This window comes from Onychostoma macrolepis, chromosome 14 (assembly GCF_012432095.1).
Source record: "Onychostoma macrolepis isolate SWU-2019 chromosome 14, ASM1243209v1, whole genome shotgun sequence".
NCBI classification, from domain to species: Eukaryota; Metazoa; Chordata; class Actinopteri; order Cypriniformes; family Cyprinidae; genus Onychostoma; species Onychostoma macrolepis.
Genome location: NC_081168.1, coordinates 303,645 through 371,144, shown reverse-complemented (window position 1 = coordinate 371,144; position 67,500 = coordinate 303,645). Strand labels below are relative to the sequence as shown.

The window sequence follows — 67,500 nt, the reverse complement described above, 5'->3', positions numbered from 1 at the left end:
ATCGCACATTATCATCAATCACACGCAAAACTCACAAATTCTCTCATTAAAAGCAACAAAGTGCAGATGTATGAATTACAAAAGTAATAGATTAATTGACCATATAGTTAGTGCTGGTCGGTTTTTCCATTTTTATCATTTAATTAAAATTAAGAAATTCTTTAATTAGAATTAAGCAAGAAGACGGGAGCGTATGGCAAGCCGTTTTAACTTTTATTCATTCTCAGGATATGACTTCTTGATATCAACAATTAAATTTTCACTAGTTAAATGTCACCATAGGCTGCCATTCAAAATCAATTGTTGATATCAAGAATTAATTTCTTACTAGTAACAATTTAATTCTTGATATCAACAATTGATTTTGAATGGCAGCCTATGGTGACATTTAACTAGTGAAAATTTAATTGTTGATATCAAGAAGTCATATCCTGAGAATGAATAAAAGTTAAAACGGCTTGCCATAGGAGCGAACTTCTTTTAACTGGAGCGCTGCGTTTATAGAATTCAGTTTAATGCAAGAGTCAAACACGTCCATGTTTACAGAACATTTATAGTTAATAATAGTCTACTGCTGTTATAACTTCAGTTATTCTGAATTATATTCTTGACTTTTGAGATTTTTTTAAAGCACTTTTCTCGTATTATTTCTGAACATATAATATGTATAAAAAGACAAGTTTGAACAAGATATAGTTGTAGTTCATGCATCTTTTCTGCAAAGATATTTAACAAGTGATTAGTTTAATATTTACATCATGTTGACAGCTTCATGTGTGCTGCACTCGGAATAGAATTTACTTTAACTAAAGGGTTAATAAAGAACAAGTTACTTGAATCATCTTCTAGTTACATTCTCAAGCCGACTAGTTAAACATAGTAAAAATCAAGAATTGGTCAAAAGTTTCGTATTTATTTATTTTTGCGATATCGCCAGCTACAGACAGCGTGGACAGCTGCGGTGATTATAACAGGAGATCTGAGAACACTGAACCTCTGGCTGGACTGAAGCAGGCATAATATTCTTTAATGTGAATGTTCTTTGCTTGCTTTCTTCATAATTTACTCTCTGTTTGAATAACTGTTGAAACTAAAGCGTTATAATTTGTAACTTGAAATGTTTTTTTATTAAGTTGTGATCACTTTAAACACAAATTCAGAATCAATCACATCTGTATGAACATCTGTCTGTCCATGTATGAGTCTGCAGTGTCTCTGCTCACCAGCAGAGGGCAGCAGTGACCCGCCGTGTGTGTGTGTGTGTGTGTGTGTGTGTGTGTGTGTGTGTGTGTGTGTGTGAGAGTGTGTGAGAGTGTGTGTGAGTGAGTGTGTGTGTGTGTGTGTGTGTGTGTGAGAGTGTGTGTGTGAGTGAGTGTGTGAGTGTGAGTGTGTGTGTGTGTGTGTGTGATTCCCACAGTGGTCCTGGAGGCCTTGCAGGAGGGCAGAGAGATCAATTGCTCTGGTAATTTAAGACCCTAAAGAGCAAGTAATACCTAAACAATGAGTCCGGCGCGAGTGTGTGTGTCGGGGCTAAAGGAGACAGTCTGCCTGGCTGCATTTAATCTCATCATCAGAGACCCTCCGTTTACCTCACTCACACACACACACACACACACACACAGACACAGAGAGAGAGAGAGAGAGAGAGAGAGAGAGAGAGAGAGAGAGAGAGAGAGAGAGAGAGAGAGAGTGTATTCTGTGAAGTCGCGCGACCGTTAATTTTCCCTCTGACCGTCTCCATGGAGACCGATAGTGATCACCGGTGACGGGTTCGGGTCGGTTCGAGGGTTTTGTCGCCGGTTCATTTTCCACTCGAGGGAGGAAGCGGTACAATGCTCTCTTTATGAGCCCGACAGACGCTTTATGATGTTCCACTTTATTGGGCTTTAGAGAGCCAGGGATTAAAGGTGACTGGTTTAGCACGGAGTACTTAAACCCCAGCGAACACGAATCACACCGACAGAACAACCGATCCTCTGCGTAAAACACCAACGATTCACTCCTTGATCTTAAAAACAATCAAAATAAAACAGGCCTGGATGTGTTTACGCTTCACTCGCTGAACGAATTTAGCTCGAAAGGTCAAAGAGTTCGTCTTGAATGTTGCTGAGCTGATTAAAGTGATTCACTGTTTACAAAAGATTCGTTCAGTGACTCCCGCGGCTCCCGAACACCGGAAGTGATTCACATGAGCGCGCGTGACCCACATTCAGCAGCTCGTCCTCCACAACTAAACACACTCCTGCGGAGGTGTACTTCTGAGATTAGGAGAGATCAGGAGGAGTGTTTCTTCATCAGGTTTGTAGAAATGTGTCTCTGCATCAGTGTCTCAGCAATGGATGCTCTGCAGTGAATGGGTGCCGTCAGAATGAGAGTCTGATAAAAACATCACAATAATCCACAGCACTCCAGTCCATCAGTTAACATCTGGAGAAGACAAAAGCTGAAACACATCCAGCATCAAGACATTTTTAACTAAAATATGACTCCATAATCCATAATAACGCTTCCTCCAGTGAAAAAGTGCATCTGCTGTTGTCTCTCGCATCAAAATCCAGCCACATATTTGTTTAGAGCTGTTTTGTCTTGTAAACGCTGCTTGATCTGCAGATTTCTCTCCTGATTCACACCAGAACACTGTTTCACTGGAGGAAGCGTTATTATGGATTATTGTGATGTTTTTATCAGCTGTTTGGACTCTCATTCTGACGGCACCCATTCACTGCAGAGCATCCATTGCTGAGACACTGATGCAGAGACACATTTCTACAGAGCTGTCCCCATAAACACACATAAACACAAACTCATGCTAATCTCAGGGTGAGGAGACTCAGTGAATCGTCATGTTTGGCTCATCTGTTCCTCTAAAGTTGTGGCGGTGAATCTAAAGAGACAGTGTGAGGAGTCTTACAGAACTGCAAAGCATCTGTCAAAGAAACAGCACACGGTTTATGTTCAGAATGTTCTGGCGTGTGTGCAGTCCATCAGATCCGTAGACGCGTCTCGTTTACATCGAGGTAAAGCGATCTGGAGCGCTTCAGGCCGTGACTCTGCTTCCATCAGTCCATCAAGCGTCTCAGCGAGCGCTGTCTGACGCTGTTTATTTTCCTATCTGTCCTGCGAAGAGAAGCCCAACATCTGCTGGGCATTACGACCCGCGACTGCTGCACTAATTTAATATTTACTCTGTTTTGATCCTCCACCTCTAATCACCGGCCGCCCGGGATCGGCTTTCTGAGAGAAACTGTTCGAAAGCCGAATCAAAACGTTATTTTAGCATGTTTATGGAATCAAAGCGGGGCTCAGAAACACAGATCGGATCCCTCTCGAGCCACACTACAGTATTTACAAGAACACAAAACAAACAATCAGCACTGAAGCACCTGAAATACATATAAATAAACCCTCTGAAGGTTCTGACGGTCTTCAGAAAAGATTCAAAGGCGTTTTGTTTTCATCTTTGCTCCGTGTAATACCTGATAAACACGTGTCGTTTAAGAGAAGTGGCTGTATTTCTGCTGCTCCATCAGCGCCACCTGCTGCCAGAGACACACACACACACACACACACTCACTCACACACACACACACACACACACACACACACACACACACACACACACACTCACTCACTCACTCACACACACACACACACACACACACACACACACACACACACACACACACACACACACACACACACACTCACTCACTCCTCACTCACTCACTCCTCACTCACTCACTCACTCCTCACTCACTCACACACACTCTCTCTCACACACACACACACACACACACACACACACACACACACACACACACACACACACACACACACACACACACACACACACACAGACTATACACACTCATACTCAGCCGGAGCAACGCAATCAAGCTGATGTGGGTTTAAACAACTCAGATATTTCATGGAGCAGATAAAATACATATAATCATTTATTAATCAGTTATCATTTTGACTGAACTCTTTTCTTTATTTAAAGGCTGAAATGTGAGGTTTACCACTTTATGAAACTTTTTCACAGCTTTATTTGAACACTTTGTGCATGTTATCAGATAAACTGCTGTAGGTCACGTTCTCATTTAAATCCGGACATCGCTGGTAATGTTATTGTTTTAGTGTTCATGCAAACAAATATTCATGTAATTTGTTGTTTGTTGATTTTAAATATAAAACTTGGTGAAGTGATTTATGTGTCAGTACTTTTTGAACATCTCCAGCACATTAACCGTGATAACCGTGATCGTTACTGATACAGTGATCACTCAGTTTAGACGTTTAAAGGTGTCAAAAATAATCAATCTGTCATTATTCTAAACCTGTGAGACATTCTGTCGTCTGCGGATCACAAAGAAAGATGTTTTGAGGAACTAAACAACACTGTTGACTTCCATTAAATGACCAGAACAAGAACAATGAGACATCCTCAGAGCATCTTCTTCTGTGTTTCAGTGCTGAGAGAAAGTCTAACAGGTCTGAACACGAGAGCGAGTACATAACGACAGAATGATGATTTTACAGAGAACTGTCCCTTTAACACAGAGTTTTATTACACAGCTGTCTGCAAACCCTTCAATATTCCATAATCATCACTCATCTGACTCTTTCTGACCAATCACACGATCACAGACTCATCGATCTTATCAATCTCAGCTAATCATCATCAGTGTGCGCTGGATTTGATCACAGCACTGTATCACACAGAAATATCTGTTTATATAAATGCTGATATGTTTGGTGTGGGGACTGAAGACCTGCTCAGATCTCAGATAATAAAACATATACACTATATGAATAATGAGCTATTGCTGGTTGTTGTTGATTTATTGCTTACAGTTTTTTTCAACAGCTTACACACAAAACAAACTGTTACGTTAATGACACTTAAAACATGATACCAGAAGTCATCAATACACTGTGTAAAAGCTTAAATCGCAGGTAAATGAGCGACTGTTTCTGTTTATTTCTTCTGAGGCGTCACGTGTCTGTCATGTATATATGTGTTATATGTGTTATATATGTTGTTATATGTGTTATATATGTGTATATCTCACCACTTCTCTGGCTCTGCCGCCGAACCCGTCTCTGGCTCTGGGTCTGGCTCTCTTCGCTCCTCCGGGCTCTTCTCTGATGGATGAATCGATCAATCCGAGCGCTTTATTCCGAGTTTTCACTGTTTTTACGCTCGCTTTGAATAATAATGTTATATCTGCAGCCATCACTGACACGTCGCCGCTCTGACGTCACTCGCCGGCGACCGGAAGCGCGTGGCTACGCAACAGCTGTAGTACACTCAGCATTCTAGCATACTAATACTGTCTGCAAGAGTAAGAGTAGTATTGTAGTATGCTGTCCCGTGTCAACACATACAGTCAAACCAAAGTTTATTCAGACACCAGCTTCAACATTTCTCACATTATCACAGTTTATTCGCTATAGTTTATAAAATGGTAATAAAATATGAGAAGAACTCTGCATCAGAACAAACTGATCTTGATAATGTCAGATAACTTTGATAGACTAACTTTTGTCAGCAGTTAAATTTAAGAACACAATTAGATAAAACCACCCGTAGTCAGGGTTACTGCAGGATTAAAGAGGCGTTAAAAGGCGTTATTCACCTTTCCACAAATGTCTTTAAAAGTTCTCACATCAGAGCAGAAGTCTTACATTCATGAATCACTGCATTAAAAAAATAATATCTTCCTCATTATTTTTGTCTTGTTTTCCAGAATAAACATCTACACATTTTAAATCAAGATACTTTTACTGGATATTCAAAACTGAAGTCTTGATTTCTAAAAAATAAATAAATAAATGAAGAAAATTATGTTTGTAATTACTACTAATAATTAGAACTAATATCTGCCAATGGGGAATGAAAACATGTTTTCCCTTTGAATTAAGTTTATTTTTTTCTGAGCCCATTGGCTGATATTTGTTCTTGTTTAAATCATAAACTCTTTACTTCTTAAATAAATTGATCCTTGATTTAAGAATCGAGATCTTTAAGACATTTGCACTGGAAAACAAGACAAAAATAACAGCACTTTCTGTAGTGTTACAGAACTTATTTCCTCAGCTTGTGAGCAGAGATGTGCAGACTATGTAAAATGGATTTATTTATTTTTATTTAAACTTTGAAGCATTGCTAATACAAAACATTTACATTTAGAGAACATACTGACATGTATTCCATTCAATTTATTGCTTTTATTAATTACTCATCTCCATTACTTGGTCTTAAAAGTCCTAAATTTACCTTCATGAAACTTGAGAAACCCAGGTATATATTCTAAGTTTCACATACATATATAGACTAATACGTGTTAGTCAGTCTCAAAAGTAGGTGGTGAATTTAGGTAAACCTGTGCTTTACACACACACACACACACACACACACACACACATACATATATATATATATATATATATATATATATATATATATATATATATATATATATATATATACAGGGTGCGATTCGTGAACCAACCAGAGGGGGAGATGTTTTGGGGAAAAAACTTTATTTTTACTTTAAATATCACAAATCACAGCAATAAATATATAGATTATTTTTGACAGCTGTTACAGAAACATTTTTACAATAAATATTCTGATTTGACCTTGAGATTAGATAGCTGCAATATTTGACCACTATAATACTTGGTTACAGTGACACAAATAGTTCTCATTTCTGCGAGGAATGCAAAAACAATCAGGAGTTAATGATATTTTGATCAGAATAATGACAGGCTGTATTCAATCGCGTTTGCTTCCATATTTTTGAATAGTGCTTTGCTACACAACATTCAAACTAACTTTACTCCAAAAGTGTGCGCATAGCTATGTGTTCACACGTCTATGCTTAAAGGCATAAAGATCTCAATGATGTTGAGTTGTGTTTGTCAGATGATATGGATCTGTAATTATTAGAAGTCACACTGAAACAGTAGAGAATGGAAATGTGAGCAAACATTAAAGACTAATTACTGCGGGTCATTAACAGTGAGGCTCACAATCGGACCGCAAAAGACAGGGTAAACTGTTGTGTTGATTTAGAGCCGTCCAAACACACCGACACACGTGCACGCGCTCCGCTGAGACCCGCCCGCGACGCTCTTCGGAGAACCGCAGATTACCCTCCAATGAAACCGGATCTGAGCTCTAATTAAGCCCTACAGAAAATGCCATTTTATTATTTGCATGGCTTCCTCTGGCATTCCTGTATAATGTGGCATCGGGGCTTTGATGTGAGCGCGCCTTTCATCGCTCGCTCCCGCGTCAATAAACACAGACCGAGGTAAAGATACTCAAACCGAACTAAAGATACGCGTATTTAACGTGTTGTTGACGTGTTAAAATTCACGTGTTTTTGGCCCTTTTGGCCTTCCATAGACGTGCGCTGTTCCTCAGTGACGCGCGATCAGAGCGTGACATTCTCTCAGAATTAAAGTTTATGAAGTGACATATCAGCACTTTATTTACAGATTACACCTTGGTGATTAAACCTCTGAAATAACAGCTGAGAGTCTTTTAAACACTCTTAAAGTGTCACGAATCTGGTTCACGGCCTTCCGTCCGACTGCCACAAGAGGTCGCCTTTCCATCATATTGACTCTCACACCACACATCACAATGGACTGCATTTCCCATCATCCATTGCACTGATCACACAGCTGTCACCAATCACAAGCTCACCTGAAATCTATTACACCCACACTATAAAACACAGATTCCTGATCTAGTTGCTGAGTATTGTTTAGCGTTTATCACCGTGATAGCTGATAGCTACTTTATGGAGCCTGCTCTATTTTTCATTGCCTTGCCTGATTTTCTGGTTCCCGATTCTTGCTACATATCTTAGATTAACCCTTTGCTTGCCATTTCGGACTGTGTTTGCTCCTCAACCTGGATTTATGCTCACGTTTACGGATTGCCCCTTTTGTCCAGCCCTCTGGATTACGTTTGCTGTCGTCTGACTCAAGCCTGTTTAGGAATGCTCTTTTGTCTTGCCTGTGCCATACCTGTTTGCTGATGTTTGACTGTTTCTAACTAAAAGCTTGCACATGGATCCATACGCCTCACGTCTCGTCGGTTCCGTTACATAAAGTAAAGGAGGAAAACCTCAGGTCACAAATTTAGGTTATAAAAACATTGTAGGAACATTTTGTTTTAAAAGATTTAAAATGCCGAAGTTTCTTGCCAAGATTATAACGTTATTTAAAGGTTACGAAAGCATTTCTCACAACATTCTACAAACTTTTCTCACCCAAAATATATTGTTATTTGAATGTTTATTTTTTAATATTTTAAGAAGGTTAAGCTTCAGTTTTCTTCAGACACGATTATAATGTTATTAGAAGATTCAAACACAAATAACATCATGAGGACGTTCTGAGAATGCATTTTCAACGTTATGAGAATATATATCAAATATTTATACAATTAAAAGAGAATTCAATAAACATCACTTTAAGAACATTTTGTTCTAACATTTATATAACTTTAAAAAAAAAATGTTGTTGAAATTTGTGAGAATGTTAACCTCACTTTGCTTTTAATTCACTATCTGCAACAACATTTTTTTTCTTTTTTTATTCACAATGTATTTATTTTTTTCTCTTGCTTATTGCATATTATGTTCAGGCATGTAAATTATACATTTATAAATGTATTTGTGTTTAATTTTGTTGCAAAATAGAATTGACTATTAGACAAGTGCGTCGATGGTTGCTGATGTCACTTGCGCGCCAGCTCGTGGTGAGAGAGATGCTAGCCGTGTTTCGGCTGTCTTAACCATCCTCACCAATTCTTCTTTAAATATATGCAGGGGCGGACTTAACCAATAGGCGAGGTAAGCGGCCGCTTAGGGCCCCGGGGAATCAGGGGGCCCCGTCTGATATTCGCGAAACGTACTTGGCAAATGCACCAGTATGTATTTGTGTTATGGAGAGCTTCAAATGTTCACTCACCACTCAAAACAGTGAGTTTTTGTCAGGTGCGGAGTTCTGCAAGCTTGTGAATCCTCTCATTATAATAACGTGTAGATACGATGTAAATAAGAGATTCATTGTGCAGAGAGCTTATTAACGGAACATCGTGAGATCGCGATGAACTGAAGTGAGTGACAGCTTTTTGACTTCTCAAAATAGGGTTGATCGACGTGTGACAACACCGGTAATACCGTGGTGGAGAGTCGTTTGAGTTTTCCCTCTTTTCCTTGCTTTCCTTCAGTTTTAAATAGCTTGTAAAAGCTCCGTGCACATTTTACTTTCACTTTCAAATCTGTGGCAATTTGGCATGAAGCAGTTGTTTGTTTTTAGTTCGTTTGAGTTTTTCCATTTTCCCTCACTTTCCTTTGCTTAAATAGCTTGTAAAAGCACCGTGCGCATTTTACTTTCACTTTAAATTAGCCGCAATTCAGCAACAAAATACAATGCAGAACATAGCCTATAACTTTTATTAACAAAACGAATAAAAATGCACCATGCTATATGCCAGTGGCGGCTGCTGGTCTTTCAAAGAGGGGAAGCTCATTTTCGGCCTACATCATAAAAATTGTCCATTTATTTATACGTAAATTCTGCCCTACGTTCCTGTTCAAGAAAATGCTCTGTGACCCTGTCGTACCCACTTTTCCAGTGACGCTAGCCTACTGTATGAATGAATGAATGAACAATCAAAAAAAAAAAAGATATTAAGCTCGACGGAGGAAATGTGGGAATTAGGTTAAACTGAAACAAGGAATGTGGTATAATAGGGTTGTCACGATACCATAAAAATGTCTTACGATACTATACCAGCTTAATTTATAATTCAATTCTACAAAATGAATCAAAATGTAATAAATAAATACATGTAAGTGAAAACAGACAATATTATTCTCTGAATACTTAATGTGAATGAATGACTGGCTATTGTTATCCATGAAATGATCTAAACAAAACTCATCTTAGCACTGCACAGAAGCTGCATGAAGTGACATTTAGATGTGGCATTTATTCATTTAGACTGTATTTATAATTGCATAAATAATGTTATGAGATTAATGTTTTAAATACTAAATTCTGAATATAGAAATATGTTGGAAAATAATGTAATATGCCTACTTTTAGACGGGAAACTTAAAAACGGCCAGCAGGTGGCAGAAGTTCGTGATTGAATCACTGAGTCATTCAAATGATTCTTTCAAAACGGCTGAATCCTTCAGGAGCGAATCAAATGACTGTTTTTATGAATGGCTCAGTGAATCAGTGATTCTCCCAAATCAACGCGGATTTGGATCAAACACAAACGAAACAAAACCAGCACTCTTGCTCGTGTCGTATTGCCTAAGTGTCAGGAGCATTTTTTGCTCACATATCTTGAAATTTCCGAGTTAGCAGCATGTATATTAAAACATAACATTATAAATGAATTAAAAAAAATATATAATGATTGATAAGAACCAAGTGCAAAGCCGCTATGGGACTGAGCTCGAATAGCTTCAGCGACTCTTTATAGAACAAAATCGCTGTCAATCAAAAGGAGATGCAGACCCTCCAATCATCACGCAGAAGCCCGGAGTCCAGGCCACTCCTCCATTCACCTCCAGAGACGCTGAGCGTCCGGGGGCGGGACATAATCACAGCATTTATCCAATGACCGTCTAGTTTAGAAGCACTGAAAAAAAACTGATCAAAGCAGCCCCATTGAAGTCAATGGACGCTCGGCTTCAACGGAGAAATACACTGAAGCTACGGGAGTGTATGAGAAGGAAATCGAGTCCGACCTGCTGTGTGTAGCTGATTCTGAACGAACTCGTCTTCGAGATGAACGTGTTCTAACGCATTTTTAGTCAATACAATGTTAACACAATAGTACATATTTGACCATTAATTTTCTGACATTATAGGGGAAGCTGAGCTTCCCTTGCAGTCTTAAAGAAATCCCCACTGATATATATATATATTCTAATGTCGTCTTTTGTGATCCGAAAAAGAATAAGGTAGCTTAATATTAATATGACTTTAGAACAGCATCAGGTTGACTAAATATTTAGGCTACTTAAGTTGTGAAGGGGTAATAGTTATAATAAATAATAGCTATAGCTATAATGAGAGAGAGCTAATGAGCAAAATAAGGGCTAGGCGTAAAAGAGCATTATTGTGTTGGGGCCCTGTACCTGAAATTTGATTAGGGCCCCCAAATCACTAAGTCTGCCCCTGAATATATGCCCAGGGCTGGACTGGTAATCGGGCATACCGGGCATTTTCCCGGTGGGCCGACGCACTGAGGGGGCAGACAGAATTGTTTTTGTTTTTTTTGCCAAGGACCATCACGAGCAGCCAGTGGGCCATTGGTTTGTCTCCTGTATTGACAGCATAAACCACCCAATCACAATGCGCTATAGATGGAGCCATGAAGTGTTTTGCTCCGCCTATATAAAGAACATTTCACCCCAACTTCTTCCTCGTCGGCTTTTCCCACGTTTTCACAGCAGCTTCATCAAGAACAGGCTTGCTCTGCGGTGAGTGATGCGGCGTAAAGAGCCGGGATGAGGAGGAGAGGAGAGAGCAGCTGAAGCAGTGAAGTGCTTGATCGGGACTCGCAGCGGAGGCAGGCAATACGCAAACACTTTTTAATAAAAGGTAAATTTGTCCACCACGATTTTTGGCCAAGTCATGTCAAGTGTGTTCATAGAGGTTTCCATGGGCCAATGCGAATAAATCTAGATCTAAATTAGAAAAGACACCATATTGTCAGACCTGACGTTTTTTTATTATCCAAAACAACTAGATGCAATGATACATATCTACTCTACCAGTCAGAAGTTATTGAACATTTTTGAATGTTTGTTTTTTTAAAGAATTCTCTTCTGCTCACCAAGCCTGCATTTATTTTATCCAAAATACAGCAAAAGCAGTAATATTGTGAAATATTTGTACTATTTAAAATAACTACTTTCTATTTGAATATATTTTAAAATGTAATTTATTCCTGTGATGCGCAGCTGTATTTTCAGCATCATTACTCCAGTCTTCAGTGTCACATGATCTTCAGAATTCATTCTAATCATTCTAAGAAATATTTATTATTATTAATGGATTCTTTGATGAATAGAAAGATCCAAAGATAAGCATTTATCTGAAATAAAAAAGCTTTTGTAATATTATACAATACACCGTTCAAAAGATTGGAGTCAGTATAAGTTTTGTTTAGTTTTTTGGGAAAGAAATTATGGAAATTAATACTTTTATTTAGCAAGGATGCTTTAATTTGATCAAATATGACGATAAAGACATTTATAATGTTACAAAAGATTTCTATTTCAGATAAATGCTGTTCTTCTGAACTTTCTATTCATCAAAGAAAACTAAAAAAATTATATTCAGCTGTTTTCAACATAATAATAATAATAATAATAATAAATGTATTTTGAGCAGCAAATCAGAATATTTGAATGATTTCTGAACAATCATGTGACTGGAGTAATGATGCTGAAAATTCATCTTCAATCACAGGAATCAATTACATTTTAAAATATATTCAAATAGAAAACAGTTATTTTAAATAGTAAAAATATTTCACAATATTACTGTTGTTGCTGTATTTTGGATCAAAGAAATGCAGGTTTGGTGAGCAGAAGAGACTTCTTTCAAAAAAAAATAATGAAAAATCTTACTGTTCAAAAACTTTTGAATGGTAGTGTATATCATATATATTTATGGTGGTGGGCCACCAGGACCAAAAAATGCCAGGGCCGATTTTTTGTCCCAGTCCAGCCCTGGATGTGCCTGACCTGTTTCATTGCATTAGTGATCGGAGGATGCCGTTTGTGCTCGAAGAGATCAGACTGTGTTTCATCGTATCGTGGTCGTTTTGGATTTACGCCAGGAGGGGGAAGACGAGCTGGATTTCACTACGGATGGATTGCGCAATCAGAGGGCTTGATCGTAAAGACGGAAAAGTTTCTTCATCGTTCGTTTCGGCGAGAACTCTGTAGGCACCTATACACTCATATTGACTGAACTGAGCCAAACACACTTCTACTTCTTTCAAGACTTCGGTATTCGTCTATTTTTTTTTAACTGTTTTGGACTATTTCCTTTCTATTTTTTTGCTCTTCAATTGTAATTGTTGATTGACAGCTTTACTGTTCAAGGGCTGAATTTAATCAGCTAAATTCATTAGTTGATTTATTGTTTGAATGTGTGAAAAGGTTTTAAAGCATATTGCAAAGCAGTAAAAAGAGAAGAAAAGAAGATCTACTGAATACAAAAAGTATACTCTAAAACTGATTTCTGTGTTTGTCTTATTCAAGCAGTTAGTGACTAAATTGAGATCTGAATTGCATACAAGTGCAGACACTTTTCATTAACACAGTTTATTTGAAATTCTGTGTTCAGTGTGCGACCCGAACCCGAGACTCCAAATACTGTAATAGAAATTTGTACTTAATTGGTGAGCTCAGACCCAGTAGATATTTTTCCTCCTTTCATTCATATAAATCTAACACGCGGGTTACACAGTCAGATGTGATCTTGTGTTTGTGTGTTTGTCTAAACTGGAGAAATGTTTGAGTTTGTTCAGAATCTGTTTCTCATATTCATCTGAAGGTGAAATGAGCTTCAGTTAAACTCTCAGCTGCTGGATTGCAGTGAAATGATCGCTCAGGAGACAGAAACACTCCAGAAACCTTAAAATCAGCAAATCTTAAACAGAATCAGTGTTTTTATAATGACATCAAATAAACAGAAGAGTGAGATTCTCACGAACACGATCAGATCCACACCATCCTCACGATGATCCACAGAAACTCCCTGAACATCTGTGTGTTTGGTGTTTGCTCCTCAAACCCTCGCATCGCTCCAAACCTTTCATCCACAAAACACTAAAGACACGAGCAGATGATGACAGAATGATGATTATCAGCTGAACAATCCCTTTAAGTTTTATAATTGTGCTTTGAAACCAGATCTGGAAACGTTCTCACAAATTTCACTTACGTTATTTTAAAGGTTATATAAATATTAGGATAAAATGTTTTTAAAAATTTGTTCTTATGACTTTATTAATATTTGATTTACGTTCTCATAATGTTCTGAGATCAATATTCTCAAAACGTCCTCAAGATGTTATTTGTACTCGATGAACATTCTAAGAAATCATATACAATAACCTTTAAATAACATTATCATCCTAAGATTCTGACCTGCGTCATCAGTTTTATTATTTAATGTTCACACATGGATAAATGTTTGCTATCTAAGTTCAATTTTGTGTAATTATTTTGTGTACCTGTGTTTTCTGAATGAGAAGCTGGTGTTGGATTACAAATTTATAAAATGTTAAATCTAGGTTCCAATGTAACAGTATATAAACTGAAGAAGTTATATACATTGTATTTAGCATTTATGGTGAAGATGATGACATCAGATGAACGATTGTGATATACAAAGTTTGTAGCAAGAGGTTTCTGTCAGTTCCTGTTCTCTTATTGTAAGTCAAATGAGCCAGATGACGGAGACTCTCACCTTTTGTTTGTAATGGCTCTTGGTGCCCCTGCCCCAATCTTTGGGCAGTTATGCTGATTGGATTAGGACAGATTAAATGGGGCAGGTTGCTATACCTGAATACTTCATTTGCATGCTTTGTGTAAGGTCGTCACCCTGTGCTTTGTTTCCATTCTTAAGCACTGCCCCCTAAATGTATATAAACTACAATGTATCACTGCTTTAGTGAGACTTGGATGACTGCAGCGGCGCACAGCGAGTTCTCAATAAAGAGTAACTTCTGTATGAAAGATATCCCAACGTTTCCTGGTCTCTGCTTCGATGAGGAAAAAGTTTCCAACAGTTTTGGTGCCGTGACCCGGATAGAGCTCCTCACCTGAATCCAGATTGAATCTTCAAGTTCAACAAAGATCTGACTTCGTTCCAGACTGAATCTTTATGTACAACCAAGGGTTGGTGAGTGTCACTCCTTTAACCTTTAAGACCAGTACAAATTTGTTATCCTCTGCGCCGTCAGAGAAGAGTTAACAGACAGCTGTAAGTTATCCTCTAAAAATGTCCTTTTAGAGATGAAGGTTATCCTCTGTTCAGGCAGGGAAGATTAGCATCACATGCTAATATTTGTTATCCTCTGTTTCGGCAGGGAAGATTAGTGTAAAGTGCTAGTAATCTGTGTTATCCTCTGCTTTGCCAGGGAAAGTTAACAATAGTTGATCTGTGTTAACAAGCGTACCCTCTGTTGATCAGAGAAGTTTTAGTGTTTTTGATTATGTGGTAACAAAGAAACTCACAAAATGTTTAGAAAGAATGCTAGACTGATCCCCACAACTGAAAAAGGTGGTCTCGCGACTCCTTTGTGGTCAGATAGCGAATTCAAATCACTGTTAGGAGTGCAAATGAACCTAATAGTCACTGAGAAAGTTAGACAAGAACTAACTCAGAAATATGAGATCCATCCAGACAAGACTTGGTCTGTAGATGAGTGTAAAAAGGTATTAGGAGCATGTATTCGTATGAACAATGTGAAAGGCATTATCTGCTGCCACAGAGAATTTGGTTTAGCGCTAGCTACACAACAGTCTCAGCGTAACTCAGAGCTAGAGGAACAGAACAAAGAGCTCCGTGCTAGAGTATCCTCTTTGACTAAGAAATTGACAAAAACTGATGTGGAAGAAGTTAGTCAGCCTGATAACAATTATCCTGACTTACAAGCTTTCTTTAAAACAGGTGTAACCATCCAATCAGTAACTGATGTGCCTGTAGATTCAGTGAAGGTATGTGGCGCTACGAGAAGATCTCAGAGAATTGAGGGAATTGAAAGTGTTCCTCCCGACTCTTCTGTCGTCCCAGTACAAACTGTTGCCAAAGCGCTAGGACCTAAAGATATAGAGAGGCTATCCCAGAGCTTACCCTCAGCACGCACAGATTTTTCTGAATTTAGAAGAGCACTGTTCAGCAAAATGCGTCTCTACGACATGTCGTTAGCAGAAGTCACACAGCTGATGTCACAAATTCTAACTGAATCTGAATTCAACAGTTTTGAGTCTGCTGTTACTTCTGAACTACAACATGCCAGTAAAGGCGATTTGAGAGAAGGTGTTTTGAAAATTCTAAAGAATATCATGGGACCCAAAATAGACTGGTCCAGAATCACTAACTGTGTGCAAAGGAAAGAAGAAACTGTGAGTGAATACACTGAAAGGTTTTGTCAGTCAGCTGTAACGTACAGTGGAATAGTGGATGATTCTGAAAGTGTGCTTGATGACAAAGGACCACTAGTTCGAACATGGTTTGATGGCCTTTTATCAGAGTACAGATCAGCTTTGCCATTCTTAGATCTAACATGGTCCACTGGAAGCTTGCAAAACAGCTTGGACAGGTTAGCTACTTGGGAAAGAGACTCTGATGTTAAAGCCAGAGTAAAGATTGCAGCAGCGTCCTTTAAGGTTAACACAGAGAACCGACAGAAACGTAAGTGTCCTAAGAAGGAGGGCAGTTGTCATTACTGTGGTAAACCTGGACACTGGATGAAAGAGTGTAGGAAAAGCAAAAAGACATTAGGAGAAATGAACAGCTTTACTCAGCTTCTACTCAGTCTACTCAGTACTCTGAAGCAGCCCCTCCCCGCTTCACCGAACTGTTGGAGCAGTTTGCTCAGGTGTTAACTGTTAGGGCTGTGAGTGCTTAATTCCCCAGTAATGTACAACAAAGCTGAAAGATTCTTTGTAAATAAAACTACAGGAAGGTTACTGTCACTTCCTTCCATTGAGAGAATGCTAGTTAAGTACACTCACAGCCGTCAAAGCTATACTACAGCACACTCCAGTCACTCACCTGTCCTCTCTGGGTTATGATGTTTGTTATGACTGATGTTCCATTAGAGGATGGAGATGTCACACACTAAAGTTTGCACACCACCTACAGGGATAGGATAGGACACATGGACCAGTGAGGAGCCCAGGGAAGAACCGAAGGCAACAGGCTTCGGGGGCCAACCCTGTGGTGAACATCCCCTCATAGGCCTTCCCCATCCACTAGTCCACCCTCACCTCACTGTTCTTTAGGTGTCACGGGAATTAAGAAACAGGAAAAGAAGGATCAACAATAGCAAACTCGGACCGAACAGAGGATACAACCCTAGTGTTTGCAGTATTTTACAACAAATACTGCTCTGTCGTCTTTTGGTTTCTTTCTTACTCTGTGCAGATACCACTTGATGGCTGTCCTGAGACCCATACGCACCAACCTCCTCACCTGCGTATGAAGCCACAACCTCTAAAAGACAACTAGACCCACTGCCGAGCCAACTGTCACAGAAGACAGAACAAAGAAAAAAAAAAAAAAAATACACAACGCAGAGAATCACATACGAGAACTTCAGTCATCCATCAACATGATCAAGATTGCCATACTAGTCCAACAAGACATTCTTGATCTTTCAGCAAAATTACACTAGATGACTGAAGATAATTTTTCATAGTTCGGAAACCTGTTTAGGTAAACCCTGGCTGTGGATCAAGGAAATAGCAATTTTGCTGTTGTTTTCCTACTGGTGTACTATCTATGTGTCCACAGTATCAAGTGTTTCATTCAACAAATGATCCACGCCCATCACAAGGAAATGACAGTTCCAACCAGAAAAGACTATTACCCGTAAGAACTTCACGGACCCTAGCTGCATGTTTGTTTCTGTGTCAGCATGCCGTTCGTCACTACAGACAATCAACACAGAGCAAGTGCTATGTGCCTGTAACGCTCACAAGTTGTCACAAGAATGAACTTTTAAGTGTCTAAATTTGTATTTTGTGAGAGTTATTAGAACTCTCAAAGGGGAACTGTTAGATATCTCAATGTCTCCTGGTCTCTGCTTCGATGAGGAAAAAGTTTCCAACACTGGTCAAACCTGTGCAAACAGAGGACATTTTTGTGTGGAGTTTCAGAGAAAACATTGAGCAAACTGAAACAGAGAAATGTGTCTTTCTTTGGAGAACTGAATGAATGGTTTGGGCTAAATGAAGCAGTTATAGTGTGTTACAATCAAGAAAAACTGAAACTCAAATTATTAACAAGCTGTAACCTGAAAATAAAAATGAATTCTGAGGTTAAGAGCTAAATGTTTGACAATAAAAACAGCGGCTTGTGACGCCGGAAGACAGAAGAACACAAAACACTGGAAAGGGAATAATGAAAATGATTTATTGACTCTGTGATCATTTGAACTGAAAAATCATTTTGATAGTAATAATATAAATTGTGACACTACGATAAAAATTAATTGATTGGTTTCAATCAACACAAATAGAGAAAAACACAGAAACACATGGTCACTCAGCAGGACTCACACAATTCATCCCTGTTTGGATCCTAAGGAATGAATGGTGCTAAGCTAAACGCTAACATAGTTGCACCGTGCGCTAGAGTGATTAAGTGCACGCACTGAGACGGGAGAGGTACGTATCAACTCGTCTAAGTTGAGGGAAGAACATATTAGAATATGGAAAACTGTTGGCGTTTTCCTTTAAGAACTGCCGCTTTCTCTGGTAGTGGGTGGAGCTAATGCGCAAACGACAATATCATTGGCTGGCGCTCACCTATTATCCTCCCTGTTTTGATTTCAGCAAATCAATTCGAGCGAACACAGACAACGTGATTAATATTCATGAACCCAGCAGCTCATTAATCCTTAGTGCGTTTTATATTGTTATTAGTAGTAGAATTCGTAGTCGTTTTATCTTATCAATTTTTTCCCCCTTTTTTTTATAGAAACACTAAATGACAAACAATATCTTAAGCACCACCACCAGTCCTAAGTTCAGTCAACATGACAAATATGCATTCATACTTGGTTATTATAATTACTAAAGTTCTAGCATCATATAATATTAAATTATCATAATATCATATTATAATGCTTGACTGACTGATGCTAAGTGTCAGTAGATAAATAGTGTAGATTAATGTACAATGTTGTATAATAATTATTTATTCTATTTAGTGTCCATTTCATTAATTTAACATATTTAATATTGGGGACATCCAAGTTATTTGACATTTGAATTTTTTTTTTTTAAAAGTAACGCAATAGTTACTTTCTCTGGTAATTAGTTACTTTTATGATGATGTAACTCAGTTACTAACTCAGTTACCATTTGTGAGAAGTAACTAGTAACTATAACTAATTACTTTTTTAAAGTAACATGCCCAACACTGCTCGTCAGTCTATTCTGATTCATAAGCACAGTTTCACTGATGATCCAGAACCAACCCAAAACCCAGCATAGAGCGGCTGAGTGAATGTGGTCTGGACTGTGTGGATGAGTCTCATTGTGTCAGAGACGCTGTAGAAGGACAGAATTCCTGCACCGTGATCCACAAACACTCCTATTCTCCTGACGATGGGCTTCACATAGATATCAGTCCATTTGTTATTGTGTCTGAATGAGTATCTGGAGCGAGAGCAGAACAAACTCCAGGACTGATCATTACCTCCAAACACACACTCAACACTGTCTCCCTTCCTGCTGATGCTCTTATATGACACTGATATAAACACATATCCACTCCACTGCAGCTCCCAGTAACAGCGTCCACACACACTCTCTCTACACAACACCTGATAATTCAATCCATCAAATCTGTCTGGATGATCAGGATACGGCTGATCTGTGCCAGTGTTAGTAATCACTCTGTTTCTCTCAGACAGAAGGAGGCGTTTATTCACTGTGTTCAGATCCAGAGTGAACTGATGGGAATCTGAAGGAGATAAAACACATCAGAATCAGGAATTATGAATCTGTTTGATCTTTTCATGTAGCTGAACTCTTCATGTTCAGTGTATCATCAGTGTCTCAGTACAGATCAGTGGTGAAGCTACGGTTGGGTTCAGGTGGGCAACGGCACTCAGTCAGAAGCTGGTCATTTTCCAGGTGAATGTTATTAAATGTAATAAACGTATAGTTTCACTATAACTTCATATATGTACTTTAACATCTATTTAACGTGAGTTTTCATGATCAATTACAGGCAGTTTCTTAATATTTCATCTTCCTATAGGTGCATACCATACGCTCGTCAAAATGATGATTGGTCAGTTTCTGTTAGTCCCTCCCACAATTATGTTAAATATGTGAGGACGTGTGCGTTTGAAAATAGTGTTGAATTTGAAAATAGTGAAACAAACCTTACTCAGTCTTCTAAAAAGTATATATTGGATATCCCAAATGAAACTTAAGTCTTAGCACTGAATCTGGACCAGCTACAAATGAAAGCAGACCAGCGGGGGATGGATTTATTGATCAGAAACTTCTGAGCCAAACGTGTTTAAAGCATCATATCAGCATAAATACAGTGTTTGATCCGCTGAAGAGATGCGTTCTTAGTGGAAAGAAACAAATAAACATTGTGCTCTTCTCCACAACAAACTGCATATTTGAGCTCTTGGGCATTTAAACCATTTCTATTATTTTTGTAGTTATTTTATTTATTTATCTGTATTTTATTCATATTCAAATTCCTGATGTGCGGGTGGTTGGGGGGTATTAGTGGTCTAATACATTTTCTTGTTTGTTGTATCCTATATGATACTTTGAAAATAAATAAAAAGTTATAAATATGACCTAAAAAGTCACAATTATGACATAAAAGTATGTTACGACAAAATTGAAAATTGAAGACATAATCATATAACATTCGTAATCATGACAAAGTCGTAGGAATGGAATAGTTTTTTTATGTTATAATTTCAACCTTTTATGTCATAATCATAATTTACCAAAGCATGATTTTTTCTTCTTCTTATTATTTATTTATTTTTAATTTTATTGTATTGTATTTTACTTTATTTTATTTATTTATTTTTTGTGGCAGAAATGGGCTTCAGTGTCGATCGCTGATATAATATAATTGATTAAATAAATAATATTATTGTTTACAGTTATAAATAATAAAAACCCCGCATATTTGCAGCTGCGCTCATCTACGGTCCTCGATATCTCCTCTGAACGTGAACTAAGACACTTGATTATTAGATCATCTGCGAAGCCCCATCGTCTCAGATTAAAGTAATGCTTTACATACAATAAACTTTAGTTAACTTTAGCCAATGCATTAATTAACATTAACAATGTGAAATACATTCGTTACAGTATTAATTAATCTTTGTTAAAGTTTGTCAACATTTTGTTAGCTCAGGTACGGTTAACAGATAAAACTTTTAACTTTAATAATGTATTAGTAAATGTTGAAATTAAAATGAACGTTAATCAATGCTTTAGAAGTATTGTGTATTGAATCTTTGTGCTGTATTTTCTGTTGCCAATTTGATCTGCAGTTTTCATACGCTACACCTTGCTAACCCGGTTTTATGAAGCTCCGCCCACTTAAACATTTCAGGCTTCGCTCCTGATCCAGATGACCAGATATCTGTGCTAATCATCATTTACATCATCAGTTATAAAACTCTTCTTTCTCCTTCTACAGAAGAACATGAACTCAGTGAGTTTTTCTGCTTGTTTTCTTACTGACTTACATTGTAGGAAGTGGTTCCTGGTCCAGAGAACAATGTTGGTGAATGTTTCTGTGGAAATCAACAGACATGAACAGTGTGATTCTCACGATCCTGCATCCATTCCTAACACATTTCTAATATGATGTTCTCCATGATATGAGATGATGATGGACTGGTTTCTGAGAGCAGATGAATCTCCAGGACTTTACCTCTGTCTGAGATCTTCTTGAGCTCCTCTTTGCAGAAATCCTCCAGTTTGACTCTCAGCTGATGGACAGATTCTCTCAGACCATCAAAAGAGACGAGAGAACTGAAGAGATCATCATTTACGTCTGTAGATTCAGGAGGAGCTGAGAGAGACTGGAAACTCTACAGAAAACACAAATCAAAACTCATCAGCTCCACACTTCACCCAATAACCTGCTCCAACATCAGATTTGTGCGGCTCTTGTTGACTCGACTGATCTTTAGTAACTCACCTCAATCCAGCACTTTCACAGCATCAGCTTCATTCTTCTCATATTCATTATATCACATTAGAGCTACAGATTCTAGTATTTGCCACTTACACTCTATGTGTACTTTCTAGGAAACAGTTTGGATGATAAAACATCTGCTAAGAACATAAATGTCCATCTAACAGCTCAAGCACATCAATGGAGTCTCATTGTAGGGATGAGTAGATTTGCTCAGGAAAAGCAGCTCAAAGTCTACAATTAGATTGAACATTATTTATAACTTTAGAGCGGTTAGAGACACTGAAACTCCACAAGGACACTTAAGACACACTCAGATTTGGTTTGGTTTCAATACACTGAAAAATTTGTAATATACAGGGGTCTTCATGGTCTAATTCATCAATGTGTTACAGGCAAATAAAAATCACTTTTATAATGTTTGAGGATCACCTGATCCAATTTTGATGAACGTTACTGATTTCAGCATGATGTAATAAATCAGAAGGAAAACTGATGTAAAAAGCTGAAATGTTAGTGAAGTTTTGAACTGTTGGTGGCGCTAGTGGTGTTTGACAGCTAAATATATCTTCCAGAAGAAAGAGCTCAGAGAAATGATTCCTACGAGATTTCCAGAGCTGAAAGCCATTTGTAAGCGGTGTCTCTTTCAGAAGAAGATGATCAGATGAGAGTCTGACTGATGATTATATAATAAGACACTCATGAAATGTTTCTCTGTGAGTCTGGTGTCACAGCAGGATCTGCTCAAGTCCACTATGACCCTGTTCTTCTAGATCTGTGTTACCTGCAGGAACTGGATGTGATCCTGTGTGTGTGAAAGCTGCTCCAGCTCAGCGTCTCTCCTCCTCAGATCATTGATCTCCTGCTCCAGTCGCTCCAGTCGTCCTTCAGCTCGACTCACTGCTTGCTTTTCCTGATCTCTGATCAGCCGTATCAGCTCAGAGCGGCGTCTCTCAATGGAGCGGATGAGCTCAGTAAAGATCCTCTCGCTGTCCTCCACTGCTGTCTGTGCAGAGCGCTGTTAGGACACACAGTGATTCAGGCTTCAGTGAGTCTGAACTGAGACTGAGACAAACTTCTCTTCTTCTCCAGACTCACCTTATGAGACTCCACAGCCTCTCTCAGCTGCTGAAGATCTTTCTCTCTCTGCTGGATTCTCTGCTGGAGCGTCTTCTGCGTCTCCTTCAGCTGCTTCTGCAGGACAAACGGATGATAGTGAATCTCACAGAAAACTACTGCCACTAAATCATCATGTGATCAGATGAATCCAGTAAAAGTGCAGCTGATAACTAATGGCTGTAGGTTCAAACTCCAGAAGTGATGATCAGTTACATTCATCATATATTAACTAATATAAAGATTAAGGCTGTTTCACACTGCAAGGCTACGTATAGTAAAAGTGAAACTGGCACAGACGAAGAGCTTCACACTGACAGTGTTTCTGTGTTTTGTGTAATTAAGTTGCGGCTCTACACAGAAAATAAACAGACTATTGGATCATTACACTGAGTATTAACTTGAACACTAGTGTTAAATACCTGTTTCTCTGTTCTCTGTGCTGCAGCTGATACAATGTCGTGGTTTTTATGGTCAATAATCGTACACAGCATACATATACATTTCTGGTCAGTGCGACAGAAAACCTCGAGGAGCTTCTCATGTTTCTGGCAGATCATCTCCTGCAGTCGTCCAGTGGCTTCAGTCAAATTGTGTCTCTTTCCTTTAAAGAAACTCTCATGTTGTTCGAGGTGATTCTGACAGTAAGAGTTCAGACACACCAGACAGGACTTGACGGCTTTGTATTTTCTTCCAGTACAGACGTCACACTGCACATCTCCAGCTCCAGCGTCACAGTCAGCAGAGAGTTTGGTCTTCTTCAGTTTCTCCACCACTTCAGCCAGCATGGTGTTTCTAGCTAAAGCAGGTCTTGGACTGAAGGTCTGTCTGCACTGAGGGCAGCTGTAGACTCTCGTCTGATCCTCCTGATCCCAGAAGCCTGTAATACAGCTCTTACAGTAACTGTGTCCACAGGGAATGGCCACTGGATCCTTCAGGAGATCCAGACACACTGCACACAAGAACTCATCCTGAGAAAATCTGGCTTCTGCCATTTTACTGCATGAATACAGAGACACAAACACACAACAGCTCAACTACACTTCAGCTTCTCTTTCCCTGAACTCAGGTGATTCCTGCTTCTGTGTTTGAGTCACACAGGTAAAACAGGTGTCTGTGAGTCTGTAAAGCAGGTTCCTCATTCCTGCTCCTGTAGAGTCTCTCTCTCTCTCTCTCTCTCTCTTTCTCACACACACACACACACGTCTGGTTTGCTATCCTTGTGGGGACTCTCCATAGGCGTAATGGTTTTTATACTGTACAAACTGTATATTCTATTGTCCTACACCAACCCTACACCTAAACCTACCCCTTACAGGAAACTTTCTGTATTTTTACAAGTTCAAAAAAACTTTGTTTAGTTAATTTTTAAACCCGTTTTACAAATGAGGATGTCCCCAAAGGGAGGTTTTCGGAGGTTTTGTCAGGTTTACCTCACTTTTGGGTACAAATTTGTCCCCAAAATATGCTTAAGTAGGTACACACACACACACTCACACACACACACACACACACATGCACACTCATACACACAAGTGCAGTATGGAGTACCCAAAGGATCAGTACTAGGACCCTTACCTTTCACGCTTTACATGTTACCCTTGGGAGATATTATCAGGAGACACGGTGTCACTCAGCTCCATATTTCTTCGTGACTCTGTGAAACACATCAATTTGCAAAACTAACGGAATGCATAGTTGATATAAAAAAACTGGATGACTAGTAATTTTTTACTGCTAAATTCTGAAAAAACAGAGGTGTTAATTATTGGACCTAAAACCCCACATGTAATAACCTAGAACATTATCTAACACTTGACGGCTGCTCTGCTGATTCTTCTTCATCAGTCAGGAACCTAGGTGTGCTGTTCGATAGCAATCTTTTATTTGAAAAAGATGTTTCTAGCATTTGTAAAACCATATTATTTAATCTTAAAAATATATCTAAATTACGATCTATGCTCTCAAAGTCAAATGCAGAAATGTTAATTCATGCGTTTATGACCTCAAGGTTAGATTATTGGGTCCCACTTTATATTAGGTGGCCTTAACTACTATGTACTTACATTTAAATTAATAATTTGATACAATGCACTTATTGTATACATATGTTTTTACATTGTACTTATATTTTTAAAAATACCTATATGTAATTAATCTGTAATTAATTTCTGCATTTATAATTACACTGTCAACCCATCCCTTACACCTTAACCCACCCTTAAACCTACCCAAACCACCAAACCTGTAGCAAAAGTGTTTTGCAATACAATATGAACACAATAAATACATTGTACTTATTTTTTGATGTAAGTACATAGTAGTTAAGGCCACCTAATATAAAGTGTAACCGATTATTGTAATGCTTTATTGGGTGGTTGTTCTGCACGCTTAATAAACAAACTACAGATGGTCCAAAATGCAGCAGCTAGAGTCCTTACTAGAACCAGGAAATATGACCATATTAGCCCGGTTCTGTCAACACTGCACTGGCTCCCTATCAAGCATCGGATAGATTTTAAAATCTTGTTAATTACTTATAAAGCCCTGAATGGTTTAGCTCCTCAGTACTTGAGCGAGCTCTTATCGCATTATAGTCCTCCACGTCCACTGCGTTCTCAAAACTCTGGCCGTTTGATAATACCTAGAATATCAAAATCGACTGCGGGCGGCAGATCCTTTTCCTATTTAGCACCCAAACTCTGGAACAGTCTACCTAACACTGTTCGGGAGGCAGACACACTCTGTCAGTTTAAATCTAGATTAAACACTCAGACTGTTATGATAATAAAGATATATAAGCTCAAACATGAAAACAAAAATAAAAATATTAAAAACATATTTTTAAATGTATAAAAAATGTTGCTTGTATACGATTTTAGAAGCACAATGAAGCTAAAGCCACAAGTCTACTAATGCTTCATTTTAAATTTCAGAACATAATCTCTAAAACTGTGAATTTTATGAAACATTTTCTAAGACCATGTCATGTGTGTTTTTAGAGAAGGCTAATAAAAGGCTAATAAAACTGATTTATGACCACTGTAAGCTCTCCTTTAGCGGTGTCCTCATGTGTGGCTCAGCAAACTGCCTCATTCATGATTCTATTATCATCAGACAAGACTTTCACACCTCCGCCAGGTATGAGACATTATCCTCATTATTCCTTCTTCATTATTCTTTAGTTTTATTCAGCCATTATTAGCCTTTATTCTGGCATTTCAAGGTTTACCAAACCACATCACTTCAATCCCAGAATACATTTACCCAACTATTATCAAAAGTCTTTCTAAAAAAAATATAACAAAACATTTTCTTGTGACCTTACATGAATTATTATGACAAAATGCATTATGAAGAAGAACTGCAGCTGTTCTGCAGCTGCATTAGAGCTAACATTAGCATCATGCTACATAAGACAATTTATGAGATTAATAGTACACTTTTACACAAAACTCACTTTAAACCACCATGGAGTGTTTGTAATAACTTCCTTTTGCGATCACATGTGGAATTTGGTCGTTTACTATTGTTAAAATAAGCTATTTATAATCTTTTATATATGTCACTTACAGTTTTGACACGTACAGATTTATTATTTTGCACTCCTGACATAAATTACTAAATTACTGTCACGGCAACAATGTTTTATCAAAACAGTGGTCAAATATCGAAGCTAGAGTCTTTAATCTTTCTACTGAAGCACAGTTTGTCCAGATCAAGTAAGAGTTACAGTGAAACATCATTAATCTGGGGCCGTCGCCGATCTTTGACTGCTGAGGGGTTTTAACCTGGCTTACACATAGTACACTATCCCATTTCTAATATTCAAATCCGTTAAAGGATTGTTAGGCTGCATTAATTAGATCAACCGGAACCGGGAACACTCCCCATAACACACGATGTACTCGTTACATTGTGAGAAGAATGGCATCTACGCTAATATTAGTCTGTTTCTTTCTTATTCCGAGATCACCGGAGCCACCTGATCCAGTCTGTGTCCAGATCAGATGGTGGATCAGCACCTAGAGATGACCTCTACAGCCCTGAACGTCAGAGATCAGGACACCTAGATGACCCCCAGAGACTGATCCCCAGTGAAGACCTCGTCTCCTGGACAGCCATCGGGACAAGACCACAGGAACCAGACGAGTCCTCTGGGTCATTATGGAAATGTCCATTTTTCTGTCCCTAGCCTTTACAGAAATATTACACTTGAAAAACACTTTAGGGTTACAATTTCTTTATATTTTAAAATGAAACAATATGTTATTTGAACAAGTACACCTTCTTGAGCCATCAATGTGGTAATATTTGTTTTTTAATAAATAAAATTTTAAGAATTCCAAGCACCACAAAACTGCTCGTCCCCACAGCCATGTACAGCGGGAAAGTGCTTTATTTTGAGGTCAAAAACTGTTTTTTCTACCATTTAAAATACAATAATGTATTCATAACTATCACATATATGGTATAAATGGCATAATAAAACAAAATGCTGAATAAATATTATAAAATATATAATGAAAACAGTGGTCCCCTGGAGTTGTGTCACTGGTGTTACCGTTTAATAAAAGTCTTTTATTTTGAAATAAAAATCACACTGATGACATCACTCGACTTCCTCCTTCCTGTTTCCTGAAGATCTGTGAAAAAAGGCCCATGTTATGTCCACTGTTTCTTTTCAGTTATCAGAAATCTTCTCATTTATCTCATGATTTCATATGAAGCTTCTAGTTGATGTCACTGCTATGACCTATTTATTGTTAGGGAATTGTAAAAAAAAAAAAAAGAAGAAGTATAATACAAATGGATTAAACTAATTAATTTAGTGAGTATACCATGATTGACAACATGTGGTTTGATATCTTGCAGCAGACATTTTGTAAAATGCATTTTTCATGAAAATTGTCACTGGTGTTACTGTCACTGGTGTCACCTGTCTTATGAGTAACACCAGAAGATCAGTATATCAGGTCTTATGTATATCACTGGGGTTACTGTGCTGTGTTACTGTACTGTTTTTTTCTGTCACATTAAATAAATAAAACATAATCTCATTGCATGCATTTTCATTATTTTTCTGTAACTCTTGACTATATGTGCTGAAAAAAAAAATCGAGAAATAATATTTCATAAAACTTTTAATATTGCTAAAGAAGGTAACACCAGTGACAAAAAAAATGGTACATGTGGTCTTGAAATAATTGCACAAAAAAATCTTTAAAAAAAATTAAGCTGTAATTTATATGTATTCATAAAGTCAAAAGGTAATCTAATAATGTGGTCTAAGTTTAAATGTTAGAAAAATAAATACATTTTAAGACATCTTGCCATACCAAAAGTGGACGTTTCTGTAGAATGACCCCTCTGCACAATCTGACTTTGCTGCAGTTGGAATTGAACTACTGGTTCATCTGGCCAGAGGAGAAAGACACACTATTTCTCACTCTCTCACTCACTCTCACTCACACACACACACACACACACACACACACACACACACACACACACACACACACACACACGCACACTTTTGTATATGTGGTTTACAGAGACTCTCCATAGGCGTAATGGTTTTTCTACTGTACAAACAGTGTTTTCTATCCCCTTACCCTAAACCTACGCCTCACACAAAATTTTCTGCATTTTTAGATTTTCAAAGAAAAAAGCACAATTTAGAATGTTTTTCAAGCCATTTGGTTTACTAGGACACAGCGGGTGTAAACCTCAGAAACCATGTTCATGTTGTGTATAATGACATAGGTATAACATTTGTGTCCCCATAAATCATATAAACCTGTACACACACACACACAACTGCCGATTTCAGTCGTCACTCAAGGATCTGACCATTATCTTGAATAATGTCCGTGCCAAATTGCAGCTTTGATTACGATGGGCAGGGAAGAAAGCAACATCACCAGTGAAGCTGGACTGGATGCGGTTTGTGGTTCTCGTGAGCTTAGATGACATTCATGAAGAAATGCAAATCAACATGTGCCATCCGTCTGACGCCAAACCCAACCACGGATCTCAAATGAGTGCCTGGAACTGATTCAAGAGTAGAAATAGATTACAGTTTTTCTTGATTGCTAACACACAATTCATGAAACAATTCACCATTTTCTCACAACTATAAACACAATCTCAAAACTACACACCAACTTGTGCATACTTCAGACTTTTTTAGGTCAAAGTCAAACATTTTAGTCAAAAACATTCTCTTTTGTCAGAATCTAATCTGTGGCCTCAGATGACACACAAACCTGACAAATACACTTTAAGAGAAAGATTATTTTCCTGACTAGAGAACACTAGTGAGATCAGTTCAAAACACTGTCACAAAAACCTGCTTTTGGGAAACAGAGACATTCTGCTCGTCAACGTCTGTTACAGTCTGCAGCATAAATAGAGCGGTGCAGATACAGTAAAATTCAGCAATAAACTTTACTTTCATTACACTACTGTAAAGAGATATTACAGTAGATGAAAAGCACTACAAGAGAAAAGTTCAAAAACCAAACAACTCAATATACAGTAGACACATATTGGTTTATACTGTAAGTTACAGTAAAAATAAATAAATAAATACAGCATCCTCTGCCAAGTTCCATTACAGTATTGGTAATATCCTTATTTTTACAGGTTTTTTTCAGCTGCTTACACACTTTTTCAAAACTTTACACACAAATCCAAGAATTGCACACAAATCGCCTCACATCTCTTGCAAAACAAAGTGCTGCATTCAAAATATCACAAACACATCTCAAAAGCAAACATTTGCAAACACCTTTGCCATAATATTATATTTCTGGATATATCATTGTCACGTCCTCTGTCGTGTGTGTCATGTGTTCCCGCCTCTTGTTTCCATATTTGGTCATGTTCCTGTCCTTGTTAAGTGTGATTATTAGTTAAGTCTTGTCCAGCCGTGTTTCGTCTAATTATCAGTGATTGTCATGTGTATTTAGTTCCTGCCTGTTTAGTTAGTTTTCGTCTGGTCTACTCGTTATTCCCCGGTGTTGCTGTCCGTGTCTGCCTTGCCCTGTCCTGATGTCCTCATTAAATACTGTTATTTTGAAGTTACTCCTCGTCTGCGTGTTCCTCGTTCCTCCCTGCTGTGTGCACCGTGACAGAAGACCAGACCACAACAGTAAGCGGCACCCCTTCACCACGTTTTGTTTTCAGTTTTTTTTAGCCTTTTATTTTGGTTCCTGTTTGTCCTGTCGGTCCCGCGGCATGGAAGTCGCCGCTCGTCCATCCCGCCGTAGCCCACAGCAAGTGGGCGTGGGAGTTCGGCGGAATCGCCGCGAGTGCCGCGAGTCCAGGGCCGCGAGCTCCTCCGGTCTGCCGCCGTCCGCGGCTTTCTTCAGCCCGCCGTTCGCGGGAGAATCGTCGCCGCCGTCTGCGGCTGTCCTCAGTCCTGTTCACGGGCTGCCGCTCGTGCACGCCGCCGACCACGGGGAAAGCCAACCCGAACGTCGGCGGCTCCCTCCCTTCACGCCGCCGTCCGCGGCTCACCCTGTTAGGGCCCACCTGGAGCGCGTATGGCACGCCCGCCTGGAGCTCCCGCCCGCCGCTGACTCAAGCCCGCCGTCCGCCGCTGACTCATGCCCGCCGTCCGCCGCTGACTCCAGTCCAGACCCGGGTCCTCGTGGAGCAAGTCCACACGTGACGGCCAGGAGTGCCGTCTTGTCTTGCCCCCAGGAACATTTTAATGAAACTTACCTTGTCTTGGTCCTTGGAGACTCGTCTGGGGCAGGCGGCTTCTCTTGTTGTGGCCATGGAGGCCAGTCCAGCCGCCTGCCTCCCTGTCGTGGAAGTGGAGGCGGTTGCTGAGGGACCTTGTGAGGGCCCCTGACTCCCTGTCATGCCCAGAAGAAGCCTCAGCTTCCGAGCTGTTCCTGTGGGCTGTCCTGTCTGTGTGTCTGGCCTGTCCTGTCCCGGTCTTGTCCCTGTCTGTTTAGCCCTGGAGGGCTATCCGGTCCTGTCTGTGTGTCTGGCCAGTGTCGTGTCCTGTCTGTTAAGCCCTGGAGGGCTCCTGATACCCCCTGGATTCGCCAAGGAAATTTTGGGGCGGGGGGGGGGGTAGTAGAGCTCTGGGGTAGGGTGGGCGGGCCGAAGAATGTGGCCATGGCCACGAAGACCATCCGCCATGGCCGCCTGAGCTCCCTGCTCCGCCATGGCCGCCTGAGCTCCCTGCTCCGCCATGGCCGCCTGAGCTCCCTGCTCCGCCATGGCCGCCTGAGCTCCCTGCTCCGCCATGGCCGCCTGAGTTCCCAGCTCTGCCATGGCCTCTGTCTGTCTGTTCCACTCTGGAGGTCCCCGTCCTGTGTTCCTGTCCATGTCTGTCCTGAGGGGCCTCCAGAGTGCCCACCCCCCCTCCCTGGTGGAACTGTTACGGCGCGGGTCACGCCTTTCGGGAGGGGGGAGTACTGTCACGTCCTCTGTCGTGTGTCATGTGTTCCCGCCTCTTGTTTCCATATTTGGTCATGTTCCTGTCCTTGTTAAGTGTGATTATTAGTTAAGTCTTGTCCAGCCGTGTTTCGTCTAATTATCAGATGATATTAGTTCCTGCCTGTTTAGTTAGTTTTCGTCTGGTCTACTCGTTATTCCCCGGTGTTCCTGTCCGTGTCTGCCTTGCCCTGTCCTGATGTCCTCATTAAATACTGTTATTTTGAAGTTACTCCTCGTCTGCGTGTTCCTTGTTCCTCCCTGCTGTGTGCACCGTGACAATCATATACACACAGTTATTAAAAACCTAAAGCTCTTCTTTCATGAGCTCCTGTACATCTCTGTTCAAGATTGAAATAATTTGGCAGAGAGATGTTGAAAAATTCACTGTAAGCTCGAAAGCAATACTGAAACCAAACTATTACTTTTTTTACTGTATATGTTGTTGTGAATACAGTATTACACAGTACGAAAGAAAAGAAATGCATCAAGCATGTGTAGCTGGACAGAAACCAAACATAATTAACCAAACATTTTGATTGGTTGTGTTTGAAAAAGGAAATCAAGATACTTCCTGATAGATCTGTGTGTGTTACATAGAGAACTGTGTCTCGCAAGAAGTGTTTCACGAAATTGAAAACTGAATCAAAGTCTGAGAATTAGCGTATGGTTTTGCAGATTTGGTGTGTGATTCTGCTGTTTGAGTGACAGCTTTCAAATTTTGTGTGTAAGCAGTTGAAAAAAGCTGTAATACTATAGAAGTTTCTTAGTCTTCTGGCTCCCCTAGACAGACGACTCTCGGTTCTGCACAAATACAGTATAAGTAAAGAGTACTTGGCTACAAATCAATTCTACAGTTAAGGGTTTGAGGGTGTGTGCAACAGTATTTACAGTACAAAGAACATAATTTCTTTGTATTTCTTTCATCAGCAACAAATGACCTTTGACCTCATTTTGTGACTCTTGAGGTAGTTATATTGTGTGTTTGTGTTTTCTAAATGAGAACATGGTTAAATCTGTGCAAAATGATGGCAGTCTTGTGTAGAGTTTTGCAGAAAACACTGAGCAAATTGGAACGTGTGTGAAAACAGGTGAAATGTGTTCAAAGCTTCAAGAAACATGTCTTTATTTCAAGAACTGTATGAGTAGTTTGGAAAATTGTGCCAAATGAATCAGTTACAGTGTGTTAGCAATCCAGAACAACTGTAAACATGTCAACTTCGAGAGCTATCAGGAACTAAACTGAGAAGTCAGATGCTGGCTCCTTAATAACGTCATGCAGCACCCATGCTCGAAGATGAACCGTCGGTAGATGAGGTGCGAGTCACTGTATGATCGCTAAAGAGTGGCTTGGATCACATGTGACCAGATCTTCTCTTTCAGCTGATAAAAGAGAGAATCTGTTGTGCCAAGCGGTCATCGCCTTCATTGACTTCAAATTGGTATTTGATTGCATGCACTGGCCATCATTCTTGAAGGCGCTGGAGACCAAACACGTCTTTGTAAGAATACAAGCTCAATGTCAGGGGTGTCCAATCTTTTCAGCTGAGTTTATCTCCAACCCGAATTAAATACACCTGAAGCAGCTAACTAAGATCTTTAAGATCACTGAAATCTTCCAGAAGGTATGTTGGAGTTAAACTCTGCATGAAGGTGGAAACCATTATGGCCATTACTCATAGGAAATAGTATGGGATGGGAACATTAGTCAATTCATAAAATAATAAACTGGACCTCATGTAGATCTTTATCTCCTTAAATGTCACAAAATATGCTTGTCAGTCACTTTGTTATAAACACAAGATGTAGGTTTCTATGATTGTGTTTCAGTGGGAACAGGCTAAACTGAATGGAGATCAGTTGCATTCATCACATTTAATACTGATTGAGGAATATGAATGATTGCCTGATAATGCAGGAGGACCTACATGTCCACTAACTCTCATTAGAGTATTAGCTGAGTATTAGTAGACTGTTAGGTTAGGGTTAGTAAATTACTTTGACATGTACTTGCAAAGTTACTTACAGTCAGAATGTGTGTTGGGTAACCATCAAATTAAAGTCTTAGCAGATATTAATCAGACAGTCTACTGTTACTCTAAAGAGAAGTCGTTTTTACTGAATATAAGTATTACTGAAGCAAATGTGTAGCAAAATATATGGTTTATTCAAACACTTTAATAACTTTTTTTGGTGCTTTCCACTGTGTGGTATGATACAGCCATTTCTTTTTTCAAGTTGTGTGCGATGGTAATTTAAAGCGAGTAATGCGAACAAATGACACTGCAGTGGCTGTTGATGGTTATTTAAATCTAGCGGGTTTAGTCAAGTCAAGTCACCTTTATTTATATAGCGCTTTTACAATGCAGATTGTGTCAAAGCACTTAACAGTATCAAATTGGAGGATAGAGTGTCAGTAATGTATAATGATAAGATTAAACACTCAATTTTCAGTTAAAGGCATTTCATTATTGAATTCAGAGATGTCATTGTCTAGCTCAGTTTAGTTTAAATAGTAGCTGTGCAATCAAATCGGCGATAATCGCTAGAAATTAAGTGTCCCCAACTGAGCAAGCCAGAGGCGACAGCGGCAAGGAACCAAAACTCCCTCTGTGACAGAATGGAGAAAAAAAAACCTTGGGAGAAACCAGGCTCAGTCGGGGGGCCAGTTCTCCTCTGACCAGACGAAACCCGCAGTTCAAAAGTTTATATTTCTATTTTAATTTTGTTGCAATTTCTAACAATAGTAGTATTATGTAGTTAGGTATTTTATTATATTTTAGTTATTTTTAGTTTAGTGTCTCGTGTCACACATCCTGCTGGTAGAGACGATTCTCTCTGACCAATCAGTGATCTGCAGTGTTTACGCATCACATTTTAGTATCGGTACGACTCTCTTGGAACCTCAACTGAGGTGGTACTAAAAAAAAGCACCAGGTACTAGGTTTTGTACACAGTGAAAAAACAAAAGTGAGCTGTACCGATCTGTATCATTCAGTGGAGAAGCACCATTAGACTACTGAGAAGAATCAGAATCAGAATCAGAAAGAGCTTTATTGCCAGGTTTGTTTACACATACGAGGAATTTGTTTTAGTGACAGAAACTTCCACAGTGCAACAGAATGACAATGACCAGACAAGACACAGATAATAAAAAGAATAAAAATAGGATAAGTAAATAGGAAATAACAATATACAAAAAATAAAAAATACACAAACAATGCAGATGCAGAGCCAAACTGTGTGCTTCTTAATCAATGGGTATGGTCAAACTACAATGGGTGTTTTTTAGCTGCTTTACCTGAAGGCCCTCCCCTAAACCAAGCCCCCAGTGGATTAAAGCAAATCAGGTAAAGCAGCTGAAAATACCCTTCATGGATTGAAAACGCCCCACTGATTGAGTAACAGCCACTAACATTCTGAAGAAATATACTTTTATGATGGTGTGGTCGTCAACAACAAATGTTAGTTCAATATCCCTGTCTCCACCCATGTGTGCTGGGCAGCTTTCATCAACATTTCAGACTTGATCCAACATACTTTAAAATGTTCACCTCAACCAAGGTGATGATGGCGTGGATGAAAAATGAACATTGTATTAATGTCACTTTGCCATCTGGGCAGTTATGAGTTTGGGGGGTGTACAATATGCTACAGTGTTTACTGTACATAGAATATGTTCTCTATCTGAAGTACTGCTGCTTTGTTCTGTGTTTTTTAGTCAATCCAAGATGGCGCCGCTCATGGCAGCCTCCGTGGTGTCGTCCGCAGTTGTTTTTATGTTTTTGTTAGTTTGTCCTGTCTTTAGTTATATCCCTGCAATCAGTTTCACCAGAGACGAATTGCTGGACATTCAGCAGTACACACCACCCGATATTTCACCGGTTTTCAATTATTCGGATGTTTTGCTGGACATTGTAGTCGGGGGAGCAGCAGTGCTGTTCAGATGCTTCGGGACGCGCAGACGGGGGAAGCGAGCTGGTGCTCTCGTGAAGCTCAGACAGCGTGGATTTCAGACAGCACTTCCCAGCATCCATCTGGTGAATCTCCGCTCTCTACCCAACAAAACGGACAAACTCCTTCTGCTCTGCCGGACAAATAAGGATTTTTCACTCTCTGCTGCTCTGTGTTTCACGGAAACTTGGCTGAATGATGCCATTCGAGACAGGACGTTAAGTCTGCCGAGCTTTCAGCTGTTTAGAGCAGATCGCTACGCAGAATCAACGGGGAAATCACGCAGCGGCGGGACATGCTTTTACATCAATGAGAGGTGGTGTACAGTGTGACGAGTTCGTTTCACAACGAACCGCACATCAATGAACAAGTCTTACCAATCACGGAAGAGACAAAAAACTGACGTCACAGAAACGTAAGTGAAGCTCTGTGAATAAAAGAGGAAATAGAAATGAGGAAAGGAAGCTGGTACAAGAGGCAGCTGTACAACGAGGTGCCGTACAAAAAAGGTTGTGGTGAAAAGAGTGAGTCACGTTGTTGAATTAATGGCACGAGAGTTTAATAACGGCAAGCAAAACAAATACTTGCCGGACTTGATTCTTCCTGGTGCAGACTGAGGGGCTTGGCCGGATCATTGGGCAGAGCATTGCCGGTTCCTGTTCCTGGTGTGGACGAGTGGCTTGAAAATGTTATTGAACATTTTTGAATGTTTGTTTTTTTAAAGAATTCTCTTCTGCTCACCAAGCCTGCATTTATTTTATCCAAAATACAGCAAAAGCAGTAATATTGTGAAATATTTTTACTATTTAAAATAACTACTTTCTATTTGAATATATTTTAAAATGTAATTTATTCCTGTGTTTTTTCAAAGCTGTGTTTTCAGCATCATTACTCCAGTCTTCAGTGTCACATGATCTTCAGAAATCATTCTAATATGCTGATTTGCTGCTCAAGAAATATTTATTATTATTAATGGATTCTTTGATGAATAGAAAGATCCAAAGATCAGCATTTATCTGAAATAAAAAAGCTTTTGTAATATTATACAATACACCGTTCAAAAGATTGGAGTCAGTATAATTTTTGTTTTGTTTTTTGGGACAGAAATTATGGAAATTAATACTTTTATTTAGCAAGGATGCTCTAATTTGATCAAATATGATGATAAAGACATTTATAATGTTACAAAAGATTTCTATTTCAGATAAATGCTGTTCTTCTGAACTTTCTATTCATCAAAGAAAGCTGAAAAAATTATACTCAGCTGTTTTCAACATAATAATAATAATAATAATAATAATGATAATAATAATAATAATATTTTGAGCAGCAAATCAGAATATTTGAATGATTTCTGAACAATCATGTGACTGGAGTAATGATGCTGAAAATTCATCTTCAATCACAGGAATCAATTACATTTTAAAATATATTAAAATAGAAAACAGTTATTTTAAATAGTAAAAATATTTCACAATATTACTGTTTTTGCTGTATTTTGGATCAAAGAAATGCAGACTTGGTGAGCAGAAGAGACTTCTTTAATGAAAAATCTTACTTTTCAAAAACTTTTGAATGATAGTGTATATCATATATATTTATGGTGGTGGGCCACCAGGACCAAAAAATGCCAGGGCCGATTTTTTGTCCCAGTCCAGCCCTGTTTGCACACATACATTACACACAAACAATGCGCAAAGATACAGATACTTTTTTGTTGTTTTTTTCTTTTTGAAAACTGATGATTTTGAACTTGTGATTTGTGAATACTGTGATCATTGAAACTGAGAGTCCAATACTGCTGTGTTTCTTTGAAGTTTTCCTTTGGGACAAATTCATTTTTTTCATGAACTAATAAGTTGATGCTACATCAGAGGACTCTGTTTAAGTGTGATCGTGTTATTCATTGTGCAAACTGAACTGTTTTGCGATAATTGAACAATATATTCATTACAAATTCACCTCTACACCTTTGAATGGCATGATTTCTTTTACTTTGTGTTGACATTTTCTTTTGTGTGTGTGTAATTGGTGGTTTCAGTTATCCTGGTTTGAAGTTGGACATTAATTCTAATTGGTAAGTTGAATTCTACCTGGCACCCGAATTTGTAAGATAAATTGTAAAGGTTACTCTAAGTTTAAATTCTTAGTTTTGGGTGTGCCACTGTTACATAAGTGGCGCCCGAACAGGGACCTTTGAAAACTTTGAGGAAAAAAAAAAAAAACTTTTTTTTTTTTTTTTTTGTGTGAAGGGGACTTGACAATTGTGTATGTGAACTTGAATTTTTCCTAACCCTCTTATTGGCATTTGCCACATCTGTGTTGTTAAAGGAAAATATAACAGTAATTTCTATTTGTATGTATTGTCAAATTTAAGCTGTAAGGGGTTAATTGAAAGTTAAGTGTATGCTTCTAAATTAATTATCAATTGAAGTGACTTTTATTTGAGTTGTTGAAGGTGTTTCACGAGTTCACACTTACATATAATAAACTGATTAAAGGTTATGCGTATTTGGCGTGCTGTCCAGGGAGAGGGCTCCGAGCTCTGTACTTACCCCCGAGCCCAGGGTACTCCCCCTGTATGGAGAGAGGGGGCCGAGATCTGCATTTAGCCCGGACCCAGAGCGTTCCCCCCAAAGATGCAATAAGCACGGGACAGCAGCCAAAGAGGTGTGTTGATACCCCCCGAAATCGGCAGAGCTTAATGTTGGTGGGGTGCTGGGGTGGAGTAACGGCACTGCTGTGGCCTTTAGAGAAGAGAGTTTAGCTACTGTGGGAACGGACACTGCTGCAGCATCTGAAAAACAAAGGAAAGTGGCTTCTACGGAAGCGGGCACTGCTGCAACATCTGGAAAGAGAATGTGGCTTCTATTGAGACGGGCACTGCTACGGCGTCTGAAAGAGAATGTGGCTTCTGCGGAAGCGGGCACTGCTGCAACATCTGAAAAGAGAATGTGGCTTCTATTGAGACGGGCACTGCTACGGCGTCTAAAAGAGAATGTGGCTTCTGGAAGCGGGCACTGCTGCAACATCTGAAAAGAGAATGTGGCTTCTATTGAGGCGGGCACTGCTACGGCATCTGAAAAGAGAATGTGGCTTCTGCGAAGCGGCACTGCTGCAACATCTGGAAAGAGAATGTGGCTTCTATTGAGACGGGCACTGCTACGGCGTCTGAAAAGAGAATGTGGCTTCTGCGAAGCGGGCACTGCTGCAACATCTGAAAAGAGAATGTGGCTTCTATTGAGACGGGCACTGCTACGGCGTCTAAAGAGAATGTGGCTTCTGAAGCGGGCACTGCTGCAACATCTGAAAAGAGAATGTGGCTTCTATTGAGACGGCACTGCTACGGCATCTGAAAAGAGAATGTGGCTTCTGGAAGCGGGCACTGCTGCAACATCTGAAAAGAGAATGTGGCTTCTGCGGAAGCGGGCACTGCTGCGACAGTGGAAAATAGAGATGAGTGGGCAGTAGAGATACAGGCTCCTGCAAAAGCAGGCACTGCAGCGGCAGTGGGAAATAGAGATGAGTGGGCAGTAGAGATACGGGCTCCTGCAGGAGCAGGCACTGCTGCGGCAGTGGGAAATAGAGATGAGTGGGCAGTAGAGATACAGGCTCCTGCGGGAGCGGGCACTGCTGCGGCAGAGGGAAGTAGAGATACGGGCTCCTGCGGGAGCAGGTACTGCTGCGGCAGTGAGAAGTAGAGATGAGTGGGAAGTAGGGATAGAGGGTCCTGCGGGAGCAGACACTGCTGCGGCAGTGGAGGAATATAGGAAAGGCTCCTGCGGGAGCAATCACTGCTACGGCATCTGGAAAGAGAAGGAGGCTTCTGAGGAAGTGGTCACTGCTACGGCAGTAGGGAAATGCAGATGCAAGCTCCTGCGGGAGCAGTTACTGCTACGGTACCTGAAAAGAGGAGGAGGCTTCTGTGGAAACGGTCACTGCTACGGCATCTGAAAAGAGGAGGAGGCTTCTGCGGAAGCGTGCTCTGCTATGGCAGTAGGGAAAGACAGATGCAAGCTCCTGCAGGAGCAGTTACTGCTATGGTACCTGAAAAGAGGAGGAGGCTTCTGTGGAAATGGTCACAACTGCGGGAGCCGTCACTGCGGAGGCATCTGAAAAGAGGAGGCTTCTGGGGGAGCGGTCGCTGCTACAGCATCTAAAAAGAGAAGGCGGCTTCTGTGGAATCGAGTACTGCTGCGGCAAGGAGAAGAATCAGATAAGTCTCCTGCAGGAGCGGGGTGTTGCTGGGATGGTTGGAGTGGAGTGAGCCACTATGGGTGGATTTCGTGGTGTTAGAGAGGATGGCTATGGTGGGTCCGAGGTTTGAGTGGACAGGGATGGACTGGCGTTGAAAGGGTCTGCTGATGAGGGTTTGGTGAGATTCTTTAATATGGATGGGTCTTCGCCACTAGCGGAGGCAGCCTCACGCTAGCGTCTGCTAAGGAAGCTGGAGGTCACTGAAAAGGAAAAGGGGGTTATTAGTGGTGGCAGGAAAAGACAAAGATATGTGGGCCTGTGTTGCCAGCGGAGGGGGCCACGCGCTTGCTTCAGCTGCTGTAGCTCACTCATGGTAAGGGAGTGGGGTTTGTGACATCCTGGAGAGCCTGTGGTCTGTACCACTAGCGGAGGAAGCCTCACGCTAGCGTCTGCTATGGGAGCTGGAGGCAACTGAAAAGGAAAGGGGTTAGGAGTAACAGGAGAAAAAGACAAAAGACATGTGAGGGCCTGTGTTGCAAGCGGAGACAGCTTTGCGCTTGCTTCAGCTGCATGACACGGGGGTTTGTGGCATTTGGAGAGAAAGGCTGTAGAGCCTGTGCGGCCTGCAATGCTAGCAGAGGTGGCCTCGCGTTAGTACCTGCGAAGGGATCTGGAGGCTGCTGAAAAGAAAAGGAGTTAGGGGAAGTAGAAGGAAAGTCTGAGATGGCCTGCGTTGCAAGCGAAGGCAGCCACATGCTTGCTTCTGCAGCTGTCAGCTGGACATGCGGACTTTGGCGGGACATGCTGAAATGTCGGGGTAGTCTGCAGCGTTGCCAACCTAACGATTTCTCGGACTGCCCTAGCTACTGGTTTTCGAAGCAACTAGCAACAAATGTAGCCATTTTAAAAAAAATTTATTTGGAAACCTTTGAAAAGTGATAAATGGTAAAAAGCATGCGATTTCCTCTTAACCACACGAAAGGAAAACATACTGAAACAGCTGGCCAGCCGAGCGGCACATCGGCTGGTAACGTAGACACTTTGAGGTAGGTGCCTAGCAGTATGCACTTCATATATGAATTAAGTTGCAGGTTGCATTTGCTCAATAATGTTTATTTAAGCCTTAACTTTTTCGTTTGTACTCATGATTGTTAATCATTACTGTTGGTCCACTGAGATAAATTTTTTAATTCCTGGTTAGATCAACAGTGGAAGAGAAGTTTCACTGTTGATTATCTGACTTAACCATTTATCAAAATGGAATGAGTGAATTAAATACGGGTAAAATGCTGGTGAAAATATGAGTCATTTCAGTGTGTATTCTCAGCACTTGCGTCGTGGTTACGTAATGACATTAACATCCGATGATGTCGCGACGTCATTTAACAACAAAACAACAAATGACAAATCCTTTAGCGATTTTTACCTTGAACATTGTTTGGCAAGACTGGTGACCTGTGCCGCTAGCGGAGGCAGCCTCGCGCTTGCGTCTAGAAACGGAAGTTAGAGGCCCGGCTGCATGCGGCGCTGCGGCCGGAAGAGCCGTGGTGAAGGATGAGCCGAAGCAGGAAGCGAGTGAGGCTTTGCTGCGGTAAGAACTGGGCGCGGCCCAGGCTTGTTGAAGGCCTGCTTCTGCGACCCGACGCTCGCGGAGAGCCGGGTTTTGTGCGGGACAATGATGGTGTCAAGCGAGACGAGTTCGGGGCTTGCTCAATCTATTAGTCGCCTTGGCGGCTGGAGTGGATTTAGGAGTTTGGTTGGCTGATTTGTGGGGTGATGAATAGATCGTACAAACTCGTTTGTTTGTTCTCTGCGAGAACGGAGCGTCGGAATTCATCAGCGTTTGCCTCTGGATTAAATACTCACCACTTCCAATCGGAGGAATTTATTGGCGCAGCCGAATGATTCGAGGATGCTGAGGAAGATGGAAGTTAAGCCTCGGTGTCGGGGGATTCTTGTAACTGGTCGAGCAGAGCGGCGACCGCGATGGAGCCTGGGGCTCGACGGCGATGACTGGCAGAGGAGGAGTGATCCTGGGGCCGGCAGATTTGCTGCAGAGGATCTGAAAATCTTGAGTATAGGTCACGTTGTTTGGATGGGAAAAAATTGGGTCTGTGATATAATGGCAAAGGAGCGAACCGAATGCTGAAAGACTAGAACTGATGGAGGTAAGACTGCTTTGATTATTTATAGGGGTTCTCTCTCGAGCTGATTGAATAGATAGTGTGCTGATGATGAATTGGCTGCGTTAATTATCTGCGCGTGCTCCTCCCGAAATTTCTTAATAAAACATCACTAATTGCTGTGTGGAAATTGGAAAAGTCTTGTTAACCTTTGTACACTGACATATACATCACCCCACACATTGAAAATACTTTTATTGTGCATTCAACATGGTACTTTAACTCATATACCTGTACATACATTTATACATATGGCCACATCCCCACCTTCCCCATCCACTTTGGTGGACATTGACCCACCTCCTGATATTCCTACTCCAAGTAGCCAACTGGGACAACCTATGGCCGAGTATCAACGACGTCCTAAAATACCAAGCCCTTTTGTCTTCCAGTTCACACCCACATTGCATCATAGAACTTCACAGGGTTCCAATGTCCGTTTTGCTTCCACATCATTTGTACCTGCTGACAGCCATCCGGTCCAAGGTCAGCCTAGGGAGCAGCAAGGAGAAGATCCTCTGCAATTATGCACCTCTTCTGAATTTTCACCTTCAGAAACCCAACATGACTTACCATCCCCCAGCACTGTGGAGAATCAACAGCTGGCAGACGATCTGAATGAGTTCTACTGCAGGTTTGAAAAAACACCCCACACCTGCCCTGAACACCTCTCCACACAACCATTAACACCTCCAGCTACCCCCCTCTCTCCCACACCTACACCTCAGATCAGGGAAGACGAGGTGCGCCAGGTCTTCCGGAAGCAGAAAAGGAAAAAAGCACCAGACCAGATTGTGTTACGCCAGCCTGTCTGAAATCCTGTGCTGACCAGCTGGCCCCCATCTTCACACAGATCTTCAACAGATCACTGGAGCTGTGCGAAGTCCCTTCATGCTTCAAATGCTCCACCATCATCCCCGTCCCAAAGAAATCCAAAATTACAGGACTAAATGACTTTAAGCCTGTGGCTCTAACGTCTGTGGTCATGATGTCTTTTGAAAAACTGGTGCTGGCCCACCTGAAGGACATTACTGGACCCTTACTGGATCCTCTTCAGTTTGTAACACCTATACCTTTGTCTTTTGTGCAAGTGTCACATGAAATGAGGGACCAAACAGACCAATTGTACTCATGAGTCAAGTGTATTAAATATAATTACTCAAAATGTTACTTCTCAGATGTTTAAGCCACCAAATAATCCATACATGCTCAGAACACAAACCCTCTGTAGACAAAAATTTAAACAAACAAACAAACCATGACCAAGTGCTACAAACACATATTGTTACCAAAGCAAAATATCATGAACAATTACTTACGGATGAGCTTAGAACTATAAAGTTCCTCAAACAGGGTACAAAGGCACAAACTGTCATGAATCCTGGCCATGCACTTCCGTTCACTCACCACCAGAGGTCACTCGCTCACCACATTGACTCTCACACCATACATCACACTGGATTGCATTTCCCATCATCCATTGCACTGATTGCACACACAGCTGATTGCACTGATCACACACCCTACATAAGCCATGGACTTTCTCTCCCTCACTGCTGAGTATTGTATGCATTTATCGCTGCCCTAGCTTTGGCTACTCTACAGAGCCCCTGTTAGTTTTACTAGTCTTGCCTTGCCTGTTTTGGATTGTGTTTTCCCCTGCCTGGACTATTGCTTACGTTTTGGATTTACCTCTCTTGTCTAGCCCCTTTGGATACTGTTTGCTATCGACTGACCCAGGCCCGTTTTGGATGACTCTTTGCCTTGCCTATGATATACCTGTTTGCCACTGTTTGACCCTTGCTTGTTTTCTGACCATGCCTTTGTAATAAAGCTTGCACATGGATCCGCATGTCTCTCGTCTCGTTGGCCCTGTTACACAAACCACCATGAGGTACGCTTCTCCAAAGAAGATAGAGAATTAACTTCCTGCCATTTCTTCTTCTTCTTCTTTGAGCTTATTGGTGGGTCGCTATCTTAATAGAGCATTACCGCCATCTACTGTGGAAATTGGACCAGAGATGATCTCCAGGCCAATCAAGATTTGCGCCTTCGATGTTGCTGCGTGTTCAGCTACTCCATCTACAGCACAATCCTGTCTCAGCCCAGAGAATAGGAATTTCCTGCCATTTCTCCTTCTTTGCTACCTTAAATAGGTGAATTTCATGCATTACTTTAACAGAGCGCCCTCTAATGCTCAGGTGAGTAATAACAGTGCTGCTCTAAGAGGACTTCTGGTGCATAAGTAACAGAGCAAACAGGTCTGTGGACGATGCAGTCAACATGAGACGGCATTATGTTCTGCAACATCTAGACAGTCCAGGGACTTATGTGTAGTGGAAAGCACATTCCAGGGCCCAGTTTATGGTGGGGCCCCTCTCTGACCACAATAGTGGACAAAGGTTTGCTACATTTTGATTGGATCTTGGTGGACTAACATAAGCAAACTGTCCAACGCCATCAGATAAAGATGCCAGGACAACAGCCAGACACCTCGTAGAGGGCAAGAAGAAGACCTTTGGTAAAAAGCCCGGGAAGGACAGGAATTCTTATTGGTCAAATGCAGTTTCTGCCCTTCACCCACCAACAGACTGATTCCTAAGGTTTTGGACTGTGACTGCCATAAAAATTCCTTAGGACCTCTGGATGCAGCAGCTGTGGGTGAAACAAAGAGAGATCACAAAGTTCCATCCAAATCCATTCATAACTATGTTCTCAAACCTTAAACTGATGCAAACTACAACACACACATCCTACTTATTCAGAGAAATAAGTATTCTTAGTGACAGCGACGTGTAGTGCAACATCTTACACAAACTCAGCTGTTGATGGACAAATGAATGCATGCATGACAGTTCAATCTTCTTCCATCATGTTTGGACTTAATGTGTTCGTAACATTGCCAACGGTAAACTTTTGTGACACTTTTCTAACTTTGTGTTTGGACTATGCAAATAAGTTCCACAGGAGGAAAGAAGGGTGGGCCACACCGTGTCCTCCCACTCTGATGGAAACAGCCAATCACAGCATGGAAATGGAGAAGCGCCAGATTGCAATCTCCTCCTCATCGAAAAGAGATAAAGGTACCTTCCCAAAAGACACTCCTTGTTCTGAGTAAACCAAGTTCTGAGTCTGGGTTCTGAGTCTGAGTCCTGTTACAGGGAAGGCAGCAACAGATCAACCAGATCTGAGTCTCCGGCCTGCAAGGGTGAGACACTAACAGATCAACCAAGTTCTGAGTCTCTAGCCCAAAGAGGCAGAAGACACACAGACATCTGTAACAAGGTTAAGCTCCAGCGAGCCAACCTTCACTCCAAGGTACCTTGGTTTGCGTGTTCCAGGCTAAGGACCTTCTGCACCTACTCCAGGGCCACATCTGCGTGTTCCAGATTCTAGGCCCCTTTGGTGTTCAAGGCTGTCGAAATGGATTCCTGCTCCTATGCACTTTATTCCTATTTCTTTTATGGTATTCGTTTAGTAGTTGTTGATTACTCTTGTCTATTTTTTGTTAATAAATTCTATTTTATTACTCTTGTGTCTTCCTTGTGTTGATGATACAGAAAGAGGTTTTACAAGTTAGAGATCCCACCAATCTTTCTTATGTGATGTATTCCTAACCACACCTTAAGTGACACGTGATCCAAATATCATAACGTCATTGGTGACGCGAGTACCCATCACTACACCATTTCGCCTCCCTAGGTTGGCGAAAGCAAAAATCACTACATATGTGAGGATCCTGTTTGTGGACTTCAGCTCGGCCTTTAACACTATCATTCCAAACCTCCTCCTGCCCAAATTAACTCAGCTCTCTGTGCCCACCTCCATCTGTCAGTGGATCAACAGCTTCCTGACAGACAGGCAGCAGCTAGTGAGGCTGGGAAAATACACATCCAGCACCCTTACGATCAGCACTGGTGCCCCTCAGGGCTGAGTTCTCTCACCACTGCTCTTCTCCCTCTACACCAACAACTGCACATCTAAAGACCCCTCTGTCAAGCTCCTGAAGTGTGCAGATGACACCACACTGATCGGCCTCATTCAGGACGGTGACGAGTCTGCTTACACACAGGAGGTCAAGGAGCTGGCTGTCTGGTGCAGTCTTAACAACCTGGAGCTCAACACGCTCAAAATAGTGGAGATGATCGTGGACTTCAGGAGAAACCCCCCTGCTCTCCCCCCCACTCACCATCATGAACAGCACTGTGACTGCAGTGGAGTCATTCAGATTCCTGGGTACCACAATTTCTCATGACCTGAAGTGGGACATTCACATAGACTCCATTGTTAAAAAGGCCCAGCAGAGGCTGTACTTCCTTCGCCAGCTGAGGAAGTTCAACCTGACACAGGAGCTGCTGAAACAGTTCTACTCCGCCATCATTGAATCCGTCCTCTGCACTTCAATAACTGTCTGGTTCAGCTCAGCTACCAAATCTGACCTCAGAAGACTACGGAGGGTAGTCCGGACTGCTGAGCGAATCATTGGTACAACCCTCCCCACTCTCCAAGAACTGTACTCATCCAGAGTGAGCAAAAGGGCTGACAAAATCACTCTGCACCCCTCACATCCAGCACACTCCCTCTTTGAACTGCTGCCGTCTGGTCGACGCTACAGAGCTCTGAGCACCAGAACGACCAACACAGGAACAGTTTCTTCCCTCAGACAATCCATCTCATGAACACCTGACAATAATTGTGGAACACACACTATTTATACACTTATACACTTATTTATCTAACACACATACTTAGTCTACATTTCAATTTACACGTGTTTTTTGTTCTGTCGCTGTCATTCTGTTGCACTGTGGAAGCTTCTGTCACAAAAATAAATTCCTCATATGTGTAAACATACCTGGCAATAAAAGCTCATTCTGATTCTGTAATTATACTGTACAGTATCTGTAACTCTGTAAATAAACTTCCCTCATGCTCATTCCTGCACAAGAAGTCATCAACTATAATGCTGTGTATTTCATCAGGACCAAATGACCTTTGACCCCCGTCTCCATCAGTTTTCTTTGTCTCGCACCACTAGGATTAATTTTCTAAAGCACACAATCAGCTGTGCTCCTGTTTATATCATCCTGAGATTCTGACCTGTGTCATCAGTTTTATTATTTAATGTTCACACATGGATAAATGTTTGCAATCTAAGTTCAATTTTGTGTAATTATTTTGTGTACTTGTGTTTTCTGATTGAGAACATGGTCAAACCTGTGCAAAAAAGAGGGCATTTTTGTGTGGAGTTTCACAGAAAACATTGAGTGAACTGAAATAGGTGAAATGTGTTAAAGGTTTTGAGAAATGTGTCTTTGTTTGGAGAACTGAATGAATAGTTTGGGCTAAATGAAGCAGTTATAGTGTGTTAACAATCGAGAAAAACTGACACTCAAATTATCAACAAGCTGTAACCTAAAAATAAAAATGAATTCTGAGGTTAACAGCTAAATGTATGACAATAAAAACAGCAGTTTGTGACGCCGGAAGACAGAAGAAAACAAAACACTGAAAAGGGAAAAATGAAAATGATTTATTGACTCTGTGATCATTTGAACTGAAAAACAGAGAAAGCACAGAAACACATGGTCACTCAGCAGGACTCACACACACTGAACTTACGGTCTATATGAGGATTTATTACACATTTATTCTGATTCATGTTATTTCAGTGACAGAAGTTCAGCTGCAGTATTAATGTCATGAAGAGAAAAGAAGAGACACTATAACATCTCACTGTTACTGATTTATCATGCAGCTCAAAGCATTATGGGTAGAATCTCCCGTCAATCTATTCTGATTCATCAACACAGTTTCACTGATGATCGAGATCCAACCCAAAACCCAGGATAGAGCGGCTGAGTGAATGTGGTCTGGACTGTGTGGATGAGGCTCATTGTGTCAGAGACGCTGTAGAAGGACAGAGTTCCTGCACTGTGATCCACAAAAACTCCTATTCTACTGATGATGGACTTCACAGAGAGAACAGTCCGTATGTTATTGTGTCTGAATGAGTATCTGGAGGGAGAACAGAGCAAACTCCAGGACTGATCATTATATCCAAACACACACTCATCACCCCGTCCCTTCCTGCTGATGCCCTTATATGACACTGATAAACGAACACCATGTCCACTCCACTCAATCTCCCAGTAACAGCGTCCACACACACTCTCTCTACACAACACCTGCCAATAATACTGAAATCTGTCTGGATGATCAGGATACGACTGATCTGTGCCAGTGGCAGTAATCACTCTGTTGTTCTCAGACAGACGGAGGAGTTTATTCATTGTGTTGAGATCCAGAGTGAGCTGATGGGAATCTGATGGAGATAAAACACATCAGAATCATGAATTATGAATCTGTTTGATCTTTTCATGTTGCTGAACTCTTCATGTTCAGTGTATCATGTGTCTCAGTGCAGATGACCATGCATTAGGGGTGGCACGGTACACAGATGTCACGGTTCGTTACTGTGAGATTTTAGCAGAACACACTGTGCCCTTTTGGACGAATGCATTGCTGACGATGCTTATTTTGTGCTTATGTTGCTGTTTGCAAATTATCTAAACTTTGGCCTGTCCCCAAACAGACCTACTTCCATATTTAGATGTCTGTACATAGAATGATCATGATGTGATCTTGTGATACCCAATAGTGGAACTTCTGCTTTCATATACATATACACTCACTGATGGCTTAATAAAGCTGAGCTTTGGTTAAACGGGACATTTGCGTCTTGTCTTTAATCACTGACTCCCGGGTACCCGAGGTTTCTCTTCTTTGTACATCCGGACAACCTGACTCCAGATCTCGGTCTTGTTACGTTTATTCTAACAATTGGGGGCTCGTCCGGGATAGGGGGGAATCTCCCTACGAACTGGGAAAAGTGTCCCGAGATTGACAGGGAAAGACGTGTCAAGAGATCAAAGGAGGACCTACCATAAATGGGGTAAGTGTTTTGCATATTTCTTAAGACAGAAATACAGCGCTTACCCCTGTAGGATCCTAGAGTTATTCCGTAAAGAGACGGGATAGAGTGTAATCACTTCGCTAGTGGAATTAACTTTCCATTGTTGTGCACTTCGGCTGGCCTGTGAATTATAAAAACGCTGCTACTTTACTAACTATTCTTTAAAATGCACAAAGTGGAAGATGGGAGGTTCAATATCAAGACCCCTACCGGGGGAAAAACCAATTGACTTTATGTATAGAAATAATCAAGGATTCTATACAGAACCATTTATTAGTAATATGGCGGGATGGTCAGAACATATGAAACCGCAAATTGAAGTACCATACCCGCGAGAAGGTTCGTTCTCAGATGAGGCTATGCAAACAGCTAGGAGCCTAGTAAAAGAGGGGTGGGGTGACCCGAGTTGGGATTATAAATATATGACAAAGAGTCTTGATATTATCTTGAACCGGTACCTCGGTTCGGAGGTCACGGTTCGATACGATTTCGGTACAACAGGGGGGAAAAAAAATCTACTATGCTCAGTTTCTTTTCATTAATGTTGAACAGACAGTAGTGCAAATTAAAATTTTTACACATCTAGATGTGAAAATACTAAATATTATTACATGTTATATATATATATATAAAATCTGTTTTGTTTTCATTGTGAGTGTACACAAATAAAAGCAGACCTTTATACAGTGATTATTAATAAGACAATAAGTGTTTAAAGTTGATTCTGCTGGTATAAGGAAACAGTTGAAGTGATCGCGTACACACACACACACGCACACACACATACACACACACACACACAAAAACACATCAGTTCCAGCATTGCTAACTTGACAGCGCAGTTGGTACTTTATCAAAATAAAATACAGTGAACCAAACATCAGCGCGCGCGCGCCTCTGTGTCACTGTTGGAACGCAACTGAAGTACACAGCCTATCATTTACATAATAAATAATAGTTTAGCATTCAGATAAGTTACATCGCAAATATGGAAATATTATGGAATATTTGGATTTGTGATGAATGAGAGAGGTAGGATACTCGAGCACAAAGCTCCATTTCAAACAGTTGAGTGCGCAAGCCTTTAAAGTATACTCCCTTGTCAGTCTATGTGAGAGACGCGTTCAGAATCAGCACACGGTCACTGTCTAGGAGGCTTTGTTTTCAAGTGCGCAACTCATGGCATTCACTGTTCTTCTGCTGGTGGTTATCAAACAGCGCTGCATTACTGCGGGCGCCCCCTTTTGGATTGAGGGTGAACTGCCTGTATTCGTCATAAGGCCGATCTTCTGTACTTCTGATTTTATTGACTTGAACTTAACGTTAGATAATATACGTGGAGTCGGGATAAAGATGAAAGGTGTAAATAAGAGAGTGATTAATGTGATTAATCCAGCGATCTTAAAAAAATAAAAAATGGAAGATATTCCGAACCCTTAATCAATCAATAGTTTGGAATTACGAAAATTACGAAAAGATAAAGCAGATTTTTTCCTCACAATGACAGAAAAAGCAAGAGGCAATCCTAGAATCATTTGGAATCAGTTAAAAAAAAAATTACAGGACAACAAAATGAAGATAAGAAAATTCTAGAACTTAAAGTAAAGGGGAAATCAATAAACAATCCAGCTGAGGTGGTGGAGATTTTTAATCATAATTTTGTTGATTCCGTTGAAACTATTACTCGTTGTTTTCCGCCTGCGTATACTAATGTCTGTCCAGTTACAACAGTGGAGCCTGTTTTTAGAATAAGGCCTGTTAGTGATTCTGATATTATGAGAACAATTAGATCTCTTAAATCATCTAGAGCAAAATATAAATATGGCATAAGAATTACAGAACCTCAGACACTTTGAACGTCTGAGATGGACAACACCAACACGGTGTATTAACATACAGACATCTGTCTCCACATCCCACTGAGAGAAAATGCAGGAAAACGCCTCTCTCACATATGCATCAGTTCCTTTTCATCCCCTTCCTTCCCCTCACCCATCCTTCCCTCCACTCTGCTCAAAATGGTCAAAAGTAGATTGTAATGTTCTACATGAATGCAAGTGATATTTACAGTCATGTTTGGTATCATTTGAATTGTCTCAGGGCGTCTGGTACAATGGGCTCATTCTTACAATAAGTAAACTAAAAGGTAATACAGATCCTAAGAGTTTAGAGATATTTTGCAGACTGTAGAGGGCGGGTCAGTTTCCAGTGGTTTCTATGCAAAATTACCTTTTGTCCCAAAAGGTGTTAACTCGGTCAATGCAAATTCCAATCGTTAGCTCCTGTCTCCATCTCGGGGGATGTTGGTCTTGGTCTGGGGTACTTAAGGAAATGTGGCAAAAGGATCGGGGCGTTTTCTGTAGCCAGAAGCCCGTAGTGTGGTGTGTCTCTATACTTCAAACTATGTATTTCTATAAAGTCAGGTATGCATCTTTTACTCGTAGATTTATCTTTGAGAATTCAATGTTTTGCATTGATATGATTTGATATCTCTGTGTAATGTAATTGGCTATGTAATTGACATAATACATATTTACCTGACTGATAATAAATTGTTACATTTGATCTTATTCTGTTTTACTCTGTAATTATTGACTCTAGTAGAATACGTTGTATCCTTGTTAGCGACATGAGCACCTGAATGAACGAGCAAATATAAAGTAAAGAATAAACTAGAATAATCAAATGTCAGAAGAATAATAGGAATAATTAGGGACAGACAAACGACCAATTTGCCTTTCAATCTAAATTAGAGGTCATAATAAAATGGAGTCAGATTAGTTAATAAAATGGAGTCAGATTTGAAGTTAACCTAAATTTAATAACTTTGCGCGCTGAAAAGACCGAACACGCAGGAAACCTTCATCCACGATTGGATACCGTCCTTGGACCAAATTCGTGGACCATACAAAGTTGTGACCAACCTCCGTGATCTCCCTACCTAGGCAAGTGACGTCTTTCCAGCGCAAATTTCGGTTTGATTCTCACTGAGGATATGAGGCTTGAGCTCCTTCTTCCCTGTGTACAACTTGCTGTGGTAAGTTCGTTCCTTTTACTTATTAAAAGTGTTGAAGGAAAGCTTTTTGCATCTCACATATAGACACATTTTTAGAACGGGTCGACATACCCATCATTAAACTGGAGACCATAGAAATCCGGTGGGAGGAGAAATTAGCCGGGAAACATGACTTTTCAGGGACAGTATAGCAGCATTGCAGATCAGGAGATCATGGAAATTCACGCTGTGCATATAAAAAATATCCTTCTTCATTTAAGCGGTAAAGGGTTGAACATTACATGGAAAAACAACAAAATCATATCCTGGTTTTTGGCCGAAGGAGAAAAATTGGCATCTAAATCAAAAAACAACAGCTATATAAAAAAACAACAGCTGTCATCATCTACTTGCTTCGGAAAAATGACCTAGAAACATTAGCCGAAAATGAACGCATAATAGAGAGTATCAAAGAAATCGAGAAAGCACGTTCGGATGAATTACAAAAGCTTAGAGCACAGGTCGAGGCGTTTACATACGAAAGACAAGGTTGGGCAAGAAAAAGTTAAAACATGGTGAGAAAAATAGATGCTCTTCAAAAGAAACTTAAAGCCGGCAATAGTTATGTATCAGCCCTTGAAGACTGCTGTGATAATGCAGGCTTCCCAGTGGCTGCAGTTAAGAAAGCAGCACTGGATGAAACTTTTGATTCTGAGGAAAACAGTGATAGTGATGATGATGATGTTGCTGCGTTAGAGAGTCGGACACGGAGAGAAACTCGTAACCGAGCTCCCGTTCAGAGACATGAAGAACAAAATCAGCGAAGTCCGATCAAAGCAAGAGCAAAACCCAGCGAAAAACCACCCAAATCAATCAGAGTCGCTGTACTAAAAACCATGACTAACGCTAACGATGAAATAATCACAATTAGCCGCCCATTAACATGCAGAGTGTACAAAACACAAACAGATCGTGGGAATGATGCCCAAAAGAGGGCCATTCCAACCCTACTGGGAAACACTGATGTTACAGGCGACAGTGTATAAACTAGAAACTAGAGATGTGTGGCAAATAGCACTCCTTACGATCCCTGAAGAGCTAAGATCGAAACTAAGCCCAGAGATGAAATCCGGTGACATAATCAAACAAAATAATAATGAAACTGACGAAAGTATCTATGAACGATTAAAACAAACATTGCTAGATATGAGGGGACCAATGACCGCGGATTGGAGCAGGATACTAGAAATTAAACAGGGAAGCAATGAACCGTTTGAAACATACGCTGAACGTCTGTGGGTGACATACAAAGAACATTCCGGTCTAGAAAATGCAAGCTGTGATCACAAACCGTTATTACAGCTCATAAAGAACAATGCTGGCACTCCAGTCCAAAAGGCATTGTCAAACGGAGTAGATCCAGCCGAAAACACGTTCAGAACGATAGTAGATTGGGGTTCAAGGATAGAAAACAGATGGAAATCAAAGGCCCTCAATATTGCATCTGCACAGGGGTTAACAGAAGGGAAAAGCACAAATTATTCTATCAGAAACGGGGCTGAAAAGCATGTCCACTTCTTGGAAGAGGTGACTTGCTGTGATGACTCTAGAACTTCAGAGAAAGCATGTGCCACTGCTCAAGATAGCGTGCCAGTTTCAGTTCTTAAGCTGATGCAGCACCATAATAGCACAGAGTCATGTACCAGAATGCATGGTGTAAAGGAAGCATTAGGGAGTCAGGAAAAACCTCAAACTCCAGGAGAACACAGCAGACAACCCTATGGCAAAGACAACAGGTTTTGTAGTTCCTGTCACAAAATAGGCCATACAGAGGAAAAATGTTGGTCACTGGGAAGGGGTAGACCTCCACCTTATTTTCTGAAACATAGGATATCACTTTCTAAAGGCAAAGATCAATTGTTTACATGTAACAAGTCATCCTCAGGTAAAACTCTTAGTGAGTTAACTGCATTGCTCATGCAAGGCCTCCAGATACTGACTTCACTTGCTAGTGAGTTAGCAGCTTAATAGCGATGAGTTTAATATGTAAATATCCCAATTTCAATGATCCTGTTTGTATTTTCAAATTTGTAATTGTGCTAAACACAATGTGCACATATAACACACATCATAGATGTTTGTGCTACTACATGTACACATAGACTAGTTGAGTTTATTCTTTAAAAAACACATGACTGCTTTACTGTAAGTGTGTGAAAAACACTTAGGTTTAAGGTTGTAGATGCTACATGCATACTAGACCGTGTGTCTTGTGTGAAATTGGAATAACGGTTATACTGGAATTACATAGCAATTTTAAGTTGCATGTGTGTCTATGTTAAATTTGTTTGTCTCCTGAGTGGTACACGCTGCTATTTTCCATAGCTGCAGTTAAACCAGGTACAAGCATAGAATTGCTATATGGCCACAGAATGTTTTCACAATTGTCTTAACAATGAAAATGATCAGCAAGAGCAAATGAAATAAATAGGCCTTTGAAACGTAAAAACAATGACTGTGCATTGCATCAGCTCTGAACCTGCTCAGCTCCTCAACACCTTTTCATATTCAAATGAATTAACACGTGAATGCAATTTGTGACAACTTAGATCTTGTTGCAGATTGATATGCTACCCAGTGCCAAGAGGGAGGAGATGTGTTTTCATTTTAATAATGTGGCACAAGCGAAAGCAAACCAATTCATTCTTTGCTGGGTAACACCAACCAAAAATTAATCTGATCAGAAGGACTGGTTAGCATTAATATTCCACAGTTAAACACCAACTGATTTTCTAAATTTACTAGAAAAATAATGAAAGGGAGGTGAAAAATACTCAAAATTAACTGGGATCTCTCAGTATTTGTTTCTGTCTCAGGTTGACCACTGCAATTCCTTGAAAGTGAGATACCAGGAAGGCACCTGATTCCAGCTACATCAAGCTAGGACAGCGGAATTGTTAGAATATAACCTGAAATTCCGGGAGATGGGTGCAACGACTCTTCAAGAGGCCATTCACACCTCACAATAGTACAATACCACACAAATATCTACATGGCCTTCCGGATTAGCACCGGAACTAAATTTTTGCAACACAGATTGTTATAGATTAGACTCCACCCATCTCCCAAACATGAGCACAGAGCACACACCATTGTATCATCACCTCATCTAGACTAACCAGTCTGAACACTACACATCACAGAAGACAGTGATGGCTTAGATTCCAAACGTGGTACTCCACTAAAGACCTATTGTCCATCTTCACACTAACAGAACAACATAGCTTCACACACATAGGACAGTAGAGCTAATCCCATGATGACAATCTAAAGAAAGACACACGTAATAATTGCTATTTACAACCGTCATCTCATGGGAAACACATAATATACATATGCATGGCTACCGTCACAAATCGATGATGTTAAATTATGAACAAGGCAAATCTGCCATGAAAATTCAAAAGGTTATTGGGATGTCTTGGCAAACCAAAGGGCCCGCTGGTTTCCCAACAGATCACTAATAACAGAAACATTATCAAAATGATTAAATATGAAGTGCAGGCACTTCTGTTGATCAGCTATAAAATGTGCAATTTGACTATGGCATCGAATGTGACGTAGCTTGCATGACACACACACACACACACACACACTATTACAAGGGATCCAGGATCTCCATTCTTGTATAAAACCTAAGCACACTTTAGATCACTACCTTGAAACCTTAGGTGACTTGCATTGGAGAACTATATATATATATCTATGTCTATACCTTTGTAAGTTACACTGACTTTTTGCTACTTTTCATTTAAGCCACTCAGACCAAGCATTCTTTAATTCCACTACCATTAAAATCCATCAGAGTGGTAGTGAGGAATTGGCTGTTTTAAAATGGGACCACCTTATGAAATGAGACCTCAAAAGACACCTGAGACCCAATGTACCATTCACACTTGTTGACATGAACCTATCTTATGTTATTTGCTTTGTTATATGTTTGTAACAAAGTCAAAGTGCAGGAAGGAAGAGGACGAGGTCGACTGGGCTGTCATGGGGGCTTATTTAGCTTTTCTTCTCAACAAAAAGTCACGCTATCTGCGCTCAATATAACACAATCCATACGCAATATAAAGTCCTGCTCTCCTGAGCAATAGTGGGTTCCAAACCCGCACAATCCCCAGCCAGCAGCCCGCAGTCAGCAGTAGGTTTCTCTCTTTCTCTCTGACGTTCCCAGGTGTCTTTTATGCGGTCTCCCCACGCCACTTACTGGAACGAGACACAGGTGTTTGTCATTTGCACTTGACCCACTTACTCACCGCTCGTCTCCCAGCTCTCTCTCCCGCTGCAGACCTCGCTGAACCACGCCCCCCTTGCCACAATGTTCTTGTGCCAAATCTCACAGCTTTCTTCTCATTTTCAATGGCATCAAGTTCATCATTGTTCAATCATTGAGCCATTAAGATGCTGTTTAAGTGTCTCACACAAAGCAGTGTGTAACCAGCGAGAACACTTCACCTGTTGGAGTCTGCCCAGCAATCTGTACAATTGGAGGTGACAAGATTCAACAAAAGAGGCAAGAAAGTCCTAGGGAAGGTGTCATTAGAGACAGAAGTTTCTCCATGATGGAACGACTCGTCAAGCAATAAAAGGCCTGGATTGATTCAATGAACTATGCACACGGGTTGTTCTCAACCAGACATGTGAAACCTTGAACCCATTCATCCACCTGCTGAATTCAAGCTACATGCACCTGCTGAGACTGGTGTACACAAAGGCCTTTCTAAAGGCTTCTACAACTGCAAATACTACATCACAAGGACCACAACAAGTGTGTGACAAGTGACCTCATTGGGAATCATCTGGAATTGACCCACGTGGTCAAAGGGAGGAAACTGTAAGAATTACAGAAGCTCAGACACTTTGAACGTCTGAGATGGACAACACCAACACGGTGTATTAACATACAGACATCTGTCTCCACATCCCACTGAGAGAAAATGCAGGAAAACGCCTCTCTCACATATGCATCAGTTCCTTTTCATCCCCTTCCTTCCCCTCACCCATCCTTCCCTCCACTCTGCTCAAAATGGTCAATAGTAGATTGTAATGTTCTACATGAATGCAAGTGATATTTATCATTTGAATTGTCTCAAATGATAGCCTTGTAGGCTTTCCTGTAGCTCAAATAGTAGAGCATGGCGCTAGCAACGCTAAGATCATGGGTTCGATTCCCAGGGAAAGCAAAGAGCTGATCAAATGTAAAAACTGTAACTTGAATGTAAGTCGCTTTGGATAAAAGCGTCTGCTAAATGCATAAATGTAAATGTAAATGTCTCAGGGCGTCTGGTACAATGGGCTCATTCTTACAATAAGTAAACTAAAAGGTAATACAGATCCTAAGAGTTTAGAGATATTTTGCAGACTGTAGAGGGCGGGTCAGTTTCCAGTGGTTTCTATGCAAAATTACCTTTTGTCCCAAAAGGTGTTAACTCGGTCAATGCAAATTCCAATCGTTAGCTTCTGTCTCCATCTCGGGGGATGTTGGTCTTGGTCTGGGGTACTTAAGGAAATGTGGCAAAAGGATCGGGGCGATTTCTGTAGTCAGAAGCCCGTAGTGTGGTGTGTCTCTATACTTCAAACTATGTATTTCTATAAAGTCAGGTATACATCTTTTACTCGTAGATTTATCTTTGAGAATTCAATGTTTTGTATTGATATGATTTGATATCTCTGAATTGGCTTTGTAATTGACATAATACATATTTACCTGACTGATAATAAATAGTTACATTTGATCTTATTCTGTTTTACTCTGTAATTATTGACTCTAGTAGAATACGTTGTATCCTTGTTAGCGACATGAGCACCTGAATGAACGAGTAAATATAAAGTAAAGAATAAACTAGAATAATCAAATGTCAGAAGAATAATAGGAATAATTAGGGACAGACAAACGACCAATTTGCCTTTCAATCTAAATTAGAGGTCATAATAAAATAGAGTCAGATTAGTTAATAAAATGGAGTCAGATTTGAAGTTAACCTAAATTTAATAACTTTGCGCGCTGAAAAGACAGAACACGCAGGAAACCTTCATCCACAATTGGATACCGTCCTTGGACCAAATTCGTCGACCTTACAGCATGGATATTGTTATGCTCAAAGAGTCTAGTTTGACCCTAATTAAACCTATTACTAAAGTTATTAATCTTTCAATTTCCCAGGGAAAACTCCCAAGTCTTTGGAAGTCGGCGATTGTTGTTCCAATATTCAAAAGTGGAGATCCCCTTTCTATTGATAATTATAGGCCAATTAGTATTTAACCCACTGTTTCTAAGGTTATGGAGAAACTAGTCGCAGAACAGATTAGCAGTTACTTGAGTAGTAGTTCATTTTCATTGCATCCAATGCAGTTTAGTTTTAGAGCAAAATACTCAACGGAAACAGCAAATTGTTTTTTTATAGAAAATATTAAAACTTTCTTAGATAAAGGTGGTGTAGTTGGAGCAGTGTTCCTTGATTTAAAGAAAGCCTTTGACACCGTTAATCATAGAATCCTTATGTCTAAGTTATCTTGTTTTAATTTCTCATCACATACACTTAACTGGATAGAGTCATATCTATCAGATAGATTTCAGTGTGTTAGAGTACAAAATCACCTATTAAATGATTTAGGTACATCAACTGGTGTTCCGCAAGGATCTATCTTGGGCCCAGTGCTTTTTGCTATGTATATATGTGTGGCAATGCTGAGGGGAGGAGAAATGTATAAACGAATCAGAGCACACCCAAACAAAAACCGACTACGCCACCCCGTCAAGAAACGGGGAAAAGACCACAGGTTCGCAGGCCAAGTAAAACCCCAAGAGACGTGTGAACAATGTACAAAACGCTTTATTGGATTGTTACAGTAAATCATTAAAAACACCCAATGGCATCAATGCCACGTGTCGGGTCACAATATAAAACACAAATGGTAACCATGGATACGATGCCAAATCGAAACAACTTAAAAATACTCACAAGAAAATCAACAAAAACCAACAAAAGACAGCATAGGCCGGCCAACGGCAGGGGCAGGCTAGCTGAAGTAAAGATCCGATCTGTACACTAGCGCATCCCATGCGCGCACACACACACACATACGAAGTGAAACATGATTCCAAGCAGCACTGCACTCCACCCGATTATACCATCACCAGTACTCAAAGCCAGCTAGCCTCCCAGCCTCGGGGCCCGAAAGTGCCTAGAATAGACACAAAAAATAAAACAATAGAAAGACTTCAACTTAAACCAAAAGGAAATGCAACATATGAAGAAACAGTCTCACAATAGTATGAATCACATCAAACAAACAAAAAGAAAATATACAGCGGCAAAATAACACAATATTGTAATTAAATTAAACAAAAGAAATAAACCAAAACACGCTGAATAGAATAGTCACTCTGGAGGCTCACTGAAGCAGTAGCACCTCAAAGTCAGTTCTCCCAAGGCCGCATGAAAACACTCTTCGCAACATAGTCACAGATGCAAACAGCCAAAAGCCCGACGAATCAGGCCTGTCTCAATAGTGGGAAGACTCAGAACCGCTCAGAATAGGCTTTCTTTAAGCATCAGCCGAACCAGTATACGGCCGATATTTAGCCGTACAACAGAGGGACTTTATCAAAAAAAAGAATAAGGGAAAACAAAAGAAAAGAATACAAAACAACAGAAAAGAAAACAGCAGCGCCGTCCTCCAACACAGAGTCTACACACTTCCGCGTTCTCCAGCGACTAGCCAACACGGCGTCGGAAAAACCTCTAAAAGAAAGGGGCGATTACTAAAAAAAGGATCACTTTTCTTGTGAACAAGAGAAAATGGATCGCACCTACCGAAACGAATCATGGTGCCACATAAATCGAACCGTTGCTCTCAGCTCACAAGAATAGAATCTCATACAGGAAGACAGTCACCGAAGAATTTCACCGCTAGAAAGAGTGAATCGACACGAGTTAGCACCACCCGACGCCAAACAAACAGCGCGTAGTGCAAGCGAACACATACCTGACATGTAGTGGACAACCCAACGCACAGCATCAAGTGGCCATTCAGCGCGCACCTGTACACCCGCACTCCATAAGGGCAGTCCCAGCCGTGACGCACACCAAGTGGCATAACTCCAGCCTTAAATACCCGGATTCTAATGTGGGTGATAATCACACACCAATGAGTCAACGCACATGCGTAGGCCACCGTCCTTCTTCCTGACAAGCACTATTGGTGACGCATAGGGGCTACAACTTTCTCTAATTACATTGGTCTCTAGTAGCTGGTTGATATGGAACTTAACAACCTCATATTCTGATGGCGGAATTCGCCTATAGCTCTGATGGACAGGCACTGAATCCAACAACGGTATCTCATGTGAAATCAAATCTGTACAACCTAGATCACCATCGTGAGCTGAGAACACAGATTGATACCGCTTCAGCAAAGTCCTAACCTCACCCTGTTCTCCCCGGGACAAGACAGATAAATCGATGGCTTCAATCTGTTCTTGAACTGGGGCGACCGTCTCCACAACCTGAGAGCACACTAGAACCCTCACCGGCTCGACCTCAGTGATCCCAGCCGGCAAACTTACCACCTGAACACTATTAAGTGTTCCTAACACTGTGCCAGCGTACAGCATTACATCCGTAGTCCCTACATTAACCATGGGCAAATAAACTGTACCACGGACTACTCTAACCAGTGCGGGCGAAGCCAGCAGTCCAGCTGGCAACCCCGACATAGGAGGCTCGAACAACACTGTTCCCTCCCCATACTGTTCAGAACACGTGGCAGGTACAAGCTTTAACATGCCACCCAGAATGCGACACGACTTACGACCCCTCAGCTTAACCTTACCAGTACGCACTACCGAGGACTGGTCCTCCGCTAGATGACAATATTGTAATGCCTGTAACACGAATTTTGGGGCCTCCACAGAAGGGGGAGAATCAAACAAGCCAGGGCCATACTGTCCAAAGAGCTCCTGGTAGCATCGACTAAGAGCATTCATTCCCAGCACTCCGGGAATTTGAGTACAGATGCCCCCAGGAGGATCCCTGACCACCAAAACCCCACACTTAGGAATCAATCGGTTACACATCTCAATATCCAATTCCACATAGCCAATGTAGGGAATGGACAAGCCGTTGGCTGCACGAAGTTGGAGCCAATGGCACGATTTTAAACGGTCTACACCCCACGACTGAAAATGAGTTTGAAGGCAGCTTTCAGTGATGGTGGACACCATGGACCCAGTGTCAACCAAACAGGGCACTTGGACACTACCAATCCGAACAAGCAGATGTGGGCATGAAGACATTAAATGAGATAAGGTAGTACTCGAGCCAACTTCCTCCCCAACCGCGCTTTTGCTCTGCAGCGCGGTGGGGACTAGTTTCCCGACAACACAGGGGAGTCAGGCTGTCCACTAACAGTTCGCGATGAAGCATCCAATGAGAAGCCTGTAGATACGCGCTCCCCATTGCACTCCCTAGCAAAGTGACCCGGTTTCTGACATCTTCGACACACAATCTGGTTACGCTGAGGGAATCGACTATGGGGCTGAGGGGCCTGTAAACGGGCGATACTTTGAGTCAGCTTACTTATTTGTTCCTGCTGCAACCTCAACATTTCTTTAACTTCTCCCAACTCAGACTCCCGAGAGGACCTCACGGTATTCTCACGAGGTTCACCCCGCACCCCATACTGAATGCCATACGCAGAGGGAAGGGAATGACTACGACCCCTCGAACTCCCTGGCATACCCTCCCGTTCCCACCGGAGTGCTTCACCCCGTACCTCTAAGAGGGTCAGAGTAGGTTGGCCTCGTACCAATTGTTTGAGCTCTCGCCGAAGAGCACTGTCATTAACATGTTCGATAAATTGGTCCCGCAACAAAACTTGAGAATTTGGCATGGCATAGGGTGACTTTTGCTTCACTTGCTCCAGGAGGCCAAACAAAGCAAGGGAGAACTCCAACAAACACTCCCCTTCTCGCTGCCTCCTAGAGAAGAAAGCCTCCTGCAAAGATACATATGATTGTGAACAACCGTACAACTCTTTTAGCACCGAAATAATTTTTGCTGGATCATTATGTTCACCGTCTGGACGGTAGCGAATCTCCTCTCTTGCTTCTCCCTCCAAATGGTCAAAGAGGAAGAATGCTTTATCAGACGCAGACATATGACGGGCCTGCATACAAGCCTGAGCCTCCTCAATCCACTCCTCAATATTAAGACTAGACCTGCCACTAAATTTTGGACACTTTCGGTCTCGTGGTATAAAAACATCTCTCTGGCAGGGCAGCATACTCATTACTTGACTGTGAAGTGGAAGGAGGAGGCCCAACAGCTACGGAAGACGGCCCACTAGGACCCGGATGAGCAAGTGTTTGCTCTTGCCGCAACCGTTTGTTGTCCGCCCTCAACTGCGTTACCATCTCCCTTAATTCCCGCAATTCTTCCTCCATACTTAACCACATATCTCACTCACCGCAAAAGACAAAATACACTGGACGCACGCTGCCGTTTTCAATGTCCGTCTCAATGCTTCACCACAAACTCGGTCCTACAAAAGACCAAAAACAGAAAAAAAACAAAAACAAACGTACACAGAACAACCCAAATACACATGTACATGTACACACGTCTCTCTAGGAATGGAAAGCCTAACCCTGCCAACTACGCCACAAATGTGGCAATGCTGAGGGGAGGAGAAATGTATAAACGAATCAGAGCACACCCAAACAAAAACCGACTACGCCACCCCGTCAAGAAACGGGGAAAAGACCACAGGTTCGCAGGCCAAGTAAAACCCCAAGAGACGTGTGAACAATGTACAAAACGCTTTATTGGATTGTTACAGTAAATCATTAAAAACACCCAATGGCATCAATGCCACGTGTCGGGTCACAATATAAAACACAAATGGTAACCATGGATACGATGCCAAATAAAGAAACAACTTAAAAATACTCACAAGAAAAAACAACAAAAAACAACAAAAGACAGCATAGGCTGGCCAACGGCAGGGGCAGGCTAGCTGAAGTAAAGATCCGATCTGTACACTAGTGCATCCCATGCGCGCACACACACACACACACACACACACACACAAAGTGAAACGTGATTCCAAGCAGCACTGCACTCCACCCGATTATACCATCACCAGTACTCGAAGCCAGCTAGCCTCCCAGCCTCGGGGCCCGTAAGTGCCTAGAATAGACACAAAAAAATAAAACAATAGAAAGACTTCAACTTAAACCAAAAGGAAATGCAACATATGAAGAAACAGTCTCACAATAGTATAATCACATCAAACAAACAAAAAGAAAATATACAGCGGCAAAATAACACAATATTGTAATTAAATTAAACAAAAGAAATAAACCAAAACACGCTGAATAGAATAGTCACTCTGGAGGCTCACTGAAGCAGTAGCACCTCAAAGTCAGTTCTCCCAAGGCCGCATGAAAACACTCTTCGCAACATAGTCACAGATGCAAACAGCCAAAAGCCCGACGAATCAGGCCTGTCTCAATAGTGGGAAGATTCAGAACCGCTCAGAATAGGCTTTCTTTAAGCATCAGCTGAACCGGTATACGGCCGATATTTAGCCGTACAACAGAGGGACTTTAGCAAAAAAAAGAATAAGGGAAAACAAAAGAAAAGAATACAAAACAACAGAAAAGAAAACAGCAGCGCCGTCCTCCAACACAGAGTCTACACACTTCCACGTTCTCCAGCGACTAGCCAACACGGCGTCGGAAAAACCTCAGTGCACTAAAAGAAAGGGGCGATTACTAAAAAAAGGATCACTTTTCTTGTGAACAAGAGAAAATGGATCGCACCTACCGAAACGAATCATGGTGCCACATGAATCGTATCGTTGCTCTCAGCTCACAAGAATAGAATCTCATACAGGAAGACACAGTCACCGAAGAATTTCACCGCTAGAAAGAGTGAATCGACACGAGTTAGCACCACCCGACGCCAAACAAACAGCGCGTAGTGCAAGCGAACACATACCTGACATGTAGTGGACAACCTGCAACCCAACGCACAGCATCAAGTGGCCATTCAGCGCGCACCTGTACACCCGCACTCCATAAGGGCAGTCTCAGCCATGACGCACACCAAGTGGCATAACTCCAGCCTTAAATACCCGGATTCTAATGTGGGTGATAATCACACACCAATGAGCCAATGTGACAAGATTACGTCACCCACCTTGCCACATATGTAACGGAGCCAACGAGACATGCGGATCCATGTGCGAGCTTTATTACAGAGGCGTGGTGAGGAAACAAGCAAGGGTCAAACAGTGGCAAACAGGAATATCACAGGCAAGGCAAAGAATCATCAAAAACGGGCACAAACAATTTCCAAAGGGGCTTGACGAGAGAGGTAATCTGAAAACGTAAGCAAAAGTCCAGGCAGGGGCAAACACAATCCAAAAACAGGCCAGGCCCAAGCCCAGGCCCAGGCCCAGGCCCAGGGCCAGGCCAGGGCCAGGGCCAGGGCAAGGGCAAGGGCAAGGCAAGGGCAAGGGCAAGGGCAAGGGCAAGGGCAAGGGCAAGGGCAAGGCAAACTATCAAAGGCTCTGTAGAGTAGCTAAAGCTAGGGCAGCGATAGGTGCATACAATACCCGGCAGTGAGGGAGAGAAAGTCCATGGCTTAAGTAGAGTGTGTGATTTGTGATGGCTGTGTGATCAGTGAGTGCCTTCAGCTGTGTATGTGCAATCAGTGTCATCAATGCAATGGATGATGGGAAATGGAGTCCAGTGTGATGTGTGCTGTGAGAGTCAATGTGGTGAGCGAGTGACCTCTGGTGGTGAGTGAACGGAAGTTCACTGAAAAATTACTAATAAACAGCTTCACATCATGTTTGGGGTCTTCGTGATCAAATTCATCAATGTGTTACAGGCAAATAAAAATCAATTTTATCATGTTTGAGGATTATCTGATCCAATTTTGATGAACGTTACTCAGAATTGGTATCGAATGATTCCACCATGACCCGAGGAAGGAAAAATGATGTGAAAAGCTGAAATGTTAGTGAAGTTTTGAGCTGTTGGTGGCGCTAGTGGTGTTTAACAGCTAAATATATCTTTCAGAAGAAAGAGCTCAGAGAAATGATTCCTAAGAGATTTCCAGAGCTGAAAGCCATTTGTAAGCGGTGTCTCTTTCAGAAGAAGATGATCAGATGAGAGTCTGACTGATGATTATATAATAAGACACTCATGAAATGTTTCTCTGTGAGTCTGGTGTCACAGCAGGATCTGCTCAAGTCCACTATGATCCTGTTCTTCTAGATCTGTGTTACCTGCAGGAACTGGATGTGATCCTGTGTGTGTGAAAGCTGCTCCAGCTCAGCGTCTCTCCTCCTCAGATCATTGATCTCCTGCTCCAGTCGCTCCAGTCGTCCTTCAGCTCGACTCACTGCTTGCTTTTCCTGATCTCTGATCAGCCGTATCAGCTCAGAGCGGCGTCTCTCAATGGAGCGGATGAGCTCAGTAAAGATCCTCTCACTGTCCTCCACTGCTGTCTGTGCAGAGCGCTGTTAGGACACACAGTGATTCAGGCTTCAGTGAGTCTGAACTGAGACTGAGACAAACTTCTCTTCTTCTCCAGACTCACCTTCTGAGACTCCACAGCCTCTCTCAGCTGCTGAAGATCTTTCTCTCTCTGCTGGATTCTCTGCTGGAGCGTCTTCTGCGTCTCCTTCAGCTGCTTCTGCAGGACAAAGTTTTAGAAAATTGTCTTATTTATCTTTCATGATATTAATATGAAGATAAGCCTATATTTCATATTATATAAAAAAAACAAATTATAAATGTTTGACTATTACTTTCAGAGAAATATATCAATTTAAGATTAATGTTTTAATAAAGCAAAAACACCTGCTAATGGGTTATGAAAATTAGTATCATTTAAATTATTATTATTAATTATTGTTGTTCATAATAATAATAATAATAATCTCTTTTCTAGATTGGCTTGTTTTAGTCCAGATTAAAATGTAATAATATATATGTGCAAACAAACATGTAAATGAAAATATGTAAATACTGTTTTGCCTTCCTTTATATTTCTGCAGTCTTCAAAGCTCTCATGAAATGCTGAATTAAATCGACAAAACAATGCAGCAGCCACCATTACATCAACTTTATAAACTCCATCACTTACCCTTATCTTCCTCACTTTCTTTCCTATTTTATCCTCGTCTCTGCAGCAGATTGAAAGTGCTGCGTCGCTTTGACACGAGGGGGAGGCGGGGCCTTGCGTAATTTACAGGGGCCCTGTGCAACTTGTGTAGTGAGTGTATAGGGCCAATCGGCTCCGGGAACGTTGATCCTGGAGGGCCGATGTCCCTGCAGAGTTTAGCTCCAACCTTAATCAAACACACCTGAACAAGCTAATCAAGGTCTTCAGGATACAGGCAGGTTTTTTTTTTTTTTTTTCAGGGTTGAGCTAAACTCTGCAGGACAGTGGACCTCCAGGATCAACGTTCCCCACCCCTGCTTTAGCCCAACCCTAACCCTAAACCTGCCACTTTCAGATAAACATCATTTGCCATTTTTTATCTTTTTTTTTTTTTTTTATTGTGGGGACCGCAGGCTGGCCCCACAATGTAGCATAAGCAAGTACACACACACACACTGGTCTGCGGTCTCATGATTGCTCATATAATCAAAGCTGGTCTTGGCGTCTGTATTTTGAGAAGAGTAACTCCACTGAAGAATGAGGCTGAAAGCGGAGCTTATTGAATTACCTAAACGAGCTCTGACGAGCGTGTTTGAACTTCACAGCCTCCGCGGCGCTTTCATCCCTGAAAATCAATGGAAAACAAACAAACAAGGAAAATACGGCATGCAGTCGGCCAGAGATACGCATGATTCCCTACGACTCATAAACGTCAGCGCTGCATCAATCAAACTTTATCAAAACCACACAGAGATGCGGTAACTATGGTTACTCAGCAACCACCTCCCTTAGCAACAGCACATATATGATGTATTAGATAAAGTGACCCGCCCCCTCTGCTCTGACACGCCCCCTCTGACTCCAGCTCATCTGGGGCCTCTGGGAACCAAACAAACACATGATCATAACTCATCAAACACACACAGAATTCTTCATGTTGAGAGAAGCTTCTCTGTGTCTGAGTTTACATTCATTTCAAATCACTTCATCCTTCAAACATGAACTGACCTCAAGCGACCGCTTGGAGTTAATGTAGCGTTTTATCTCTTGTAACTCGAGCGTGTCAAATGGAGCAGCAGAGACTGATCTTAAAAATGTCCAAAATAAGTTGTTCTTAACTGCTGGATTTTGTCTCCGTGGACTCGATTCTCAGCGCAGATGAGTTTGAAATTACAGGCGGTTTCCGCAGGAAGGAAAACACCATCACATCACATCAGAGAAGCACATCATCACAACATCAACACAAAACAAACACACACTCTCACGTTCATAATTCAACGACAAACCGATCGTGAGAGTAAAGCACAGTGAGCAGAATCAGAAGCAGCGTGACTCGATGCGTGTTGAGCTCACGGGGGAGACGCAGGTTTGAGT

At 41.1% G+C, this 67,500-nt stretch overlaps 2 protein-coding genes across 2 annotated transcripts in view; both read right to left on the bottom strand.

Annotated features, from left to right (window-relative positions):
- stx18 (syntaxin 18) overlaps positions 1–5,292 on the bottom strand; it is a 13,674-nt gene extending 8,382 nt beyond the window's left edge. The window contains exon 1 of the mRNA XM_058797420.1: positions 5,076–5,292. Coding sequence (XP_058653403.1) covers positions 5,076–5,240 — 165 coding nt within the window. The 5' untranslated portion in view covers positions 5,241–5,292. The remainder of the gene's footprint in view (positions 1–5,075) is intronic.
- Positions 5,293–18,195: 12,903 nt separating this feature from the next.
- Positions 18,196–24,166, bottom strand: LOC131553057 (tripartite motif-containing protein 16-like). The gene is made up of 6 exons (XM_058797419.1): positions 23,541–24,166; positions 23,101–23,196; positions 22,787–23,020; positions 21,736–21,895; positions 21,548–21,595; positions 18,196–19,773 (listed from the first exon to the last, which is right to left on the bottom strand). The coding sequence occupies exons 1-6, from the start codon at positions 24,111–24,113 to the stop codon at positions 19,250–19,252; spliced, it is 1,635 nt and encodes a 544-aa protein (XP_058653402.1). The 5' UTR covers positions 24,114–24,166; the 3' UTR covers positions 18,196–19,249.
- Between the last annotated feature and the right edge of the window lie 43,334 nt (positions 24,167–67,500).

Coding starts and splice junctions, on each gene's coding strand:
- LOC131553057 (XM_058797419.1), bottom strand. CDS start 24,113: ATGGCAGAAGCCAGATTTTCTCAGGATGAGTTCTTGTGTGCAGTGTGT. Junction 23,021..23,100: donor AGGCTGTGGAGTCTCATAAG/GTGAGTCTGGAG, acceptor GTGTCCTAACAG/CGCTCTGCACAGACAGCAGT. Junction 21,596..21,735: donor CAAGAAGATCTCAGACAGAG/GTAAAGTCCTGG, acceptor TGATTTCCACAG/AAACATTCACCAACATTGTT.